The sequence below is a fragment of the Notolepis coatsorum genome, assembly GCF_963971535.1.
Source record: "Notolepis coatsorum genome assembly, chromosome: 19".
NCBI classification, from domain to species: domain Eukaryota; kingdom Metazoa; phylum Chordata; class Actinopteri; order Aulopiformes; family Paralepididae; genus Notolepis; species Notolepis coatsorum.
The window spans coordinates 30,171,664-30,243,752 of NC_140183.1; the positions used below are offsets into that span (position 1 = coordinate 30,171,664).

Consider the following 72,089-nt stretch of genomic DNA (forward strand, 5'->3'; position numbering starts at 1 on the left):
CACCCCCTCTGAAGCCATATTTGACCATTTTCCTTATAAGGATTTTGTGATCTATTGTGTCAAATGCCTTCTTTAAGTCTACAAAGACTCCAACTGTGTACAACTTTTGTATTTTATATTTTTATTATTTTTTTAAACAAACATATAAACAAACATGACAACACACGATAAGATATACAAGCATTAATTAACAGTGCATATCCAATGAAATCACCATTTAGTAAAATGTCTTATACAGGATATACCCCTAATACCTGCTATCTAATACCCTACACACATATGCTCTAGCTCAGGGGTGGCCAACCCGCGGCTCGCGAGCCGCATGCGGCTCTTTGCCCGTCAATGTGCGGCTCTTCCATCCATAAAAAAAAATTAAAAAAAATTAAAAAAATATTTTATTTTTATTTTATTTTTATTTTTTTTTGTTTTTTTTACTTTTTTTTTTTTATGTCACTCATTCCATAAGGACGTAGAATAAACATTTACAATTTTTTTTTAAATGGTCCATTTGCATGTTCTTGGTATCTGAATCTAGGGACATATATGGATCAGTGTCAGAAATAGTGTGTCTGTTACTAGGCTTGAGTAAATTGTAATGAACCAAAGGAGAATATCAATTCTATTTAAAAAAAAATATATCTTTGACTGTAAATAACACCATGCTAAAATTGACCAGACCTGAAAAATCTAAGCAAATGAATAAAGGGAAGATGATTAAACAGAAGGTTTTGTAGATACAGTACTGAATTCTGCCATCTTTTTTATAATGTAAATTTCTCCACCATTTTTCATCATATTGCAACACCGTTTTTTGCAAGACGTTCACAGAAAGGTAGAGAAACTAACTGCGTTCTGTTTTATGGCAATAACGTTCAGGTTTGTGGGAGATAATCCCAAAAAATAAGAGAAATTAAAAAGTAAATCCAGAAGTCAGATGATTGACAGGGGCTGGTGTGAGCTGGGTAGGGTAGTTTTTCGAAATTTGAAAGCCCTGAGTCTCTTCCTTCAAAAGACTACACTCACTTTTGGCTGTGCCACTTTCTCCTGTCAATATGCGCCGGTTTCCGACTCAATGCCCTGAGATTTCTATAATCTTATATTTCACTAATAACAGTTAAAATAATTGGTAAACAAACATAATGCTGAAAATATACACTTTTACTGTATATCTCGGGCTTAAGAGGTTAACCCTGTGAGGCCCAAATTAAAAAGAAATTAGCAACTTCAGAGGCCAGAGGGTGGGACATATAAACACATTTACTATCAAATAGCATTGTGAGGCTGAACAACAGGACCAATTGACTATACATGTGCTTAAAGGGGAACTATCTTATAAATGGCTTTTTTCAGTGTTTACCATTGTTTCTTAGCTATGTGGACTTATATTAATAGGATATATGTCTCTAATTCTCATATTGGCGAATTCTTCCAATTCTCCTCTCACAATATTCACCCTCACTGAACTGAGTCATCTGAAAATGTGCATATCTGTGATGTCAGAGATTTCTCAGCTGCATAATAATGTGGCAGTTGATGTGGCAGTTGGCACCAGGCCACACAGTGGTTGGAGCCCAGCCTCAAAACGGCTTAAGATCTTGAGGTAGAAAAATGCGGTTTTTAGTACTTGATTAGAAATACAAAACAATGCATTTTTTTGGGAAAAAAAACCTAGGTGTTCCATAGACTCACAGGAATTGTGTAAAAGTGCCCAAATAGTGAAAGAAATAGTAAATAGTAGTATAATAGTTAATAGTTCCCCTTACATTTTTTTTAAATAAACATTATTTTTTTAAATGGCTAAAAGTGATTTTGTAATTTTGCAACCGTGGGTCTCACAGGGTACTTTTAACCCTGTGAGGCCCAAATAAAAAAGACATTAGCAACTTCAGAGGCCAGAGGGTGAGACCTATAAACACATGAAGGGTGCCGTGACTGAAAAAAAAGTTGAGAAACGCTGGTATTAGGGCTGGGCGATATGACCAAAAACGTTATCGCGATAAAATTATAAAATTATTTTCATATAATTCGATATCGATAATTATCGTCGATATAATGTATGTCAAGTTTAATTAACTTATTATGCTGCTGCGAATGTCTCGAGTCGAGTTGATGTCGTCATCAGTCCGCGCACGTTAGAAGTTAGCCGTCAAGCGGAATATCTCATGGCAATGTAATAAATATGACACTAAAATACTCTCTTCCGCCACAATATATTGAAACGACGTCCACTGTATACCCACACTACTATGAACGTGGCCTCAGAATTCATGCCGCACACATACTCGGCACGTAAATATATAAAACATCGACGTGCAAGCTAGTTAGCCTAGCCAGCCTGTTGTCTTATTATGCTGCTGCGAATGTCTCGAGTCGAGTTGATGTCGTCATCAGTCCGCGCACGTTAGAAGTTAGCCGTCAAGCGGAATATCTCATGGCAATGTAATAAATATGACACTAAAATACTCTCTTCCGCCACAATATATTGAAACGACGTCCACTGTATACCCACACTACTATGAACGTGGCCTCAGAATTCATGCCGCACACATACTCGGCACGTAAATATATAAAACATCGACGTGCAAGCTAGTTAGCCTAGCCAGCCTGTTGTCTTATTATGCTGCTGCGAATGTCTCGAGTCGAGTTGATGTCGTTATCAGTCCGCGCACGTTAGAAGTTAGCCGTCAAGCGGAATATCTCATGGCAATGTAATAAATATGACACTAAAATACTCTCTTCCGCCACAATATATTGAAACGACGTCCACTGTATACCCACACTACTATGAAGGTGGCCTCAGAATTCATGCCGCACACATACTCGGCACGTAAATATATAAAACATCGACGTGCAAGCTAGTTAGCCTAGCAAGCCTTGTTGTTGAGTGAGTCCTACCTCTCTACCCAGAGGTGCAGCGCTGGGTCTCCTTCCTGGTCTCATTCGCTCTCGGCCATCTCCTTCACCGATTGGTTGTTAGTGCGTGCTCATATCCAAGCTTGGAAAATCGATATATCGAAACTTTGCGACCACGTTTCATGTTTATTTCGAGGAAATAATTTATCGCGATAGTTATCGTTATCGTTTTATCGCCCAGCCCTAGCTGGTATATGGTGTGGCTCTTTGTGGTACCACAGTAATTTTTTTGTGGCTCTTAGTCTCTGACTGGTTGGCCACCCCTGCTCTAGCTCGTACCCCCCCCCCCCCCCCCTCCCGGACCCCCCATTGGATAATCCATCCATTATCACTCGCTCCTAACCAGACACTACCATTATATGCTAGCTTTTATTCTCTCCACCACTTCTAACCACATTGTCATTTTGGATTCATTGAGACCCAAAATTCTTGCTGTAGATATTTCTTGATAAATCACATCGAGATATGTAAGAATCCAGACCTTCCGGCAAATTTTTTCCGGTTGAAACCATCGTTGTTATGGTTTGTAACCGACCCCAATCGCACAACACAAGACAGGTATGATGGTTTGCCAAGAAACAGATATTTATTGAGAGACAGGGAAAAAGGGCACTGTCCCTTTAAGGGAGAACACAAATACAGGACTATAACAAGAGGGGAAAAACTAGGTGCCTTTAAGAGGCGGGCAGGAAAAGGGAACACTAAGGGAAGGTTAATGAACGCTAGGGGAAACATTAAAGGAACGCTAGGGGAAGGTTAAGGAACACTAGGGGAAGGTTAAAGGAACACTAGGGGAAGGTAAAAGGAACAGAGGAACTAGAGACTAGGAGAAGTCGGGAAAAGGAGAGCAAGGGAACAGGAGAACTGGGGACTAGGAGAACTAGGGACAAGGAACTAGGTGGAACTAGAAGGGGAGAACTTGGGACCAGGAACTAGGTGGAACTAGAAAGGGGAGAACTAGGGACAGAGGGGACTGAGGCCCGCGGAGGCGGGCTGGGGAACAGGGAGGAACTGGGGACAGAGAGGAACTGGGGACTGGTGGGAAAACATCTGGGCCGCTCTGCAGAACAGAGGAGAGGGTTAATATTCAAAGGGAACAAACAGAGCAGATGCAGAACAGTCCAAATTAACAAAGTAACAAAGTAATAATATCTTCGTGTGACAAACACACAGGGGGAGATGTAATGTCCAAAAATACTATCTAAGTGAGAACAAAAACAGAGTGGGAGATGAAATGTCCAAACTACTAACTAAGTGAGAACTAAAGGAGGCAATACGCTGGGTGAGTGACATCACAATCAAAACTCACCCAGGCGTATGCGTAATGGTACAGGAACAGCAGCGAGACGGGGCCAAGAGGCATTACGCTGGGTGAGTGACATCACAATCAAAACTCACCCAGGCGTATGCGTAATGGTACAGGAAACAGCAGCGGGAACGGGGGCAAGAGGCATTACGCTGGGTGAGTGACATCACAATCAAAACTCACCCAGGCGTATGCGTAATGGTACAGGAAACAGCAGCGGGAACGGGGGCAAGAGGCATTACGCTGGGTGAGTGACATCACAATCAAAACTCACCCAGGCGTATGCGTAATGGTACAGGGACAGCAGCGGGGCGAGGGCATCGCCACCGGGTGGCTGGCTGTCCGAGCCGAGGAACAGAGTGCTGGAACAGTGGCGGTGGCGAGGGTGTCGTCCACCGGGTAGCCGACTGTCGGAGCCGAGGAACAGAGTGCTGGAACAGTGGCGGTGGCGAGGGTGTCGTCCACCGGGTAGCCGCTGTCGGAGCCGAGGAACAGAGTGCTGGAACAGTGGCGGTGGCGAGGGTGTCGTCCACCGGGTAGCCGCTGTCGGAGCCGAGGAACAGAGTGCTGGAACAGTGGCGGTGGCGAGGGTGTCGTCCACCGGGTAGCCGCTGTCGGAGCCGAGGAACAGAGTGCTGGAACAGCGGCGGTGGCGAGGGTGTCGTCCACCGGGTAGCCGCTGTCGGAGCCGAGGAACAGAGTGCTGGAACAGCGGCGGTGGCGAGGGTGTCGTCCACCGGGTAGCCGCTGTCGGAGCCGAGGAACAGGGTGGCGCGCCACACCTTGGTGTGCGCGTCGGAACCGAGAGACGCATCGGGGTGCGTCTGCGAGGAGGAGTGTGCCAAGCACGAGGATCTTTGGAAAATGCGCGTTGGAGACTGGAGAGCGTGCCAAGCCCTTGAAGATGCGCGTTGCGCGCTGGTGACTGGAGAGCGTGCCAAGCCCTTGCAGATGCGCGTTGCGCGCTGGTGACTGGAGAGCGTGCCAAGCACGAGGATCCTTGGAAGATGCGCGTTGCGCGCTGGAGACTGGAGAGCGTGCCAAGCCCTTGAAGATGCGCGTTGCGCGCTGGTGACTGGAGAGCGTGCCAAGCCCTTGCAGATGCGCGTTGCGCGCTGGTGACTGGAGAGCGTGCCAAGCCCGAGGGTCCGGGAGATGCGCGTTGGTCTAGATGTGCGTCAGGACGAACAGCTGCGCTGGGGTCTGCAGTGGAGCGCTGGGGTGCCTCCCGTGGAAGTACAGGGAGCGCAGAACAGTCTCCTCCACAGGCTACGGCGACAGCAGACGAAGGCTGGAGCAAAACATCTCAAGGCTGGAGAAATCCATATACAGCATTGGTAGACCAGAGGATCTCCCGAAAGAGTCTAGATGTTAGAGAATATGACTCAGCATGAATACAACACGACCCCACGCCGAAACGAGGGGAAGAGCCCTAGTATTTAAAGCCCACAGGGGAACTAATTAGCCTGCCACCACAGGTGCGAGAGGTAATTGATAATAGTCCAGGTGTGGCCACTGAGAGTAAACGAGAGTAAAGAACGAGAGGGTGGGGGCTAGAGAGAGTGAGTGAGAAGGGAATTTCTAACAGTAGGCTTAAAGAAAACAGAGAAAGTTGGTGAGCAGCGGACAAAACCTCACAGTACCCCCCCCTCAACGGGAGCCACCTGGCGACCCAAAACAAATACAGACAGAGTGGCAGGGGGCAAAACAAGACAAAAACAAAAGGTACTGGCCAAGCCAGCAGGGGAAGCCACCACAAGAGTGGGGCTAGCAAAAGAAACAGGGTCACCGAGGGGTAACTAGGGTAGCAGAGGGGCAACAGGAGGAACTGGCCTAGAGGAAACCGGGCCTAGAGGAACCGGGTCAGGAGGAACTGGGTCCAGAGAACTAGCCTAGAGAACTGGCCAAGAGAACTGGCCTAGAGAACCGGTCTAGAGAACTGGTTTAGAGAACTGGCCTAGAGAACTGGTCTAGAGAACTGGTCTAGAGGAACTGGTCTAGAGGAACTGAGGGGCAAGCAGGGTAGCTAAGGGGTAACCATGGTAGCACCGGGAAAGGGCTAGCAGAGGGAAAGGGTAGCTGCCAAGGCACTGATAGCTACAGGGCCTATGCTAGCTGTACTGCTACATCAACATAGAGGCTGCGCTAGCTGCCGAGCTAGGCTAGCAGGGGGAAAGGGTAGCTGCCAAGGCACTGATAGCTACAGGGCCTATGCCAGCTGTACTGCTACATTAACATAGAGGCTGCGCTAGCTGCCGGAGCTAGGCTGGCAGACAGGGCTGGACCAGCATGAGAGAACAAGCTAGCTGGAAGGACAGTCCTAGCTGTGTGAGATAAACTGACCTTGCTAGCTGAAGGGCAGTCCTAGCAGTGTGAGATAAACTGACCTTGCTAGCTGAAAAGGCAGTCCTAGCAGTGGGAGAAAAACTGACCTTGCTAGCTGAAAAGGCAGTCCTAGCAGTGAGAGATAAACTGACCTTGCTAGCTGAAAAGGCAGTCCTAGCAGTGGGAGATAAACTGACCTTGCTAGCTGAAAGGGCAGTCCTAGCAGTGGGATAAACTACACAAAAAAGTGGAGGCCATGCAGAGGGACCGGGTTAGCTGCTTGGGCCTGGCTAGCTACAGGGCCTATGCCAGCTGCAAGGCTGCATTAACATAGAGGCTGTGCTAGCAGCCGGGGCTAAGCTAGCAGACTGGGGCTCTGCTGAGGGACTGGGTTAGCTGCCAGGGCATGGCTAGCTACAGGGCCTATGCCAGCAGTAAGGGCTGCATTAACATAGAGGCTGTGCTAGCCGCCGAGGCAAAGCTAGCAGACAGGGCCATGCTGGTAGTAGAGGCCTAACAAGCTGCAGGGGGGTCAAACAGGGCTAAGAGGGGAGCTAAACAGGGCTAACAGGGAAGCAAATGGGGGAGTCAACAGGCTAACAGGGGAGCTAACCGGGGAGACCAACAAGCTAACAGGGGAGCTAACAGGCTAACAAGGAAGCTAGAGGGGAGCTAGAGGGAACAAGAAAAAAAAAGGCAAACTCAACATACACCGTCTGTGCTGGCTGGGGTCGTCGATTTGGTGGGGTCGTAATGTTATGGTTTGTAACCGACCCCAATCGCACAACACAAGACAGGTATGATGGTTTGCCAAGAAACAGATATTTATTGAGAGACAGGGAAAAAGGGCACTGTCCCTTTAAGGGAGAACACAAATACAGGACTATAACAAGAGGGGAAAAACTAGGTGCCTTTAAGAGGCGGGCAGGAAAAGGGAACACTAAGGGAAGGTTAATGAACGCTAGGGGAAACATTAAAGGAACGCTAGGGGAAGGTTAAGGAACACTAGGGGAAGGTTAAAGGAACACTAGGGGAAGGTAAAAGGAACAGAGGAACTAGAGACTAGGAGAAGTCGGGAAAAGGAGAGCAAGGGAACAGGAGAACTGGGGACTAGGAGAACTAGGGACAAGGAACTAGGTGGAACTAGAAGGGGAGAACTTGGGACCAGGAACTAGGTGGAACTAGAAAGGGGAGAACTAGGGACAGAGGGGACTGAGGCCCGCGGAGGCGGGCTGGGGAACAGGGAGGAACTGGGGACAGAGAGGAACTGGGGACTGGTGGGAAAACATCTGGGCCGCTCTGCAGAACAGAGGAGAGGGTTAATATTCAAAGGGAACAAACAGAGCAGATGCAGAACAGTCCAAATTAACAAAGTAACAAAGTAATAATATCTTCGTGTGACAAACACACAGGGGGAGATGTAATGTCCAAAAATACTATCTAAGTGAGAACAAAAACAGAGTGGGAGATGAAATGTCCAAACTACTAACTAAGTGAGAACTAAAGGAGGCAATACGCTGGGTGAGTGACATCACAATCAAAACTCACCCAGGCGTATGCGTAATGGTACAGGAACAGCAGCGAGACGGGGCCAAGAGGCATTACGCTGGGTGAGTGACATCACAATCAAAACTCACCCAGGCGTATGCGTAATGGTACAGGAAACAGCAGCGGGAACGGGGGCAAGAGGCATTACGCTGGGTGAGTGACATCACAATCAAAACTCACCCAGGCGTATGCGTAATGGTACAGGAAACAGCAGCGGGAACGGGGGCAAGAGGCATTACGCTGGGTGAGTGACATCACAATCAAAACTCACCCAGGCGTATGCGTAATGGTACAGGGACAGCAGCGGGGCGAGGGCATCGCCACCGGGTGGCTGGCTGTCCGAGCCGAGGAACAGAGTGCTGGAACAGTGGCGGTGGCGAGGGTGTCGTCCACCGGGTAGCCGACTGTCGGAGCCGAGGAACAGAGTGCTGGAACAGTGGCGGTGGCGAGGGTGTCGTCCACCGGGTAGCCGCTGTCGGAGCCGAGGAACAGAGTGCTGGAACAGTGGCGGTGGCGAGGGTGTCGTCCACCGGGTAGCCGCTGTCGGAGCCGAGGAACAGAGTGCTGGAACAGTGGCGGTGGCGAGGGTGTCGTCCACCGGGTAGCCGCTGTCGGAGCCGAGGAACAGAGTGCTGGAACAGCGGCGGTGGCGAGGGTGTCGTCCACCGGGTAGCCGCTGTCGGAGCCGAGGAACAGAGTGCTGGAACAGCGGCGGTGGCGAGGGTGTCGTCCACCGGGTAGCCGCTGTCGGAGCCGAGGAACAGGGTGGCGCGCCACACCTTGGTGTGCGCGTCGGAACCGAGAGACGCATCGGGGTGCGTCTGCGAGGAGGAGTGTGCCAAGCACGAGGATCTTTGGAAAATGCGCGTTGGAGACTGGAGAGCGTGCCAAGCCCTTGAAGATGCGCGTTGCGCGCTGGTGACTGGAGAGCGTGCCAAGCCCTTGCAGATGCGCGTTGCGCGCTGGTGACTGGAGAGCGTGCCAAGCACGAGGATCCTTGGAAGATGCGCGTTGCGCGCTGGAGACTGGAGAGCGTGCCAAGCCCTTGAAGATGCGCGTTGCGCGCTGGTGACTGGAGAGCGTGCCAAGCCCTTGCAGATGCGCGTTGCGCGCTGGTGACTGGAGAGCGTGCCAAGCCCGAGGGTCCGGGAGATGCGCGTTGGTCTAGATGTGCGTCAGGACGAACAGCTGCGCTGGGGTCTGCAGTGGAGCGCTGGGGTGCCTCCCGTGGAAGTACAGGGAGCGCAGAACAGTCTCCTCCACAGGCTACGGCGACAGCAGACGAAGGCTGGAGCAAAACATCTCAAGGCTGGAGAAATCCATATACAGCATTGGTAGACCAGAGGATCTCCCGAAAGAGTCTAGATGTTAGAGAATATGACTCAGCATGAATACAACACGACCCCACGCCGAAACGAGGGGAAGAGCCCTAGTATTTAAAGCCCACAGGGGAACTAATTAGCCTGCCACCACAGGTGCGAGAGGTAATTGATAATAGTCCAGGTGTGGCCACTGAGAGTAAACGAGAGTAAAGAACGAGAGGGTGGGGGCTAGAGAGAGTGAGTGAGAAGGGAATTTCTAACAGTAGGCTTAAAGAAAACAGAGAAAGTTGGTGAGCAGCGGACAAAACCTCACAATCGTGATGCTATCAGCTTTTTAGCCACTGTGATACCAGATAAAACCAATCTCTTTAGCTGTGGAGGTACTGCACACTCAAAAACATCATTCAGCAGTAATACAGAGGGGTGTACAGGTATATTCAGAGTTAAGAGATTTGATAATTGCTGGGTCACTTCTTTCCAGAATATCTTAACTGGTGGGCAGTCCCAGTACATGTGCATAAATGTCCCCTCGTCCCCATTTGTACATAAGGAGCATTTGGAGTCTTATTTAAGACCCATTCTGTTCAGTCTTATAGGAGTCAAGTATGTTCTGTGAATATAGTTAAGATTGATTTGTTGATGGTCCGGGTTCCTTGATGTAAGTCGAACATTTGCCCAGGCTTCTTGCCAATCAAAATCTATTTCCAGGTCTGGTATATCCCTCCTCCAGACTGAGTCTAGGTGGAGGGTTTCATACGAGGACGTTAGTAATTGATGATAAAAATCTGAAACAAAACCTCTCGATGTCTCTCTTTCATAGAAGAATTTGTGGTATCTGTGGTGTACAATTGGTATCCTTAATGGAACACCGTGAGCCTTCAAACATAACAATAACTGTGCGTAAAAATAATATGTGGAATCGGTGAGATACATTTTTTTGCGTATTTCATCATAACTACAAAAACCCTGTTTGTTGAAAACATCTCCTAATGCCAGGGGTAGGCAATTAAGTTTGGCCGAGGGACAAATTTCTTCCAAGCCATTGTATGGGGGGCCGGAAACAAAAACAATGGCTAATTTTATATGTTGATAGTGAAAACATTTTAACTCTGTGACAGACCAACTTATAACTAAGACATACATTTGTGGCAGAGGCAGATAATGGACAAAATAAATGAGCTGCATAGGTGGCCTAATAAACTGTAACCGACATACACATTTGCACTGAACATTATACCTTTGTCTGTTTGCCATTTTATTATAAAACCAGAGACAAGCGCCTCTTTCTTATCGGCCTATCTTACATTACGCACAACCAATGTGTCAATCTGACGGCCCTTTCTGTGGAGCGCACTGGACTATTGAGAAACAATAGGAATTTTCTATTGGTTCTCCCAGTCCATGTTACCATTTCTAGCATTTCCATTGGCTATAGTGACAGACATAGATATATGATGAATGGATAGATACAGCGGATTTGATGCAGTCCAGAGAAGATGCAGTCCAGAGAAAACAACCAATCTAGATATTTCAAGATTCTATGCTTTACATCCACGCATTCTCTGAGAGATGCACTACATTTTTAGATGACAATAGATTCCGATACAATAAAGCAAGTCTTTATCACAAACAAATCCAAAGATATTTAATGTTTTACAAAACATGTCTAGTGTTGCGCCCGGCTTTAGAGGGTTAAAAGCCTAATAGTATTTTTTATTTAGTTAATAAATGTCTCGTTGTAATTCTTTATATACCTAATGTAGCGTATCTTCTTGAAGCAGATTCAGCTTTTTTTGCTCTGATTTGACTTCAGTTTAATTGCATTGTTACTGTTCACATGTGTGGTGCCGTCAGTCATATATAAGTAAAGATAAAGTTTGAATGACTTACTGAACTGATGTTTTAATCTCACACCACACATGTGGTGTGGCTTGTTTGTTATTTCAGCACCAGGCGCTGTCCACCGACTTTTTTCATGTTGAGCAAGCACTACATTGCACCTCGCTGCCTACCTGTTATTCACTCTCAACATGGATAAAACAACGTATAAGAAGCATTCTTTAGGTGGTGGTAGTTTCTCTATTTGGACATTATAGCTAACATATAGCCTAGCCTAGTTGGTCTGAATTATACAAAAAAAAATTATTTATATATATTTTTTTTTTATATTCTGAAGGGCCAGATATTATTGCTGGCGGGCCAATTTCGGCCCGCGGGCCGCCTATTGCCGACCCCTGGTGTATGCCTTGCTTTTCCCATCTAGGGAATCTTAACTGTGTACAACTTTGTATCTATGTTTGTTATTATTTCTCCAGTTAATTCAATCAATGCCATTGAGGGCGATCTGTTGGCTCTAAAACCATATTGGTTCTCAGTTAGTAAGTTATAATTTTCTACAAAGTGATCCAACCTGTCCACAAATAATTTCTCCAGTACTTTCGAGAACTGTGAGAGCAAGGAAATTGGTCTGTAGTTTGTGAAGTGTTGTTTATTGCCTGCTTTGTAGACTGGGATGACCTTTGCCTTTTTCATTTTATTTTGGAATACACCACATGGTTTTGTAAATTATTTAAAGCCAGTAGGGCTGTACCGAATGTAATATTTTAACATTTGAAGCTTCTATTGAAGTATTCGAATGAAGCTTCGAATGTCTGTAAAAAATTAAAGCGAGATTTATCAGTGACAACAGTGTCATCGAAAGTCATCACGTTGGGAAGATGAGGAGAAGCAAGCTTATTCTCCATGGATTTTACAGTTTTCCAAAACTTCTTGGCATCAGATCCGCAGGGAGAAAATGTATCCAAGAAATAATTGATTTTGGCTTTCCTGATAGCCTGGGTAGATTTGTTTCTACACTGCCTAAAGGCAAGGCAGTCGGCAGGGGACTGAGAGGAACAGGCTTTCCGCCATAAGGTGTTTTTATGACGGATTAAAACAGCCAAATCATGGGAGAACCAGGGGCTGAAGCGATCCTTTATCCGTAATGTTTTAAGTGGGGCATGTTTATTAATGATCCAGCTAAAGGTATTTTTAAAGTATGACCAGACAGCATCAATAGTGGTGATAGAATTCATTCTGTCCCAGTTCTCAGCAGCAACGTCATGGAGAAAGGCCTACATAACAAACTTCTTCAGGGAACACTTGGTTACGGTCACTGGTGGTCATTTAACTGAGGAGCCTGAACGGATGCAGGCAATGGCACAGTGATCACTCAGATCTTGACTGAAGACACCGGATTTATAGTGAGATGGAGCGTTAGTAAGGATAACATCGATCAATGTAGCAGATGAAGGGACTTTCAAATTGTGTTTGGTGGGCTCAGATATTATTTGAGAGAGGTTTAAAGCGTCAAATTGCTGTGTGACTATGTCTGGAGGGTTAGTCATGTCCCAGTTTAGATCTCCCAGGAGGACAAACTCGGAGGAGATGTAAGGGGCCAGGAGTTCACTGAGTGCAGTTAGAGTGCAGGCTGGGGCAGACAGCAACAGAGAGAGAGAAGTTAGCAGACAGTTTGAGTTTTAACACTAACAGTTCAAATTGCTTAGGAACAGATCTTGAGCCTGAACGGACTTCCTCCTACTACCATCCACCCACCCTGCTCGCTTCACCACCGCTCTTAACGGCGGGAGCAAGCAGGCGGAGAGCTTGTGCCGCAATCGTCTGCCATCAAAGAGACTGTGCCCGTTTTGTCAGGGGTCCGTTTGATGGCGACGCCGGAGCTACCCATCACAAGTGAGGGCCGCTCGACGGGATTTGTTTGGAAGTAAAGTTCAGAGACTCGATACTCCGTCTGCTTGTCTCATTTATTGACTTCCACAGTGGTGACCCTGATTTGTGAAATATGAGCGATAACGAGGCTCCACCGGCTGTTGCTCCCGCAGTGTATGTGGCTACAGTCAAGTTGCCAGAGTTTTGGCAGCATGACCCGGCCTGTGGTTTCAGCACATTTTCACCTCCGCGGAATAACGGCGGATGACACTAAATATTACCATGTTGTCAGCATTGGATTCCTCCACTACTCGCCGAGTGATGGGATTTATGAGAGAACCACCAGCAGTCGGCAAATGCAACGCGCTCAAAGAGCAGCTGTTGCGGTTGTTCCAGCTGTCAGATACAGAGCATGCAGAGCACCTATTGTCCCTCAACGGATTAGGGGACAGTAAACCAACAGAACTGATGGAGAACATGCTAGCACTGCTCGGTTCAGGGGACGCTACTTTTATTTTTGTGCAGCTTTTCCTGTGTCAACTCCCGACTCCGGTGCGCACGGCTCTGGCCAGCTCGCCTCTTGTGCGCACCAAGGATTACCGTGGATTAGCGGAGGAGGCGGACAAAATACTACTGCCTCCCGTCAGTACTGTGTGGCTGCTGTGTCTGATCGGGTGTCTGATCGCAGAGATCAGACACAGAGGGATGATAGAGGGCTTTGTTACTATCATTGCCGTTTTGGCAACAAAGCGAAGAGCTGTGTTCCACCATGCAACTTTGGTAACCAGGGAAATGCAAGAGCCGGCGCTCGTTAGCGGCTATGAGCGCTGGCGTCAATATCAACAAGCTGTTGTTTATCGAGCACACGTTGTCTGGTAGGCATCTGTTGGTGGATTCGGGCGCCCAGAAGAGCATCCTGCCTGCGTCGGCCGCGGACGTCTTGTGACGCTAATTCTGCCAGACCACGCTGTACAACGTTATTGAGATCATATTTAATTTTTTCGCCATGGCATTCATAATTCATATATACACCTCCGGCGCTGAAGCTGGACCCTACGGCTCAATCCAACGACGGCTCAATACCGCCGCCAGGTGGATGGTCGGGCGAGTTACACTGGTAGACAGGATATGGCTGGTGTGCATCGATTCAATTCATCCGGCCGTCAGACATTGTCGCAAGGCTCCCGACAGACACTATGTACATAATGGATCGCTTTATAAACTTAATAATCTATATGATTTCGGCGTTTATTGCGACATACAAACCGGAAATGGACCTAGGCGATCGACGGACTATACCTGGGATCTTTCACCGCCAGTCTCATTGACGCACGGTAAGAGGACGCTGACGCTATTTTCATCCCAATTGTTTATTCATTTCACTGCAGACCGATCGGATCTATCACCCATACTACATAAAGCATTTACTGACGATCACAGAATTATAAACGACCCCCCCCCCGTTCATCCGCGCATGATGAATCATAACGTATACGATCATGTACAGTTGACATCTTTAATATAGCGTGTATCGGCAATAAACGGCAGTTGATAATCTATATATGCGTTTAGGCCTATAACTCACGTTCTATGAATTACTGCAGAAAACGATAAAAACATATTTATATTCTAGAAGGTATTTTTGGAAGAATCTATGAATGAAAAAGTATAACGTTCCCACATCCTGAACGATAGATAATCGATGTTGAATGGGCCATAGTAATGTCAATTTAGCAATACAATTAAAAAAGTTATAGCCCTGCAAAGAAGGTGAACATCTCCATAGGCTTAGACTGGTGGCAGTGATCCTACATTGATGGATAGAAGCGTGGCAGTCAATGTGTTAAATGTCCTTAGATTTTTTTATACATGTGATCTCAAGAAGGTGCTGAACGAGCTCAGTGGCAGTTTTTCATGTCTGGTCATTTTTAGCATGGTATTATTTACTGTCAAAGATGCAAAGAAAAATCATAATGACACTGGGAATACATTCCCTGAGATCCATACTGCCCTGTCAAGGCAGACCGCAGTAACTCAAAAAAAGTCAGAATTGAGTTATGAGTGAAATTGAACTTGTCAATAAATGTTTTATCTTGTGACCAAGTTTCAGATGTTAATGTCGCTCAGTTTTGGAGATATGGGGTTTTAAAAACTGCAGTAACTACAAAATCACACTCAAAAACCAGGCAGACCGCAGTAACTTCCAAACAGTGAAAAATGGCTTTAAAGTGTTTTGACTTGCCATCCAAAATGTGTTATAGGTAGATAGATGATAGTACCCAGATTTAACATGTATTAATGAAGTAATCTTTAGGCATACAAAAATATGACATAATTATTTTAATTAACCCCCAAAAAGCAGATACTGCACTCTGCTGCACAGTTCTATGTGCAGTAACTTCAAATACAATGTTGTTAACTTAACCTAGCCATTTTGAAAATGAAATTTAACACCTGAATATATTGGAATGATGATGATCCAAATAAAATGGCTAGGTTAAGTTATGAAAGCTGGAGGGAAAACAACATGGTATTTGAAGTTACTGCACTTTGCCTGTACATTATCTGTATAATTATTTAAGGGAACTGCAGAGTGCAGTATCTGCTTTTTGGGGGTTAATTAAAATAATTATGTCATATTTTTGTATGCCTAAAAATTACTTCATTAATACATGTTAAATCTGGGTACTATCATCTATCTACCTATAACACATTTTGGATGGCAAGTCAAAAAACTTTAAAGCAATTTTTCTCAGTTTCACTTTTTTGAAGTTACTGCGGTCTGCCTTGACAGGGCAGCATAGATGTCCCTAGATACCAAGAACATGCAAATTTGGGCCTTGTAGAAGTGGATAAATCTTCCATTTACTTAGGTATGTATTTTTAGGCGGATTTTCAGAAAATAGGGCTAGGGCTTGATTGAATTGATTGATTGATAACTTTAATTAACAGATTGCAGAATGGGTACAGTACAGTACAGCTCAATACACACAATTGTTAAGGGGATGCAGACCAGAGAAAGACTTTCGTCTTGTTTACATCAGGGTCCCCCATTTTCACTTCATAATGACATTTATGACATACAGGTTAAGACTAGTAATGCCTACTTACTGGTCACAGGAGGCTTCAATAACGTTTGGATGATAATCCATTTTGTGAATACATTTGTTGAAACAACATCTTTGATGGCCGACGGCTCCTGCTATCTTAACTTTAGCAAGCTAAAGGGCTGCGCTCTGCATAGCTTAATTAACGTGCATAACATACCTTAACGTTAAGTAACTTGTGTTCCGCTGGGAGAGCATCAGCATCACTGCATACACTTGGTTTAATCCAAACGTCCATTCGAAAATGTTGTATTATGAAATAAGACGAGTGAGTGCGAGTCTCACGGAGATAAAACTGGGAATGAGGTTACTCAACTCACTCTTTTTTGCATGATTGATTAATTTCCTGATAATGTATGACGGTGACCCCTCCTCGTCCTGACTAGACTGTGTTGTTGTGACCGGTGTTCGCGCGTGACTATCGAATTATTGTAAACACAACATAGTACTGTGATATTCTGATATATATCACATTCTGATATATATTGTTTGTGTAAAATCAATTTAAAAAAAATTAAAACGAAAATTGGAAAATTCAAATAAATAAAAAAGCGGAAGTTCGAACCCATTAATTAAGATTCGAATGCCAATGTAACAAACGAATGTCCGAACGTTCGAACGTTTGGACTCAGCCCTACCAGGAGGTGGCAAAAGGAATGGGAGGGAGAAAAAAGAGGAAGGTATTATTACAACATACAAAATAATGTTAGGGGAGAGATCCTACCTAGAGGGGAGAGAACAGATGGTGGAGGTAAACGGTACCCTATCCCCCCCCCCCCTCCCAGTGAGCTGTGGTGTTCCACAAGGAAGCATACTAGGACCGCTACTGTTCCTAATTTATTTGAATGACATGTTGTCAGCTTGTGACTGCAACTTGTTCCTGTTCGCGGACGACTCAGCCCTGCTGGTCTCTGACAAGAACAAGTTACAGGTTGAAAAAACCCTCAGCTCTGAACTAGGCAAAATCTGCACCTGGCTCGCTGATAACAAACTATCATTACACCTGGGTAAAAGAGAGTCCATTCTCTTCGGTTCAAATAACAAACTCAGCAAGACCGACAGCTTCTCAGTTACAGTGGGTGACAATATTGTCACAAGGAAAGATGAAATTACATACCTAGGTTCCATGCTAGAGGCAAATCGTTCCAGTGACAAAATGGCAACCAATGTAATCAAAAAAGTCAACCAACGAACAAGATTATTGTACCGGATCTCCTCTCTGGTAAACAAGAATACCCTGAAGACTCTAACAGGAGCACTCATTCAAGGGTACTACGACTATGCTTGCACCTCATGGTACCAAAGCACCTCAAAGGCACTAAAAACAAGATTACAAACATCACAAAACAAACTGCTTGACCTTACTCCTAAAACCCACCTCACCCCTGCCCATTTTGACAATCTAGGATGGCTTAGAGACAGTAGATGACAGAGTACAGCTACTTGCAATGAGCCTGGTCTACAAGATACACTACACCACTAAGGTACCCATGTACATGTCGAAATACTTCCCAAAGGTCAGTGAATACCACGACCACAACACCAGAGGGAGTTCCACAAATCATGATTCAACCCAGATTCGGCTCAAACAAAGGACTAAACACGTTTCGCAATTATGCCACAACAATGTGGAACGCCCGGCCCTACCCACAGCCGTAAAATAATGTGAATCCCTACCCACCTTAACAAACGCTCTAAAAGAGCACCTACGGGCTGCGATTCGAAACTGGCCTCTGTAAATGTCCAACCCCCCCCCCCACCACCCAACCTCCTCCAATGTACAGTTTCTTCCCCCTCAAATGTATATATTCTCTTTTAGAAACTCTGTCTGTAAATAAACAGTACTGTATATTTGTATGTCGTGTATGATGTCATAAATGTTATTGTTGACAGAGTCACTTATGGGGCGACAATAACTTGGTCATGACGACAAGGTCCTCTCACTTCAGCCTTTAATCGGCGTGGTTTATTATCACATTGCACATTAGTACAAGAGACCTTCTCTCGGTGAGAGGTAGGTGGGAAGAGACAGAGAGGGAGGGAACATTCCACACCTAGCCATTTCGAAAAGAGTACGTCCTTCCCTCTCTGCCACCCCGTTCTGGTGCGGGGAGTACGGACATGACGTCTCGTGTCTTATCTTGTTCCTTCTCAACAGTGATTGGAACTCTCTATTTGTGAACTTGGTTCCGTTGTCGGACCTCAAGCATCTTATGTGGCCATAAGGGGCTACGTCTGCCAGGAATTTCTCCGTGGCCTGGAGTGTGTCACTCTTTGCTTTGAGAAAGTAAACAAACACTGACCCTGTACACACATCTGTAAAAGACTGTACATATCTAAAGCCACCTATGGACTCGTTGCTTACTGGACCAGCTAGATCTGTGTTAACTAGCGCAAGTGGTACCTTTACTTTTTCTGTGGGACTTCTGTTTCTCGATTGAGTGAACTTCCCCTTTATGCACACTTCACATTCTTTGTCAGATCTACGCTTTTCACCTTTAATGTGCATGCCTTCTGTCACTGCTTGCAGTTTCAGTAAATCCTCGTAATTACAATGACCCATGATCTCATGCCATGTCTGAATATCGTGACTGACAGTCACATTACATATATCATTATTATTACACTTGTCGTTGTCATTACACTCTGTTTGTAGATAATACATTCTCTTGTACACCTCTATGTTAAATCGTGTACCATCAGGCTCTACAAGAACATCTTTACCTTCATTGAAGAACACTTTGGCACCGTTCGCAGTAGCAGATTTTACAGAGAATAGTTCTTGTGGGAACGAGGGTATGTAGAGAGCGTTCTTTAACGTCACTGTACACCGGCGCCCCTCACTGTCTATGAGGCATACCTGTGCGTCTCCTCTCCCTTGCGCCAACCCGTAAGTGCGCTTCCCGTCTCTCTGTCTCTGTTGTCAAAGTTCTTGAATCGATTCCTGTCGTTGATGACGTGGGACAACGCACCTGTGTCCACGATCAGTCCCTTCCTCTGGGCCTGCTGCTGCGTTGGCTGGGTGACGTACGCTGTCTGCGCCCCGAAGATGAAGTCCTCTCGTCCCACTACTCTCCGGGCGTCGTCTCGACTCGTCTCACGTCCACCGTCGTCGCCATCTTGTCCACAGCCGCCATCTTGTCCATGCGCGTACTGTGCGCTCTGGTCGCGTTTCTTTCTACACACTTTGTCTGTGTGCCCCGTGTATTTGCAGAAGCTACACCAAACACTCTTTGTGCAGTTATCTTTCCGATGCCCTTTTTCTCCGCATCGCCAACACGCCAGCTCCGCCGTGGGCCTGGTCTTCTCTCTCGGTGCTGCCCGGGCCTTCAGCACCCTCTCTCCCGCCTCCGCGGCAACTGGGTGTGGGTCTTCTGAGGCCTCAAAGTTCCGCAACTTGGCCTTGAACTCTCCCAGCGACATGTCCGCTGAACCGTGTGTCACCAGTAGTGTGAACGGTTTGTACAGCTCCGGTAGTCCTCTCATAACCATCGCCATCATTAATCCATCTCGTGAGAGGTAGGTGGGAAGAGACAGAGAGGGAGGGAACATTCCCTTAAATACCTGGCGCCAGAGTCAATAGCTCCGCCTATAGCGCCCCCTTGTGGAAACAGTTAGACAGTTACATGTGTGTTTTTCGGCCTATTTATGAATCGTTTTCAAATAAACGCTAGATTATCGATAGTATATGTGTACGTATGCATGCTATAGACGCGAGCTGAAAAATCGATTATCTTATTTCCTCATCAGCGATCGCGCACACACAGACACATCACACATAGGGCAAACGCTGAGATCTCAGCGAATACAACTCTGATTATCCCAAGACTGGTAAAATAGATTCCTTACCTCAGATCAGATGTTCTCCAAAAAGATTATTCCAATTCCTGATCACCATTCCAAATATCGATCATACTTATTGATTGATTATTGGCTGCTGTGAATATATATTCCAGGCTGATTCCCGTCCCGCGATGACTTCCATGTTGATCAGACTTCTTGCCAGCACAAGGAGCCAGTTGGCTCCGCCTCTACATATCTACAGATCCCAGTCTAAGCGACTGACCTGCAGTTACACAGGGATAGACGATAGGGGGCGCTTTTTTCCATTCTGAGCTCCTGTAGGGGCTGGTGTACCAACGGGAGACTCGGTTGAGGAAATATGATTTCAGATCGCTAATAAAACAATAAAACGAGATATGTCGTCCGTGGCACTGAAAGGGTTAAGGGGAGGCAGACCACAGAAAGACTTTTGTCTTGTTTACATCAGGGTCCCCCATTTTCAATTCATAATGACATTTATGACATACACAACATACAGATATACAGATATATATCATGACATTTATGCCAGAGTCAATAGCTCCGCCTATAGCGCCCCCTTGTGGAAACAGTTAGACAGTTACATGCAATCGTATACATCACATAACTTTAACAGTTACTTATGATTAATTGAAAATGGGGGACCCTGATGTAAACAAGACGAAAGTCTTTCTCTGGTCTGCATCTTTAACAATTGTGTGTATTGAGCTGTACTGTACTGTACCCATTCTGCAATCTGTTAGTTAAAGTTTTCAATCGATCAATCAATCAATACGCCGACGGCCGTCTAGACTTCCGGAAAGCCAAAGAGGAAAAAGAAGAAGACTGTCGTCATAGCGCTGCGACAGGCGACGGAAAAAAGCTAGTAGCATACATTCCTCTCTTTGCTACTAGTAGTGTATAGTAGTGTGTGGAGATAATAACTAGTTAACAGTAACACCGTTCCGACTGAAGCTGTGTGGAGCTCCGCGGGTTAAAGTAAAGTTTTTCTTCGTGTTTTATTCGCTTAATTATCTGTCAGCTTGTTGTTTGAACTACCAGCGTTCTCTTTAGGTAACATTAATAACGACCAGAAGGCGCTCAGCTTCAGGGTAGCTAACAGTTAGCCTAGCTCCATCATGAACAGTTAAATGTGATTCTACTCGGTGTTTCAATTTTCGATCTGTATCTTATGTTCTGTCTGTAACGGCAACTAGCGTTAAAGTTACATCTGAAACATTTCATGACCTCGGAATCCAAACATTCCATCTGACGTTGTTCATAATAATCTCCATAACGTTATATAGTTAATATAACGTTAGCTACAACATGTCTTCACGTGATGTGAAGTAAAGTTACATAATGTAAAATGTTTTAAGTAATACTTATACTCATTGCTAATTTGAATAAAGCTGCATGGATCTACCAAATAATGTAAAACCGCAGAGCCACTCCACAGGTCTTTACCAGTGAATTCCATTCCTAATTTATGCAAATGACATGTCGTCAGCTTGTGACTGCAACTTGTTCCTGTTTGCGGACGACTCAGCCCTGCTGGTCTCTGACAAGAACAAGTTACAGGTTGAAAAAACCCTCAGCTCGGAACTAGGCAGAATCTGCATATGGCTCGCTGATAACAAACTATCATTACACATGGGCAAAACAGAGTCCATTCTCTTCGGTTCAAATAACAAACTCAGCAAGACCGACGGCTTCTCAGTTACAGTGGGTGACAATATTGTCACAAGGAAAGATGAAATTACCTACCTGGGGTCCATCCTAGAGGCTAATCTCTCCTGTGACAAAATGGCATCCAATGTAATAAAAAAAGTCAACCAACGAACTAGATTCTTGTACCGGATCTCCTCTCTGGTAAACAAGAACACCCTGAAGACTCTGGCAGGAGCACTCATTCAGGGGTACTACGACTATGCTTGCACCTCATGGTACCAAAGCACCTCAAAGGCGCTAAAAACAAAATTACAAACATCTCAAAACAAACTGGTCAGACTACTGCTTGACCTTACTCCTAGAACCCACCTCACCCCTGCCCACTTCGACAACCTAGGATGGCTTAGAGTAGACGACAGAGTACAACAACTTGCAATGGGCCTGGTCTACAAGATACACTACACGACCAAGGTACCCATGTACATGTCAAAATACTTCCCAAAGGTCAGTGAATACCACGATCACAACACCAGAGGGAGCTCCACAAATCATGTCAAACCCAGATTCGGCTCAAATAAGGGACTAAACACGTTTCGCAATTATGCCACATCAATGTGGAACGCCCTACCCAAAGCTGTAAAGGAATGTGGATCACTACCCACTTTCAAAACCTCTCTCAAGGGACACCTACGGGAGACTGCAATTCAACACTGGCCCCTGTAAATATCCTAACCCAATCATCCCAACCCCCTCCAATGTACAGTCATTTACCTAGTATGGTTTTGTCAATAGTTCAATGTACAATTGTGTTTGTTTGTACAGTGTCTCCTCCCCCCCCCCCCTCAATGTACAGTGTTACTTGTTTATACAGTATGCCCCCCGCCCCCCCCCCCCCCCCCAACCACCTCCAATGTAAATTACCCAGTATGGTTGTCAATATCCCAATGTACCCAACCCCCCCCACCCAACCTCCAATGTACAGTTTCTACGTCAAATGTATATACTCCCTTTTCTTGACTCCTTCTGTACCACAAACAGTACTGTATTTGCAAATCTGGTATGTCATAAATGTATAGATGTAGCAGTACTGACTATCTGTATGTCATGTATGTCATATATGTCTATATGAATTGAAAATGGGGGACCCTGATGGAAACAAGACAAACGTCTTTCTCAGGTCTGCATCCCCTTAACAATTGTATGTATTGAGCCGTACTGTATTGTACCCATTCTGCAATCTGTTAAATAAAGTTTTCATTCATTCATTCATTCACAATTCGTCTAACCCTATTATCCACAACACTACACAGTAGAGTACTATAAAATAACATACTCTCCCTGTTGATGCATACAATAATGAGGACGACGAAAAGCTACAATATAAAGAAGGTTAGAAAACATACTTCTGTTATGGAGCTCTGATCTCTAATCAGTTCTCTCCTGCTCAGTCAGTGTGTGTCTGTGAATTCAGTCCAGTGTATTGAAAGCTGGTCTTGTACTAAAACACTCACTCTCAACAACTCTGCTACAAGGACTTAACGTTTATAATACCGAAGTGCGTAAAAGGGCAACGTAGGTCAACTTTTTGCTTAGTGTGGGAGCTTACTGGCATTGCACAGCCTGCTCTTATAACCTACCAGTGTTATAGAGTGGAGATTAAATGCAAACGTTATCTCTACCTTAGCTTGATGGATCGAAGCAGTGGCACAGACAAACACACATGGACAGACGCACACAAGTGCAGCAACATTATGATACTAACATTGGGCCTCATGCATGAAGAGATATAAGAACAGATTTCGTTCTTAACTAGCATTTCTTCTTATTTTGTTCTTACCTGGGATTCAGCAATGTTTTCTTATTGTTGCTTTTCTCTCAGGCAAGACCAAATTCTAAGAGTGGTCGAGAGCACTCTTACCCAGATAAGAAACTCTTACCAAAAATAAAATAAAAAAGCATACCATTGGTAACCCTTTCTCTGCCACGCTTATATCCATCCTTATACCGTCCTCTGCCAGTTCTATTTGTCTATGGAGATGTTCCCCTTCTTTGCAGGGCTATAACTTTTTAAATTGTATTGCTAAATTGACATTACTATGGCCCATTCAACATCAAGTATCTATCGTTTAGGATGTAGCAACGTTCTACTTTTTCATTCACACATTCATACTAAAATACTGTCTAAAGTATAAATATGTTTTTATCGTTTTCTGCAGCATTCCATAGAACGTGAGTTATAGCCACAAATACATATATTAGATCATCAAATGTAGTTTGATACCGATTGACGTCAGATTAAAAATTTCAATTGTACAAGGTCCTAAACGTCATGCCTCATCATCTGCTGGTGACCGGAGGGGGGGGGGGGGGGGGGGGGGGGGTTATAAGTCCGTGGCCGACGTTAAATGATTCATGTAGTATGGGTGATATGTTGATCATAGCAGTTTGTTTGTATGTATAATAATCAAACACGCTGAAACTCACTGCGGCTTCCTCGTAGCGTTGGGCGATCAGCGTGGAGCAGAAAGTTCGTTATTATGGGATGTCGATCTAGTTGGTCCAGTTCCAGGTTGTATAATACTATATACATCCAAATCATGTTGTTTATCGAGTTATTGGCAACGGATCGATGTCCAGTGTATCAAGATGGAGTCCCTCTAGCGATAGCGAGTGGCCGGAAGAAATATGGGTGAGCACCACTTCCGGCCGCTCACTTCCGGTTTTGGCGATTCGCCGATCGGCCACCAGATGGCGGTCTTGAACCGTTGGAGAGTTGAGAGGAGATCTACAGGAGATCTCAAGTCTCCGTGGGTGAAATATGATTGCCATGACAGATTTTAGAAATATTGATCTCAAAGACACTGTACGACGTCATTGGCAGATTACGCATGGCGAGGAATGACGTCTAAAGTCGTCCTTGGCGATTAAAGGGTTAATTGCCCCCAAATATGACTTTAAAAATACAGAACTTTTCAATAATTATTATTATAACTTATTGCGTGCATTCTGTCTGAAATGGATTATATATTGCTGTTAGAACAGTTATGCTCTGGCCGCCCAGGCCATTGATTGATTGAAGATTTTATTAACAGATTGCAGAATGGGTACAATACAGTACGGCTCAATACACACAATTGTTAACACTTTCAGAGCCCTTGAATGCCACCATCCACTTCAATGTTAGCGTTAAAAACGCCTAATCTATGTTTTAAATTATGGCTATGTGTCTCATCTGCCTGTCGCTTTATCAATGACTCGTTTGCAGTCAACATTGTCGAAGCAGATTGTTTTTTTATCGGTTCATTTTTGTTTTATAGCATTTTGAAAAGCCCTCGTTTTCAAGGAAAATATAAAGATTCCATGATAAAAGACATTTACTGGAATATTCTAGAATACACAAAAACGTCATTTTTCGGCCTATTTATGAATAGTTTTCAAATAAACGCTAGATTATCGATAGTATATGTGTACGTATGCATGCTATAGACGCGAGCTGAAAAATGTATTATCTTATTTCCTCATCAGCGATCGCGCACACACAGACACATCACACATAGGGCAAACGCTGAGATCTCAGCGAATACAACTCTGATTATCCCAAGACTGGTAAAATAGATTCCTTACCTCAGATCAGATGTTCTCCAAAAAGATTATTCCAATTCCTGATCACCATTCCAAATATCGATCATGCTTATTGATTGATTATTGGCTGCTGTGAATATATATTCCAGGCTGATTCCCGTCCTGCGATGACTTCCATGTTGATCAGACTACATATCTACAGATCCCAGGTCAGTCTAAGCGACTGACCTGCAGACGTTACACAGGGATAGACGATAGGGGGCGCTTTTTTCCATTCTGAGCTCCTGTAGGGGCTGGTGTACCAACGGGAGACTCGGTTGAGGAAATATGATTTCAGATCGCTAATAAAACAATAAAACGAGATATGTCGTCCGTGGCACTGAAAGGGTTAAGGGGAGGCAGACCAGAGAAAGACTTTTGTCTTGTTTACATCAGGGTCCCCCATTTTCAATTCATAATGACATTTATGACATACACAACATACAGATTTACAGATATATATCATGACATTTATGACATACAGATATGCAGTACTGTATACGTATCATAGAACGCATATTTAGAGATCGTCTATATCGGTGGTTCCAAAACTTCTGTTTTATGCATACCACTAGATTGTTATCAAGAACATTTGCAGACCACCTCGTATGCAAACAGTAAAACATAAATAAATAAACAACTAATTTTGACTAGGGATGCACCGAATGGGAAATTCTTGGCCGAAACCGATACCGAAAATAGGAAACAGTTGGCCGAAAGGCCGAAAATGATTCATAGAATAGAATTTTTTTTACCAATGTTGTTCAGCTACCTGATTATGGAAAAATATATGATTATGGCAAAACTTTACTTAAATAATAAATAATCACTATTATGGGTCCATAAAACATTTATTCAGCACTTCTGAATGCATACAGTACATTAATTCCAAGTCAAGTGGCGGACATCTGTGCTCTACTGAGCGCACCTTTCTAGTCCGCAGATGAATGTGCTCTCTTGACTTTGGCACAGTAGACGCGCAACGTGTATTCTCGAGAATGATAATAATAATAATGCTCTTCAGATTATATTATCAACGACAGACAGCGTCAATGTGAGAAACACAATCCCCCCCCTCTTAAGTTAACCGCGACGGTCGCTGCACTCGACTGATGCGCCAACTCGCTAAGTACTACTTTGCATAACAATACGGCCGGTCGTCAGGTGTGTTCAAATACGTTCTCAGATACATTCACATTAATTTTACTTCTCCGGCGAGGCATCTGAAGAGCCTGAAGTGATCACCGAGCCGGAAAACATGTGGAATACATATTTACAGTACCCAACGCTGAATCAATAAACGCGATCGATATTTGGAATGGCGATCAGGAATTGGAATAATCTTTTTGGAGAACATCTGATCTGAGGTAAGCAATTTATTTGACCAGTCTTGGGGTAATCCGATCTATTTTCACAGAGATATCAGCGTGTGCCCCATGTGTGTGTGTGTGTGTGTGTGTGTGTGCGATCAGGAAATGAGAGAATATATTTTTCAGATCGCTTCTCTAGCGTGCATAAGTACACATATACTATCGATAATCTAGCGTTTATTTTAAAACGATTCATAAATAGGCTGAAAAATGACCGTTTTTTGTGTATTCCAGAATATTCCAGTAAATGCCGTTTATCACAGAATCTATATATTTTCCTGAAAAACAAGGGCTTTTCAAAATGCTATAAAACGGAAATGAACAGATTAAAAAAAAACAATCCGTTTCGACAATGTTGACTGCAAACAAGTCATTGATAAGTGACGGGCAGATTAGACACATAGCCATAATTTAAGACAGAGATTATGCGTTCACAACGCTATCATTGAAGTGGGTGCTGGCATTCAACCATGTTTTACCATGTTAACAAGTGGCAACCAAAGTGTTAAGAATGGCTTGATGAATGTGGCGGTGGCTTTTCTTATTGTTCTCTTAACAGACAGGTAAGCAACAATATAAGAAAAATAATAAGAGTATTGTTGAATGAGGCCCATTGTTAGAAGTCCATAAATCATTAATGTTTTTCCCTGTTGGTAATGTTATTTCTAGCTTTCAGAATCCACCAACATAATGGATTATCAGGCTATCTATCCCATTAGCAAAAGCAACCCTTATACCTATCAAATCAATCGCTTTCAGTAGCAGATTCAGATTTTCAAGAGGCTTTGGTTGTGCAAGACATTGCATCCATACACTCTACTCCATCATTACCTGCATCCATACACTCTAATCCACAGTTTGGCAATTGGCGGCCCGCGGGCCGAAATTGGTCCGCCAGCAAAAATATCTGGCCCCTCAGATTATTAAAAAAATAATAATATTTTTAATTTTTTTTATTATTCCGACCAACTAGGCTAGACTATATGTTAGCTATAATGTCCAAATAGAGAAACTACCAGCACCTAAAGAATGCTTATTATACTTTGTTTTATCCATGTTGAGAGTGAATAACAGGTAGGCAGCGAGGTGCAATGTAGCGCTTGCTCAACATGAAGAAAGTGGGTGGTGCTGAAATAACAAACAAGCCACACCACATGTGTGGTGTGAAATTATAACACCAGTTCAGTAAGTCATTCAAACTTTAGGGGTTTAGGGGAGAGGGTTTGGAGCACTAGCATGAGGCTCGATTGATGAAATATGAATTCAAATCGCTAATAAAAAAAACGACAAACAAACGCGGCGGCATTAACTAATGACATAAAGCGTCCGTGGCACTCAAAGTGTTAAATATTGTTTCTCAATAGTCCAGTGCGCTCCAAGCTGTCAGATAGACGCATTGGTTGCGCGTAATGTAAGATAGACCGATAAGAGAGAGGCGCTTGTCTTTGGTTTTATAATGAAATGGCAAAAAGACAGGTATAATGTTCAGTGCAAATGTGTACAGGTATGTCGTTTACAGTTTATTATGCCACCTATGCAGCTTGTTTATTTGGTCCAGTCTCTGCCACAAATGTATGTCTTAGTTATAAGTAGGGGTGGGGCGATACATCGATCCAGATCGATATATCGATCTATTATCAATAATCAAATAGGATCGATGCAACGTAAAAAGATCGATTCATATTGCGATACTCTTATTTTGAAAATCCCATGTGACTTATCCGCTCGGCTCGGATCAACAGCACACAGCAGTAGCGTCTAGAGCGTCACAAGAGAAAGACTAGTGTGCCTATTCTGTGACCCAAAACATGTCCCTGCTGTTTTATTCCGCAACGGGTCCAATGCATCTAACCTGCTTTGCAATCCTCGCCACTCCATTATGCCCACGTCGCGTTAAAGATCGAAGATAACGTTACGTTAACAAGCTAACCCAGAGCCATAGGCAGAGAGAAGTGGGGACTGGGAACGAGGGTGCATTCTCGGGATAGCCCCACTAACAGGATATGGCCGGTACTGCACCTTCGGACTCCCAATATGCCTTTTCCAGCCAAAATACAGCTCTGTGACACTTGACTTAAACCCTTTTGCTCTTTGGGGAGCATAGGTCATTCATGAAATCTCTCCAGCTGGTTCGGTGTTGGGCGATTTTCTCCGCTTCCTTCCATGATGTTCTTTCTTCCTTGACCTCTGTGACAGTGAATAGGATATTAATATCGAGGAAAAAAAAGAAAAACGAACCAAAACAGGAGGTCTATTTGTATTAAAAACAATAGATTGTTTTTCATTTAAATGTCTGGAAGAGCTCAAAAATAAAAATGTCAAATGATATTTCCATAGCCTTTTTTTTTGTTGATTTAAATGTTACTGATTGTGTTAAATGGGCATATAATATCGTCTCATATCGATCGCAGGCACCTGAATCGTATCGTAGCGTGGTAGACTGTGTGATATCGGATAATATCGTATCGTTGTCCAAAGAATCGATATCGTATCGTATCGTGATGAAACTGGTGATTCCCACCCCTAGTTATAATAAGGTGGTCTGTCACAGAGTTAAACATTTTCACTATCAATATATTAAATTAGCCATTGTTTTTGTTTCCGGCCCCCCATACAATGGCTTGGAAAAAATGTGGCCTTCGGCCAAACTTAATTGCCTACCCCTGCCTAGTCTATACTAATCATTGCCTGCATCCATACACTCTACTCATCATTACCTGCAACCATACACTTTACTCATCATTACCTGCAGTGCATCCATACTCTCTACTCATCATTATCTTTACCATTATCATTTACATTACATTTACATTATCATTTATTTACCATTTTACCTACATCCATACACTCTACTCCATCATTACCTGAATCGTAACAGAACTGGGGTCAGTTTAATATTACTGGCAGTGGGAAGGCATGGAGCTGAGGCCATGGTAACAGAACTCGGGTCAGTCTAATATTACTAGTGGGAAGGCATGGAGCTGAGGCCATGGTAACAGAACTGGGGTCAGTCTAATATTACTGGGAAGGCATGGGGCTGAGGCCATGTAGGCTCCTTGTTTGATGGCTACTGTATACATGACTTGATTGATTGATTGATTGATTGATTGTCCAATTGATTGAATTGTACCTGTGTTTCCAGCATGGCACTGAAGTTGGGAGAGGAGCGTCTGAAGGAGATGGAGGCTGAGATGGCTCTGTGAGTACGATGACACTTTCATTACTACCTTTGTCTGAAAGGGTTGAAATGGAAGAGAAATAGTTTATCTTGTTTTTCATTGGTTCAGCTCTTTTTCCCAGAGCCAATGGCGGAAATTCATAAAACCATTGTGACCATTGTCATTCAGTTTTAATATAACTGATGTTATAACATTATGATGTAATAACTAAAGCTGATGTCAGTCAGTTTTAATATAACTGATAAAACATCATAATGTAATAACCACACACACACACACAGAGAGAGCTAACAGGATATGAATTTCTGCTAGCTTCTATATCAACTTAAAGTGGCAAGCTGACTTGTCCACCCAGAAACAGACAGATTGACAGCTGCTTCTGTCTCTCTTTCTCTGCCTGACTCTCTCTGCCTCTCTGTGTCTTTCTGTCACCTTTTCTCTCTCTGTCTCTCTCTCTCTTTCTCTGTGTTTCTTTCTATCTCCATCTGTCTCTCTCTTCTTCTGTCTCTCTTTCTCTATCTGACTGTCTCTTTCTGCCTCTTTCGCTGTCTCTCTCTCTCTGCCTCTGTGTGTGCGTCCCTCTCTCTCTTCTGTCTCTCTTTCTCTATCTGACTGTCTCTTTCTGCCTCTTTCGCTGTCTCTCTCTGCCTCTGTGTGTGTGCGTCTCTCTCGCTCTCTTCTTCTGTCTCTTTCTCTATCTGACTGTCTCTTTCTGCCTCTTTCGCTGTCTCTCTCTCTCTGCATCTGTGTGTGTGCGTCTCTCTCTCGCTCTCTCACTCTCTCTCTCTCTGTGTAGTTTTGAGCAGGAGGTTCTGGGTGGTACGCTGCCAGGTGGAGGTCCAGGTGTGATAGAGGGGGTTCCAGTTGCTTTAGCCATCCCAAAACTCCCAGTGGTCCGAGCCATCATAGGAACCAACACATACAGACAGGTAACACACACAGAACAACACACACACATATACACAGAACAACATACACACACAAAACAACACACACACAGAACAACAAACACACATACACAGAACAACACACACATACCTACAGACGAACACACATATACACAGAACACACACACACACACAGAACAATACACACACACACACACAGAACAACACACACATACACAGAACAACACACACACATATACACAGAACAACATGCACAACACACACACATATACAGAGAACAACACACAGAACAACACACGCATATACATGGAGAACAACATGCACACACAGAGACAGAACAACATACATACATACATACATACATACATACATACATACATACATACATACATACATACATACATACATACATACATACATACATACATACATACATACATACATACATACATACCGGTACATACATACATACATACATACATACATACATACATACATACATACATACATACATACATACATACATACATACATACATACATACATACATACATACTAGGGGTGGGAATCGCCAGAGACCTCACGATACGATACTATCGCGATACTTGGGCCGCGATACGATACTATCGCGATACTCGATATATCGTGAATATTGCGATTTTCTTTTAAGTGTCACTTTTTTTTCTTTTTTTTTACTGCAAAGTAAAACTGTCAACATGTTTTATCTAATAAAATAAAGTTCAGTCTGTTCATCTCACTTCAATCATTTTTATTGCAGAACATGGTATTTTCTCAAGCAGACAGATGTAAACACTGTAATCTGTGTTGCATGTACCTGACAAACTGAACTGTTTGTATTACAGTCATATTCCAACTTAACTGAATGCACATGTGTGTGTGTGTGGACTACTGTACTATTACAGGTATTGAAATGAACAATGCAACTTCCTTATACAAAAAAACAAAAACTATTTTTATTTTTTATTAATAATTAAATGTCGATACTTGGCGTCCCTGTATCGATACAGTATCGCCATGCAAAGTATCGCGATACTACTATGTATTGATTTCCCCCCCCACCCCTAATACATACATACATACACGGACAACATTATATTATTTGTGTTTATATTTCTCTCAGGTCCAACAGACTCTAGATGCCAGAGCTGCTACCTATGTTGGCCCTCCACCACTAGCCTTTGTAGGACCAGGTGACTCCCAACACACACACACACTTCAGTAATGTAAACTTAAAGTGATGAAAGTGGCAAGCCGTCTTGTCAACGTGATGCCCAGGTAAATGTCATGATTTTATAACATGATGCCCAGGTAAATGTCATGACTTTATAACATGATGCTCTGGTAAATGTCATGACTTTATAACATGATGCTCTGGTAAATGTCATGACTTTATAACATGATGCTCTGGTAAATATCATGACTTTATAACATGATGCCCAGGTAAATATCATGACTTTATAACATGATGCCCAGGTAAATGTCATGACTTTATAACATGATGCTCTGGTAAATGTCATGACTTTATAACATGATGCCCAGGTAAATATCATGACTTTATAACATGATGCTCTGGTAAATGTCATGACTTTATAACATGATGCCCAGGTAAATGTCATGACTTTATAACATGATGCCCAGGTAAATGTCATGACTTTATAACATGATGCCCAGGTAAATGTCATGACTTTATAACATGATGCCCAGGTAAATATCATGACTTTATAACATGATGCCCAGGTAAATGTCATGACTTTATAACATGATGCCCAGGTAAATGTCGTGACTTTATAACATGATGCCCAGGTAAATATCATGACTTTATAACATGATGCCCAGGTAAATGTCATGACTTTATAACATGATGCCCAGGTAAATGTCATGACTTTATAACATGATGCTCTGGTAAATGTCATGACTTTATAACATGATGCCCAGGTAAATGTCATGACTTTATAACATGATGCTCTGGTAAATGTCATGACTTTATAACATGATGCTCTGGTAAATATCATGACTTTATAACATGATGCCCAGGTAAATATCATGACTTTATAACATGATGCTCTGGTAAATGTCATGACTTTATAACATGATGCCCAGGTAAATGTCATGACTTTATAACATGATGCCCAGGTAAATGTCATGACTATAACATGATGCCCAGGTAAATGTCATGACTTTATAACATGATGCCCAGGTAAATATCATGACTTTATAACATGATGCCCAGGTAAATGTCATGACTTTATAACATGATGCCCAGGTAAATGTCATGACTTTATAACATGATGCCCAGGTAAATGTCACGACTTTATAACGTGATGCCCAGGTAAATATCATGACTTTATAACATGATGCCCAGGTAAATGTCATGACTTTATAACATGATGCTCTGGTAAATGTCATGACTTTATAACATGATGCCCAGGTAGTCAGTCTAACCTGTCTATCTGTCAGTCCCTCCAGTTCGTCTTCCTCCTCCAATGATGAGACCAGCCTTCGTCCCCCACATCCTCCAGAGACCCGGTGAGGCCCATAAATATTGGGACATTAACACATTTTGACTCTGTACACCACTACAATGGACTTGAAGGGAAACAATCAAGTGCTTTAGGTGCAGACTTTCAGCTTTAATTTGAGGGTATTTACATCCAAATCAGGTGAACAGTGTAGGAATTACAACAGTTTCTACATGTGCCCCCTCTTTTAAAGGGACCAAAAGTAGTTAACAATTAACAAACTAACTTCCATAAATAAAATGGTCACTTTTTAAATGTCTTTGCAAATCCTTTGCAGTCGATGACAGCCAGACCCTGGGTTTGGTCCCTGGTGATGCTCTGCCAGGCCTCTACTGCTTACTGTCTTCAGTTCCTGCTTGTTCTTAGAGCAGTTCTGTCTTCAGCAAGTGGAATGCATGCTCAATTGGATTCAGGTCAGGTGATTGACTTTCCACTTATTTGCCTTCTTTGCCAAACTCTTTGACTGCTTTCTCAGTATGCTTTGGGTCATTGTCCATCTCTAATGAGTTCTGAAGCATTCGGCTGAATATGAGCTAGGGCTGACCTTCAAATCTTTTTTGGAATTCGAAGCTTCAGGGGCGAGATTCGATTTTAATTCGAAGCTTCGAGATTATATATATATATATATTTTTATGTTGTGGGACTTGTACACCACTTTGTTCAACTTTGTCAGGACTGTAAAGTTTAAACCTTTTTAAATCTTAGACAAACAAAACACTTTGCTTTCAAGAAATATTGGAAGCCGTCATTTGAGGCTTTATAAAAGCAGCACAATGAACACAAATCTGTCAGTGCCGAGTCCGACCTCATCTTAAATAACAAACGGCATTGCTTGTTGTAGTTAACGAAGAGAGGCAGAGTTGATTTTGCACCAAAAAAAGAAAATCATATATATATATATATATATATATATATATATATATATATATATATATATATATATATTTTTTTTTTATAATAATAATAATTAATAATGCCCATCGAACGAAGCTTCAAAGTATTTAAGACAGCCCTAATATGAGCAGATAAGACACTTCAGAATTCATCAATAAATACACAGGTCCCAGTTCCATTGGCAGCCACACATGCCCACTCCATAACACTACCACCACCATGCTTCACTGATGAGGTGGTATGCTTTGGATCATGAGCAGTTCCTTTCCTTCTCCATACTCTTCTCTTCCCATCATTCTGGTACAAGTTGATCTTTGTCTCATCTGTCCATGGGATGTTGTTCCAGAACTGTGCAGGCTTTTTAGATGTTTTTTTTTGCAAACTATAATCTGGTCTTCCTGTTTTTGAGGCTCACCAATGGTTTACATCTTGTGGTGAGATTACAGTTGTTTTCTGTGGTCTTCTGGGTATTTTGGTGTTGCTGAGATCACCAGTGTGTTCTTTCTTTTTAAGAATGTGCCAAACTGTTGATTTGGCCACACCTAATGTTTTTGCTATCTCTGATGGGTTTGTTTAGTTTTTTTCAGCCTAATGATGGCTTGCTTCACTGATAGTGACAGCTCTTTGGACCTTGAGAGTTGACGGCAACAGATTCCCAATGCAAATACCACACTTAACTCTAGACCTTTTATCTGCTCCTTGTAAATTATTAAATAATGAGGGAATACACACACATGGTCATGGAACAGCTGAGCAACCAATTGTCCAATTACTTTTGATCCCTTAAAAAGGAGGAGGAACATATAGAAATGGTTGAAATTCCAACACCGTTCACCTGAATACCCTCAACCTAAAGTTAAAGGTTTGCACTTAAAGCACATCTTGATTGTTTCATTTAAAATCCAATGTGGTGGTATTAAGGGAATAACCTAGTCCCTTAACACATCCAGCGCCAAAAACGCTGTCCAGCGTTATTGGCCGCCATGCGTTGTCTGCCAGGATCGCTGTACAGCGTTTTTGAGATCAATATTTCATTTTTTCGCCATGACATTCATAATTCATATACCCACCCCCGGTCCTGCAGCTGGACCTTAGATGTGACTGCAACGACGGCTCAATACCGCCGCCTGGTGGATGGTCGGGCGAGTTACACTCGCAAACAGGATGTGCCATCAGTGCATCGATGAAAATCATCCGGCAGTCACATCTCGTTACGGGACTCCCGACAGACACTATGTACATAATGGATCGCTTTCTAAACTTAACCCATTCTCCGCCGATGACGTGTTAACACGTCATTCTCCGCCATGCGTAATCTGCCAATGACGATGTAAGGCGTCTTTGAGATCAATATTTCATATTTTCATCATGGTATTCATATTTCACCCACGGAGTCTTGGGTGATGCTGTGGGACTCGGCACAACTCTGCAACGCTTCAATACCGCCACCTGGTGGCCGATCGGCGAGTTGCCAAACAGGAAGTTGCCCGAACCGGAAGTGGTCCATCCCCTATTTCCGTCCGGCCACTCGGTGATCGTCCCGGGGCCCAATATAGACACCGTCGATATGAATATTTGCCATAACTCAATAATCAACATGATTTGGACGTGTATTAGTAATATACAAACCGGAAATGGATCGCATCGATCAACATCGCATGATCAATATATCACCCATACTACATGAATCATTTAACGTCGGTCATTGAATTATAAACGACCCCCCCCCCCCCCCCCTCCGTTCACCCGCAGATGACCAGTCATGACGTTTAGGACCATGTACAGTTGAAATTTTGTATATAACGTTGATCGGTATCAAACTGCATTTGATCATCTAATATATGCATTTAGGCCTATATCTCACGTTCTATGAAATACTGCAGAAAACAATAAAAACATATTTATACTCTAGACGGTATTTTAGTATGAATGTGTGAATGAAAAAGTAAAACGTTCCTACATCCTGAACGATAGATAATTGATGTTGAATGGGCCATAGTAATGTCAATTTAGCAATACAATTTAAAAAGTTATAGCCCTGCAAAGAAGGTGAACATCTCCATAGACAAATAGCGCTGGTGGAGGATGGTTTAGGATGGATATAAGCCCGGCAGAGAATGGGTTAATAATCTATATGATTTCGGCGTTTATTGCGCCATACAAACCGGAAATGGACCTAGGCGATCGGCGTCGTATAATTGGGATCTTTCACCGCCAGTCTCATTGGCCCACGGTAAGAGGAATATAACGTTATTTTCAACCCGATTGTGCATTTCCTTGTTTGCAAACCATCTGATCAATATATCCACCCAACCTACATAAAGCAGTTACTGATGATCGGGGAATTATAAACGACCCCCCCCCCCCCCCCCCTTTCCTCCGCGCATGATGAGGCATAATGTATACCGATCATATACATTTGAGTTTTTTGGTGTAGCGTGTATGGGGGGGGGGGGGGGGCAATCTATAATCTATATCAGGGGTTCCCAAACTTTTCAGGCCAGGGCCCAGAAAATAAGGCGTCAGAGAGCCGCGGCCCAATGCACATCGTCGGTCTTTTTTTTTTTTTTTTTTTTGCCAGGCGACCGATTTTTTAAGCCAAATATCACTTCAATCCTATTAAGTTAGTTATTCATTTATATGTGCTATTTATGAGAGGGCTAACTTGTTGCAAAATAATAATGATAATAATAATAGCCTCATTAAAATACTATTGTTGCTTCGGTTGTTTTCAGCGTTTTATGTGCATAATCTGTTATTTAGTTTGAAATGTTCGTTGAAATAAGTAGATTTTACGTTTTTGTTTATTTTTTTTTTTTTTTTTATCCACTTTTTCTCCCATTTTCTATATTTTCTCCCATCCCAATTTCGTATCATCCAATTCAACCCTCCCCTGTCACGAACGCTGTTTCTTGCCTCCCACAAGCCGGCTGCAATGTGGACTAAGTCATACATAGCACAAGTCCCCTCCGGTACTTGAGGTAACAGCAGTCGCATCTTTTCACCTGCGCAGCTCGATCTCTCAGTGGCGAGGAGTAACGCGTGGGAGGCTCACGCTGCCCCCGACACTTCCTGATTCTACTGCGCAGGCGCACCAACCGACCTGTAGGAGTCGCTGTCCACAACGCCCGATCCCCACCCATCAGTTTCCCACCCCCTAATACGGCCAATGTGTATTAGTACGGACAACCAGCTAAACTGAAAGCAAATGTGGAGCGCTGGGCTCGAACAGGCAAGCCCAGCGTCTCCAGATTTCGTGGCGAGCGCCTTGCCCACTACGCCACGTAGCCGCCCACGTTTTTGTTTATTTATTAAGTTAATATAAAACCATATAGTGACATTTTAGAATACAATATAATAGAATTTTAGAATACAACTAGAAACACTGTCCTGGCCTGCTTCTAAGTTCAGTGGCCTGACAAAAAAATAAATAAAAATAAAATAAAAAATAAAATAATTTTTATTTTTTTTTTTTTAATCATCTCGCGGCCCACCCGTGGCTGTTCGCGGCCCACCTTTGGGTCGCGACCCCGACTTTGGGAACCACTGATCTATATAATGCGTTTGGGCCTATAACTAGCGTTTTTGGAATTACAGCAGAAAAGACTAAAAACATACTTATATTCATCTAGAAGGTATTAATACAACAATGTATGAATGAAAAAGTATAACGTTCCCACATCCTGAACGATAGATAATTGATGTTGAATGGGCCATAGTAATGTCAATATAGCAATACAATTTTAAAAGTTATAGCCCTGCAAAGAAGGTAAACATCTCCATAGGCTTACAGTGCTGGCAGACAGGGGCATTAGATGGGCATAACCCCCGGCGGGCAATGTGTTAATACCCTATCCCCTATTAACTCTTAATACCCTAACCCAGTGCTTCTCAAACTTTTTCTGTCAGGCCCCCCTTTGGCGGACCAAAATATTTTGGGCCCCCCCCCCCTCGCCCCAACAAAATAGTCATGAAATGGGCCATGTTTAAATTTATTGAAATAACACTAATATCGTGACCTTTCAAATTGGCCCTATATTTTGTTTTCAGAGCTGTCATGGATGAAAAGCCAGCTTCACACAGATACTGTAGGTGGTGCAATCAACACCTTAACTGCTGCATCATGAGATACTTGGTGGGCCATGAGATGAGATACTTGGTACTCAGCACCACACTCTGAAACTAGCTCTCTAGGTGGTATCAGATGAGATTTCAAAGAGTTCTTCCAAGAGTTTGGATGGAGATGTGTCAGGAAGCTTTGTCTCAATGTTGTCTGTAAAGGTTTTTTTTATCCAGAGTAACTTGGTGATCCTTTTCTGTGTTTTATTAAATAATGATTTTCAGATTTTGAGAAATGTTATTTTCATGGAGAACAGTGCAGCTGCAACAGATAGCACTTTAGTGATAATTTTTATTTTATTTTTTTATAAATCTCAAGGCCCCCCCCTGTCATGCCTCTGCGCCCCCCCTGGGGGCCGCGCCCCCCACTTTGAGAAACACTGCCCTAACCCCTAGCCCCTTAACACTTTAAGGACCAGCCACGAGTATATACGTGTTTCGATTCCATGCGTTGTGGACCAGAGCCACGTATATACTCGTGGCAAGTTGTTATTGTTTTATTCCATATTTATAACGCTATTAACACTTTGCGTGCCACACCCGAGAATATTCGGGTTTACTCCCAGATGGTAAATCACCCTTTTGGAATGGACTCAATGAAAGTGAATGGGAGAACGGATTTCTGACTCCACATTTTACTTCTCACTGATGCAGCCGGGGTTACCAGAGTTCATTCTGGAGCCTCTGAGCCGCGGGGAATCATGTGTTCTACTGTACACACGTTGGATCAATACACTTATCGATTTTTTCGAATGGTGATCAGGAATTGGAATATACCATTTGGATACCATCTGATGTCAGGTAAGGAATCTATGTTATCAGTGTTAGGATAATCAGACTCGTTTTCACGGAGATATAAGCGTTTCCACTATATGTGATATAGCTGTTTTGACTGTAAAAGCCATGAGGAAATAATAGCAGCGATTATTATATATATTTATATACTATCGATCATCTAGCGTTTATTTGAAAACTATTCATAAATAGACCGACAAATGATAACGTTCTGGAATATTCCAGTAAAAGGCGATTATCATAGAATGGGTTGTTTTTCCCCGGAAAACGGGTGATTTTCAAAATGCTATCAAACGGAAATGAAGCGATAAAAATACAATCTGCCTTGCCAATGTTGACTGGAAAATGATTCTTTGATCAGCGATGGGCAGATTAGACACATAATAATAATTTTTTTTTAAAACATTTTAAACCATAATTTAAAACATAGATTAGGCGATATTAACGTTAACATTGGCCGTGGACCGTGGCATCAAGGGGGTAAAAAGGAAAACCCGGCGTGGCACTCAAAGTGTTAACGTCCGCTATCGAGATCCATGACCTACCCACATATTTGATTTTTGAAACATGCACTACCGGCCAGATCCGCTTAGGGGCGCCATCGCTCCACTGCAGTATCATTGAGGGGATTTCTTTTACAGTCCTGTGGGTGGATCATACGCCCACAGGACCTCTACGCCGCTGTCTGTTGGGGTGGTAATACCACGGCCAGGGATACCAGACGGCTGGATAAGCTGGTCAAGAAGGCTGGCTCAGTGGTAGGGAGGAGACTGGACCCACTGGGGACCGTGGTGGAGAGCCGCACTCAGAGCAAGCTGCTGGCCATGGGCAATACCAACCACCCTCTCCACCACACCCTGGTGGGGCAGAGCAGCAGTCGCAGCGGACGGCTCATCTCCCTGCACTCACGGACTGAGCGGCACAGGAGGTCCTTTGTCCCCACAGCCATCAGACTGTACAACAGCGTATTATAGTTACACCTGTTTTTACACCTGTTTTTTACACCTGTTTTTACATCTGTTTTTACACCTGTTTTTATACACCTGCTTTTATCTAATCACGCTCCTATTTTAATTTTAATTTTAATATTGATGGGTATGATTTAATTGAATTTTATCATGTACTTATTTTAATTCATGATGCAGACATAACGTGTAACTACTGTATGGGAATGGTCAATGTCTGTATACTATGTGAGCTGCGAGATACCCTGAATTTCCCCAAGGGGATTAATAAAGTATCTATCTATCTATCTATCTATCTATCTATCTATCTATCTATCTATCTATCTATCATATGAGCCTCGATTCCAAACGAAGACCCTCCATCTTTGATCCAGTTACCGAACGTATTTTTCAGCCCGGAATAATGGGATTTATGATTAGCCAATGGACATATCGATCTACCAGAATCCGATGACTAATGAAGAAATGCTGCCGGCGATCACATGGCCTGACGGTAGGACACTATTCCCCCAAATTACAGCTGGATTGGACATTGTTTTAAAACCTAACGTGATGATCAGTGAACATGGCTGATTGAACGCACACTATATTGCTAATAAATAATACTAATCGGCGTTCCCCGCCGCCCCCATTTCATCCATAGATGCTCTGTAATAGTCCGGATGCTACGCAGTTTGTTTTATTTCATTCGTATATATACAGCAGAAATGGCGTTTGATATAACGGCGCCAACGTTTAGCCTATTATCTAGCTTCCTGGAAAAAAGACTAGACGAAAAGCGCGATAAACCTTATATTCACGACGCTATAAAATGACAACCAACCGATGGATTTTTATTTTCTTTAAGCCATTATGAAGGCACGGTTTATGCACTCAAGTGACAATGAGAATGGACAGATAGCAATACTATAAATGATATATATATCTCTTAGAAAGTACATAGGTTTGTAAACAAACCGCTGTCCTCTGAGGCATAAATTGCCGCAAGACTGCGGACGCCAAAGTGTTAATACCCTAACCCTCTAATACCCTAGTCCCTTAACCTCTCAACAGTCCTGCAAATATAGCATAAAACGCCTGTCGATTGCATACTGAAAGTAAATTGGACACTATTCTGGAACCATTTGTAGCAGATGCACAAGTCTGGCCTTTTTTGAAAGAAAACACTATTTTCTTCCACAACAGGAATAATCACTCTGAGTTAGGGATGGGAATTGATAAGATTTGATCGATACGATTCCATTATCGATTCTGCTTATCGGTTCGATTCCCTTATCGATTCCTGCTCAATTAATAATTTAAATAAATACATTGGAAATGCAACAGAACTAAGCTGGTTAGAATAACAACATGCAACTTGACATTTCTGATTGTCACTTATTGTTGAGCCCCCATGTCAGAAAAATACAAAAACTGTAAAAAATAAAACATTAACTATAGCCTACACTTAAATAAAATAATGTATTTGAGATTCTCTTAAAATTAAAAAAAAAATTATTCTTAAACTAATTTAATCTATTGAATAACGACCTGTTGAATGTAACTACAGTTCAATATCTTAAACTAATTTAATCTATTGAACCGTAGTTGCATTCAACAGGTCGTTATTCCTCTGACTTCTCTGTCTCTGGTCTTTCAGACACACACACACACACACACAGAGCTCCCTCCCCGGGCCCCTGTCCTGTAAGGTATTGGCTTGTGTTGCTACACGGACATGTTTGTATGTTGCACGGTACTTCCTGACTTACATTAGTAAACAAACAGTCAACGTGATCTCTGTCTCTTATTATATGTGAACTAAAGAGTACAAGGTTTACACAACAGCCCCCACCCCCTTTTTTATTTTATTTGTACCTGTACTACCTGCTGTCAGCTGTTATCTCTCTCTGTGAGCTTGATTAGCTAACGTTAGCTAGCGTTAGCTCCGCGGCTCTGAATTAAATCAATGACTAGGTTCTAAAACATTGGAGTAGTTTTCACTGCACATAGAAGCAGCCAAACAGCGGGAGCATTTCGGGAGCATATGACCAAAACCCAGGCAATTTCGAGCCCTTAACACTTTCAGAGCCCAAGCTTAACCTTGATTTACCGGTTGAATGCCCACCATCTACTTCAATGTTAGCATTAATAACGCCTAATCTATGTTTTAAATTATGTGTCTAATCTGCCCGTCGCTTATCAATGACTCGTTTTCCAGTCAACATTGTCGAAGCGGACTGTTTTTTTTATCGGTTCATTTTCGTTTTATAGCATTTTGAAAAGCCCTCGTTTTCAAGGAAAATATAAATATTCCATGATAAAAGACGTTTACTGGAATATTCTAGAATTCAATGACCGACGTTAAATGATTCATGTAGTATGGGTGATATATTGATCATGCGATGTTGATCGATGCGATCCATTTCCGGTTTGTATATTACTAATACACGTCCAAATCATGTTGATTATTGAGTTATGGCAAATATTCATATCGACGGTGTCTATATTGGGCCCCGGGACGATCACCGAGTGGCCGGACGGAAATAGGGGATGGACCACTTCCGGTTCGGGCAACTTCCTGTTTGGCAACTCGCCGATCGGCCACCAGGTGGCGGTATTGAAGCGTTGCAGAGTTGTGCCGAGTCCCACAGCATCACCCAAGACTCCGTCATTTTTCTGCCTATTTATGAATCGTTTTCAAATAAACGCTAGATTATCGATAGTATATGTGTACGTATGCAAAATCGATTCTCTGATTTCCTCATCAGCGATCGCGCACACAGAGACACATCACACATAGGGGACACGCTGATATCTCAGCGAATACAACTCTGATTATCCCAAGACTGGTAAAATAGATTCCTTACCTCAGATCAGATGTTCTCCAAAAAGATCATTCCAATTCCTGATCGCCATTCCAAATATCGATCACTACTGTCTACTATCGATTGGCTACTGTGAATATATATTCCAGGCTGATTCCCGTCCCGCGATGACTTCCATGTTGAGCAGACAGCTTGCCAGCTCAAGGAGCCAGCTGGCTCCGCCTCTACATATCGACTGATCCCAGGTCAGTCTAAGCGACTGACGTGCAGTTACTCAGGGATAGACGATAGGGGGCGCTTTTTTCCATTTTGAGCTGCTGGAGGAGCTGCTGTACCAATGGGAGACTTGGTTGATGAAATATGAAATCAGATCGCTAATAAAAAAAAATAAAACGTTAATACACGTCGTGGGCATTCAGGCATTGGGCTGATAAAACGTCATATGATGTCATGGGCACTGAAAGTGTTAAAGAATAAAATAGTCTGCCATGGCTACATGCGTGGCGCTAACGTTATGCACAACTGTAGGAAAAACCTGGCATCGATAAGAGGAATCGATAGTCACGGAGGCATGCGATTCCAGGAATCGGACAATTAGGAATCGATTCCCATCCCTACTCTGAGTGCTATTGTCTAGGGCCCTATGGAATCCGCAATCGTGGAGGATTTCACGGAATTTAGATATTAACACGGAATTTGGAATTATCGCGGAATGGCGTGGAATTTGCTTAAGTTATACATAAATCGGTTTTCATATAAATCAATCTTCACTACGACTCTAGAACAGTGACTCTGCACGGTCTACGGAGACACAGAAATTACTGCTACCAAATCCATTCCGGGACATAATGAGCGCATAATGAGTCTCTCTCTCTCTCTCTCTCGGAACGCAGTGTGCACTTACTTGCATTGCGTGTAATGAATCTCTTTCTCTCTCTCTCGGAACGCAGTGCGTGCTTACTTGCGTCGCGTGTAATGAGTCTGTCTCTCTCTCAACGCAGTGCACGCTTACTTGCGTCGCGCGTAATGAGAGTCTCTCGGAACGCAGTGCATGCTTACTTGCGTCACGCGTAACGAGAGTCTCTCTCTCTCTCAAGTAGCCAAATGTTACATTTGGATATTTGGATAACTGGATATTTGGACAGTGTGTGTGTGCGTGCGCGTGAAATACCAGATGAGGTCAAAGGAGTTTGATAGTATTTACTGAGGATGGACAGATAATGTTGATATTTAAACTTAAAAAGATAATTATACAGAGAGAAGCTTCAGCAAGTACAAAACGCTGCTGACCGACAAAAGAGAATCCCTCACTGAGGAAAACACAAAGCGCCTAACCATCATGTATCACAATGGTGATGTCAGCCAGAGATGGGGAGAAGCATGAACCTTTAAAGGACATCTCTTTGAAAGAAATTACATTTTAGTTTTGTTCTGATTTATTTTAGACAAATGATTATTTTGTATTATTTAACTATTTAATTGTTATTTAGTTATTGCACTGCACTGGCAGTTGAACTGCATTGAACTGAACTGGCACTGTTGTACGGCAGATGTACTGTTATTAAAGTTAGTTTAAAACATAATTTTGTGGGGCGCCCCAGTGGCGAACCACATAACACGCTGAGTCGCGGCACGGCTGACCCGCGTTCGATTCCCGAACCCGTCGTTATTTGTCGAATGTCTTCCCCCCACTCTGTCTCCCATTTCACCTCTCTCTCTCTCTCTCTCTCTCTCTCTCTCTCTCTCTCTCTCTCTCTCTCTCTCTCTCTCTACTGGACTGCCCAGTAGAATAAAGAGATAAACGCTAAAAAAAAAAATCTTAAAAAAAAAAAAACATAATTTTGTATTGTTTATTTTGGTTCAACTTAAATCCAAAGGAAAAAATATAAAAAACAGAGAAGTGAAAAATGTAAAACAGGAAAATTCTAATCCGAAAACAGGAAAAGATAAAAACAGATTTCATAGGGCCCTACTATTGTCGTAGAGTTACAGAGGAGTGAAATAAAAGTTATTTTCATTTCTGTCTGAATTATTTTCCAAACAAATGCCTGCAGATCTATCTACTTTATAGTTATTAGCTGAATTACAATATCACAAAAAAATTGTGTTTTACACATCTTTATCTAAGCGTGCTTAGGCGTTTTTCCAAAAAGGAGTGAGAGGAGTCACCACTACCTCAGGCCCCTCTCCCCCTCCCCCACTAATCTCTTGTCACATACACCACCCCTACACATACACAAACAAACCCTCAACCCCCAGAGGAGCAACAACAAAGAGAGAGACGTACGTTCATTTCCTTGCGTACAGTATGCTTTTACCACTTCTCGGCCTCAGAAACCCAACTCAAGTAAGATGTTGTTTTTTTCTGAATTTCATTGGCTACACAAACGGTCAATCATTTTCCGCGTCAGAGGTGATTTGTCCAGTCATTGAGAGGCGAAGCCGGAGGTGGTCACTTTTTCTAAACTGACGCTTGTTGGCTCTTTAGTCTTATAGAATAGAATAGAAATACTTTATTTATCCAGAGGGAAATTCAGCACTACAGATCGCTCACAGTAAACAGTAAACATTTAGGTAGTCAAAAACAAAAGTCACGAATAAGAATAAAGAATATAATACGGTCCGGGATATACATTCTGACCCGAGATTGGACGCACGTAATAAATCAAGCGGAGTGTCAATCAAACGGCGGCCATTTTAGCTTTCAACCGATGTGTTGGTTGAGACAATAACACAGCATGATGCCGACAGGTTAATACCCTAACCCCTAGTCCTCTAATACCCTAACCCTCTAATACCCTAACCCCTAGTCCTCTTAATACCCTAACCCCTAATCCTATAATACCCTAAACCCTAGACCTCGAATACCCTAACCCAGGGGTCTCAAACTCGCGGGCCAATTGCGGCCCGCTGGATGATATTTTGCGCCCCCCTACTTGACATCAAAGTTTAGTGTTAGTGCGGCCCGCGCGCAACTTTTTGCCGAGTCGTTGAGTTGGAAGTTTTATTTATTTTATCACTTGTAGGCTACCATAGCGCAGGCTCATGACAGCAACGTTATGTTAGTGACTTGGTTGAAACGTGATTCCGGAGTGATACCAAGTAAAGTGGAAGGAAAATATATCCTGTCACCCAGTGCGTATGGCAGGCATCCTCAAAATGTTACGCTATCTCCTAGGGATGGGCATTTTAATGAGAAATCCAGATCGATTGATCGCATGCTATACTTGATTGATCGTGTATTACTCGAAAAGGGAAAAGAAACTTAAATAAAAAAGATATTTGAATACCTTTTTTTTTTTTTTGTTCATTCACATATATATGTTTAAGGAAACCAACAAACAGTTATAATCTTACACATACATGTGAAAAGATATGTAAAAAAAATTATAATAATAATTCATAAACATTTATAATTTCGATTTTTTTTTTTTTTTTTTTTTTATTGCTTCGATTACTCACGCCCCATCCCTACTATCTCCTCTGCAAGCACTGCATTTTGAAACGCCACTACGAAACAAAACAGTTATTTTGATGCAACCTTTCCTCAAAATTCAGTGCTAAGAACCACACAAATAAATGGAATGAAATCATCATATCAAGCTGCAAGCAGAATTATTGTTAAATCTATGTCACAACGAGAAAAAGCAACCAAGTCCTCACTCAGTGGCATGGGTTTTGGCTAAACACAAGAAGCCATTCTCTGATGCATACATAATAAAATAATGTATGACTGAAGTGATGGAGACCATGTTTGATGGCAAACAAAAGCAAATCCCCCTCAGATAGCACAGCAACCAGAATAACTGAAATACTGGCTGGTGATTTGATTAAACAGCTTTGTGATAGAATAAAAAAATGCACAGTGCATTTCCATAGCTGTGGATGAGTCCACTGATACCACTGAGAAGCCTATGTTCTGAAGAACCGTTCATGTTCTGAAGAACTGTTCATGTTCTGAAATAACACAGCATGATGCCGACAGGTTAATACCCTAACCCCTAGTCCTCTAATACCCTAACCCCTAGTCCTCTAATACCCTAACCCCTAGTCCTCTAATACCCTAACCCCTAGTCCTCTTAATACCCTAACCCCTAGTCCTCTAATACCCTAACCCCTAGTCCTATAATACCCTAACCCCTAGTCCCTTAACTCCTAATATCCCAACCCCTAGTCTCTTAATACCCTAACCCCAGTCCTCTAATACCCTAACCCTTAGTCCTTTAATACCATAATCCCTAGTCCCTCAATACCCCAACCCCTAGTCCCTACACATTGGGCGACGGGCATTGTGCCCATCTTATACCACTCTCTGCCAGCACTGTAAGCCTATGGAGATGTTTACCTTCTTTGCAGGGCTATAACTTTTTAATTGTATTGCTATATTGACATTACTATGGCCCATTCAACATCGATTATCTATCGTTCCGGATGTGGGAACGTTATATTTTTTCATTCATACATTGTTGTGTTAATAGTACCGTCTTGAATATAAGTATGTTTATAAGCTTTTCTGCTGTAATTCCAAAAACGCTAGTTATAGGCCCAAACGCATATGATAGATCAGGGGTGCACAACCTTTTTTGAACCAAGATCAACTTTTTAATTTACCACCTAGCCGAGAGCTACCAGCCAAAATTGTATATTGTAAGCCGTCATTTGAGGCTTTATAAAAGCAGCATAATGAACACAAATCTGTCAGTGCCGAGTCCGACCTCATCTTAAATACCAAACAGCATTGCTTGTTGTAGTTAACAAGGAGAGGCAGAGTTGATTTAGCAAAAAATATAAAAAATAAAATCTTTTTTTAATCTAATTTTATTAATCAAGATCTACTTGAAATCAGCCCGCGATCTACCTGTCGATCGCGATCGACTGGTTGGGCACCACTGTGATAGATTATCGATTGCCGTTTCTTTCCTATACACGCTATATTAAAAAAATCCAAATGTATATGATCGGTATACATTATGCTTCATCATGCGTGGAGGAAAGGGGGGGCGGGGGTTGTCTATAATTCCTTTATCGTCAGTAACGGCTTTATGTAGTATGGGTTGATAATATATTGATCAGACTGTTTGCAAACAAAGAAACGCACAATCGGGCTGAAAATAACGTTACTGTCCTCTTACCGTTCGCCGATGAGACTGGAAGAAAAATATCCCAATTATTTGACGCCGATCGCCTAGATCCATTTCCGGTTTGTATGGCACAATAAACGCCAAAATCATATCGATTATTGCGTTATCGCAGCGATCCATATGCACGCCAGTGTTTGTCTGGACCCACGTAACAAGATGTTACTGCCGGAGGAATTTCCTCGACGCACCGATCACAACTTCCGGTTTTGAGAGTGTAACTCGCCCGACCATCCACCAGGCGGCGGTATTGAGGCGTTGCAATCTCATTCAGGGTCCCGCTGCAGCACCGGAGGTTGGCTGGATGAATTATGAATGCCATGGGCGAAAAAATGAAATATTGATTTCAAAAACGGCTTACGCCGTTGTTGGCGAACAACGCATGGCGGCCAAAAAAGGCGTAACTCGTTTATGGCGACCAATGTGTTAATACCCCAACCCCTAGTCCTCTAATACCCTAACCCCTAGTTCTCTAATACCCTAACCCCTAGTCCTCTAATACCCTAACCCCTAGTCCTCTAATACCCTAACCCCTAGTTCTCTAATACCCTAACCCCTAGTCCTCTAATACCCTAACCCCTAGTTCTCTAATACCCTAACCCCTAGTCCTATAATACCCTAACCCCTAGTTCTCTAATACCCTAACCCCTAGTTCTCTAATACCCTAACCCCTAGTCCTATAATACCCTAACCCAAATCTCTCTGTCTCTCTAGGAGGCCAAAGGATGCCATTGCTGCGAGGCCCTCCCCCTCACGGTATGATGGCCCCACCCCTTCCCCGCCCCCCTCCCCCTCCTCCCATGATGATGGCTCCTCCTCTGCAGATCCATGCCCCGCCCCAAGCCCCACCACAGGTTCCACCACAAACCATTCAGCACCAACACATGGTCACAGCACCACAGGTCAGTAAACCAGTCAGTCAGTAAACCAGTTAGTCAGTCAGTCAGTCAGTCAATATAATCTCTCTCTCTCTCTCTCTCTCTCTCAGATTAGAGATATGGCTCCCATGGTCTCAGCCCCACTCACCAGACCAGTGGTCCTGCCTCCTGTCAAACCAACGCCATCAATCTTCCAGGCAGCACCCACGGTTTACTCCGCCCCTCCTACCCCTACTGCTCCTCCCCCCAAGAGACCTGACCTCCGCGCCCAGAGACAAGCTAGAATGGTATAATCTGTTTATCTGTCTAGGAGGGTACTATCTGTCTCTCTGTGTATCTGTCTGTCTACATACCATAGACTAGATATCATAGGATATAGATATTATTGAATAGATATACAGATATAGATATTATAGAATGGAGATACCAATATGGATTTCATGGAATAGAGAATTCTAAAAACCAAGCTAACTTTGTGTGTGTGCAGGAGGAGCTAGCTATGCGGGTGGCAGAGCAACAGGCAGTCGTCATGGCAGCAGGTCTCCTGGAGAAGAAGGAGCAGTCTGAAGACAACAGCAGCGTTATCGGTCCCAGCATGCCAGACCCTCAACCCTCTCACACTGAGGTAAGACCTTGACCTCTGACCCCCAACCCTCTCACACGCGTGTTTTCGAAAACCTAGCTGCATTTCTGGCAGACGCTCTCTGATTGGCACTGACTGACGCTCTCTGATTGGCCACTGACGCGTTTGCCCAATCGCGTGACGAGCTGTGTCTTTGCCCATTTCCACGTCAAACAGCCTGCAAACTACCTGGCGTTCTATCGCCATGCTCTAAGACAAACTCTAACCTTAACCAACTTCAAAAGAGTGCCTAAGCTTAACCGTCGAAAGAACTTGCCGTCACGCTCTAAGACAAACTCTAACCTTAACCAACTTCGAAAGAGTGCCTAAGCTTAACCAGTGTAGAAACAGGCGTCGGCCAATCAGAGAGCGTCTTGCCAGAAATGCGGCTAGGTTTCGAAATCACGCCTCTCACACTGAGGTAAGACCTTGACCTATGACCCTCACACACTGAGGTAACTAACCCTGATCACCACCAAAAACGGTTGTCCCAAGCTGAGCTGTCCTGTCTGTCTGTGTGTCATGTGGTCCTCCAGCCAGCAGAGGGTGGAACAGAGGACAAGAAGAAAGGAAAAGGCGAGAAGACGAAGAAGTGCATCCGTACAGCTGCTGGTACCGCCTGGGAGGACCAGAGTCTGTTAGAATGGGATTCTGGTAATAAATATACTGTTTACTACTTATAGTTACTATAATAACTATCAAATACATACTGACTAGTTTTGTTTCTTTAATTTTAGTCCAATTTAACCAGCTAGTATGTGTTGAGAAGATCTGTTTGTAGAGTCAGACATTATGATTTACCAGCTAGTATGTGTTGAGAAGATCTGTTTGTAGAGTCAGACATTATGATTTATCAGCTGAGACTCCTAAAACATCCTGCTGCAGTTCTTTTCCTCAATATATTCTCTCTTTCTTGCTCTCTCTCTCTCTCTCTCTCTCTGTCTCTCTCTCTCTCTCTTTCACCAGATGATTTTCGTATCTTCTGTGGTGATCTTGGTAATGAGGTAAATGATGACATCCTGGCCAGAGCGTTCAGCAGGTACCCCTCCTTCCTGAAGGCCAAGGTACTACTGTTATTTACTCATTAGGGATGTTCCGAAGCTTCAGTACTAATTATCATAGAATAATGAAAACATCAGTACTAATTATCATAGAATAATATAAGCTTCATTACTAATTATAGAATAATCTAAACGGCAGTACTAATTATCATATAATAATCTAAGCTTCAGTACTAATTATCATAGAATAATCTAAGCTTCTTGTTTTATTTCTATACGCTATTTCTTATGCTGATGTAGGCACATTTTTGGAGGGTAAAAAACAAAGAAGCATTCCCATAGTGATTTTTACAGGTTTCCATGGCAGTGGTTGAGTAACTTGAGTTGTTATTGTTTTTGTCAGGTGGTGAGGGACAAACGTACTGGGAAGACCAAAGGCTACGGCTTTGTCAGCTTCAAAGACCCCAACGACTATGTCAGAGCTATGAGAGAGATGAACGGTGAGAGAGAGATGACAAATGTGACCCCCAGAATAGGAAGGTTGCTCTGCAGCATAGAGTAACATTAAAGTGCAATAGTAATATACAATGTACAGGTGATTAAACTGGATATTGAATATATAAATGAGCACTACTGGGTAATAGTGCTAATCAGATGTATGTACAGTGATGTACAGGTATAAAGACACTGGTAGTAAGTCATACTGGCCAGCAGCGTAACTAGTAAGAGTAGGTAAGGGATATGTATTGTTGTGTATGGAGAGGGGAAAAGAGGGAGATATGAAAAGAGAGATGGAGAGAGGGATGAAAAGTGAAATGGAGAGAGATGGAGAGAGAGAGGAAAGGTGAGATGGGGGAGAGGGAAAGTGAGATGGAGAGAAATGAAAAGTGAGTGAGAGAGAGAGCACTTATTTATTTATTATGTTATTCCTTTGTGAAAAACATCATGCACTGTAATGTCTAATCACGTTCCATTTGTATATACAATATGGTGAATAAAGTAATCTGAATCTGAAGGTGAGAGGGAGGGAGAGGAAAAGTGATATGGAGAGAGAAATTAAACGTGAGATTGAGATTGAGAGGAAAGGTGAGAGGGAGGGAGAGGAAAAGTGAGATGGAGAAAGATGAAAAGAGAAAGAAGTATTCTAGCATCCACCCTGTCAAACTGTTATAAACAAATGCTTGCTTTATGCAGCCATTTAACACAAAAGGATGATCCTCATGCATTGCAAATTTGCATCAAATTCAAATCAGAGTGATGCACAAAATAACTTAAAAGAAAATAATAATTTAAAACAATGAATAAAGTGTGCATGAAATAATAGGGGAAAGAAAACGTTAGGAACTTGTTACATTCACCCACACAAGGGCTGAGTAATCACACACCCCCTCTCTCTCTCACACACACACACACTCTCCCAGCTCTCTTTCCCCTTCCTCATCTCTCTCACCCCCCTCTCTCTCTCTATATCTCACACACACACACACACACACACACACACACTTCAGAAACAAACATAGTATCAATGAGAGCATCAATAATACATCTGAGTGTATATAAATTTTTTACGTTAACACATTCCCTGCCACGCAATTTGAGCATCTTATACCATTCTCTGCCAGCACTGTAAGCCTATGGAGATGTTCACCTTCTTTGCAGGGCTATAACTTTTTAAATTGTATTGCTAAATTGACATTACTATGGCCCATTCAACATCGATTATCTATCGTTCAGGATGTAGGAACGTTTTACTTTTTCATTCATACGAAAATACCGTCTAGAATATAAATATGTTTTTATCGTGAGATATAGGCATAAACGCATATATAGATTATCAAATGCCGTTTGTTGCCGATCCACGCTATATAAAAAATTTCAACTGTACATGATCCTAAACGTTATGACTGATCATGCGCGGATGAACGGAGGGGGGGGGGGGGGTCGTTTATAATTCTGTGATCGTCGTTAAATGCTTTATGTGGTATGGGTGATATGTTGATCAGAGCAGTTTGCATGGATAATAATAAACAAACCGGCTGAAAGTAACGTCAGCGCCCTCTTACCGTTCGACGATGAGACTGGAGGAAAAAGATCCCACTTATTTGACGGCGATCGCCTAAATCCATTTCCGGTTTGTATAATCATAATACACGGACATCGATTATTGCATTATGGCAGCGATCGCTACACACGGACGTTTGTATACAGTCCCGCAACAATATGCAAGTGGCCGGACGCCTTTCGCATTTTTTTAAATATGATCTCAATAACGTTGTACGCCGTGGATTGGCAGAATTAGCATGAACTTGAAACACGTCATACAACGTTTTTGGCGCAGGATGTGTTAATCGTGAGTTAAAAAAATTGTGGCGTTAATAGAATCGGGCGATAACGCGTTAATACCGCGTTAACTTTGACGGCCTTAATTAAAATACATGAATACCGGTATCAATTTCTACAGGGAAATGTGTTTGTATGAATATGTACAGTATATTAATATGTGTGTGTGTGTGTGTGTGTGTGTGTAGGGAAGTATGTGGGCAGTCGTCCCATCAAGCTGAGGAAGAGCATGTGGAAGGACAGGAACATGGACGTCGTCCGCAAGAAACAGAGAGAGAAGAAGAAACTAGGTCTCCGATAAGACACCTCCTGGCTCTGTGTGTGTGCGTTCGTGTGTGTGTGTGTGTTACTGGCTGGTGGGTGTGGCTACTGATATCATCCATTATTTAGGTTTGTTTTCTTTGTGTAAATGTTTTGTCTGGTAAATAAATGCATGTGTCCCTCAGCAGCCACCATAGCAGCAGAATGAAGAGCTGCTCAAAATCAATTCTACAGTAATTTGTCATCAAATTGTAACTCTACACATCTGATTTATCAGTGAGCGGGAGAACCCCCCCCCCCCTCTCTATTTTTTTTATAATACTGGTCAAATAGTGTTTTTGTGTTAGCTGAACAGTTATCAGTTATCATTATTTACTGTTATTATTTTGAGATGCTGAGAGAATGTGTGTAGCCATTTTACTGATGCAGGACTTTTTCAATAAAAAAAACATAATTTCTAAACCTCCGGGCAGTTATTGATTTGAACTGATCTGGAACCAGGCTACATGACTGAGACCTGGGGGATATCTGATTGGATGACATATGATATGAGTGCAGTTTCACTTTCTGTCCACATGAGGGGGCCCCAACATAACTACTGCACACACAGCAGGACGGTTTCGAAGCCTACCACTAACTTGCTGTGTCTGAAATCTGTCCGGTACCTACACAATCAGACAAGCTACTAACCCTACGACCCTCAGTACCTACACAATCAGACAGAAGCTACTAACCCTACTACCCTCAGTACCTACACAATAAGACAGAAGCTACTACCCTCAGTACCACCTACACAATCAGACAGAAGCTATTACCCTCACTACCTACACAATCAGACAAGCTACTAACCATACTGCCCTCAGTACCTACACAATCAGACAGAAGCTACTACCCTCAGTACCTACACAATCTAACAGATGCTACTAACCCTATTACCCTCAGTACCTACACAATCCGACACGCTACTAACCCTACTACCCTCAGTACCTACACAACCACAAGCTACTAACCCTACTGCCCTCAGTACCTACACAAGCAGATAGAAGCTACCAACCCTACTTTCCACACTATACGTTTAGAACCTGTTCAGTAGGTAAAAAATCTGCTCCAACTATCCAGTGGGGAAGTTAAGTTTTTGTCCTGCCCCTTGTCCTTGTCATGGTGATATGAAATAATCCCATGGTGTGTTATTAGTGTCAACAGTAGCAATATGCAGCATCTAACTTGGTTGGGCATTAGATCATTTGTGATTAACAGAAAGGTAAATGGTTAATCTACTTACACTTAAAAGGTGCATTGTCCACATGGGGGTTTAAAACCACTTGTTTTGGTTGTAGTGTACACCAGTGAAGTCGGGTCCTAATCACCACAAAGTACCAGAAAATACCCTAAAATACCCCAAAATACCTCAAAGTACCCCAAAGTATACCAATACCTCAATGCACCACAAAATACTGGCTCAGAGGTAGAGCAGGTCAACTGATGATCATATGGTCAATGGTTTGGTCAGTGGTTTGAATCCCAGCTCCTTCTGTTCACATGCCGAAGTGTCCTTGGGCAAGACACTGAACCCCAAATTGCTCCCGATGAGCAGGCTAGCACCTTGCATGGCATCTGGCTGCCATTGCTCTGTGAGTGCATGTGTGAATTGGTGAAGGAGAGGCATTTATAAAGCTATTTGTGCAGGTAGGAAAGCGCTATATATGTGCACTCCATTTCCCATTCCCAAAGTACCACATATTTTCAAAACAAATGTTTATTTTAATATATTATTATTATTTTTGTTTTAAGATGACACAGAATGTAATGTAATGACACAGTTAGAATGTCCTGTTATGTTGTCATGTATAGCCTACTGTTGTCTCTTTTCTTCTGTCATTACTGGAATTTGTTCAAAAAGGTTATACTGTTTTGTTATTATTGTTGTTGATGTTGTGTTGTTATTGTCGAAAATTGAAAATATTTTCATTTTTGGAGATTAATAATAATATATTAAAATAAACATTTGTTTTGAAAATATGTGGTACTTTGGGAATGGGAAATGGACTGCACATATGTAGCGCTTTCCTACCTGCACAAAGAGCTTTATAATTGCCTCTCCTTCACCAATTCACACATGCACTCACAGAGCAATGGCAGCCAGACTCATTGGGAGCAATTCGGGGTTCAGTGTCTTTCCCAAGGACACTTCGGCATGTGAACAGAAGGAGCTGGGATTCATACCACTGACCAAATCATTGACCATATGATCATTAGTTGACCTGCTCTACCTCTGAGCCAGTATTTTGTGGTACATTTAGGTATACTTTGGGGAACTTTGAGGTATTTGAGTCTTTTGGGGTATTCTGGGGTATACTTTGGGGTATTTCGTGGTACTTTGGGGTCTTTTCTGGTACTTTGTGGTGACTAGTAGGACCCGTGAACAGGGGCGTTTTTAGGGTTAGAAAACATTGGGGGCTTCAGCCCAGGGGGGTGGAGGGGGGTTTCCCCCCCCCCCCCCCCCCCTTTTTTTTTTTTTTTTTTTTTTTTTTTAAACACAGTAATACGCAATTTTAGAGTAATTAGAGATGAATACTGAAGAACTAGAATCATTAGAGGTTCTCAAAGTGAGGTCCATGTCCATGAGAGGGATCTGGGCAGTCCCCATAGAAAATTCAAAGTTAACAGGACCAAATCATCAGTTTCTTATTTATTTATTTAACCTTTATTTAGCCAGATAAAACATTGATCTGGTCCAAGAGGCCCCAACAGGAGTACAAATATACATATATACACATATATATATATACATATACTGTACATACATACACACATATACACCAATAACAAAATAAAAACAGTTAAGAATCATACACATAAGCAAATAAACAAACAAACAAACATATGCACAGCCTATGTACAAAAGAAATAAACAGTTAATCTCTAGTCTTTACAGTTTTCTTCAATTGCATAAACACTCAAATCAAAAGTATTACACAATTATCAAAACATTACACTCAAGGAGCAAAACATAGGCCCAGATTTGCACCTCTATAAGCACAATGTCAGCCTCACACTTTTTGCAAAACAATACACAGAGCAAAAAAGTATCTTGCCAGATCCAGCTAGGCAAAGAGATAATGTCTAGTATTTTCTGTACTCTATTTAAATTTTTTCAAAATTGTTTTTGTTTTACTGTAATTTTAACCTGTAGGCCTACTGGATACAGTATTTTATGTTTGTCTGATATTTGCTGAGCTTACAGTGTTATGCACATAGTAGCATGAAAACTGGGACATGTTTTGTTGTGATTCTCCATGTTGAAATGTTGACTGATTTGGTTATATGGCGAGAAAATTTATATTTTCATCAGTCTGCATCATTGATTTGGGTATATGGAGAGAAAATGTTTTTTTTCCAGCAGTCTGCATCATTGATTTGGGTATATGTAGATAAATAAATAATATTTTCATCAGTCTACAGCATTGGTCTTGTGTAGTGTTTGGTGAATTTATTGTATATTTGCACATTCTCTGCGTACTTCACTTACAGTACTCTAATCACTGAGAAGTAGAATAGCTAAATGTGTTTTAGGTTAAGCACAGCAGTGTGAGTAACTGGTTCAAACAGAATTAAGTCATATAAAACGTGTGTTTCATATAGTAACAAAATGTAGTTTTTTTAAATTAGTGTATGGTTTTGACAAGTGTTTAATTTAGCAAAGGATCTGAGGTGTTCTGATAATTGTGTGTGTGGTTGTGCTAATTGTGTGTTTTGAAACACCGGGCCCCGTTTTAAAAATCATGCTTAAGCAATCGAAAAAAAAGTCTCATAAAAAAGATATTAGATTTTGGGGTATTTTCCTGCCTTTGGTCCGCTTTGCATTCACATCTCAAATGCAGGGTTCACTTGCAAGAGTGAATGAGCTTTCACACCACCCCAAACCAACCGGACTATCCGAGGAAATGAACCAGGGTTCGATTAAAGCTTATTATAGTTTATCACAGTATCATGAGCATGTCTTTGTCAGTGGACACTGGACATGGGTATGGAGGCTCCAGGTGCTGCTGCGTTAACGTGCACATCTTCAATACCTATCTGTACTATTTAAAAGCACAGTGCAGGACACACTCAAAGGTTATCGCACCTCAGAGATGGCAGTGGACATGTATGACAGGACAAAGGCCATATGTAATGGCATCTTGTGGCACAAGCTCAGACCTCAGCTCAGGAGATCAGCTGAGACAGAGACTGTTCTATCCAGAGCTTGAGAGCAGGTTCTCATGAGTTGGATAACAACTTATGAGAGGCATACAGGCATGTTATCCAGCCTCAGACCAGTTTCTCTCAGTGGAATTGCTGCAACCCCTCGCCACACATTACAATATCCAACTATTGCCAGAGGAGATCACAGTTGCAAAGTGTTTCCTGGTCAGGACAGGCAGAGATGCAGTCCCTACTATCCAAAGTGTCTTTTCCCTCCTGGATGATGATGATAATAATAATAATAATAATAATAATAATAATAATAATAATAATAATAATAATAATAATAATAATAATAATAATAATAATAATAATAATAATAATAATAATAATAATGCATTTGATTTATAAGGCGCCTTTCAGGACACTAAAAAAAAAGTCCACAAATCGGTGAATGAAAAATTATAGGATCAAATGAAAACTACTTACTAAAAATGTTTAAAAGTACTAAAAACCAACAAAAAATACCAAACACTAACAAGCCTTCAGCAAAGACAATGGGGATGCTGACATAAAAAAAAAAAAAAAAAAAAAAAAAAAAAAAAAAAATTTTTTTTTTTTTTTTTTTAGATCCGGGGCTAGGAGAAAAACATCCGGGGCTAAAGCCCCGGAAGCCCAGGGCTAACGACGCCACTGCCCGTGAAGTCTCGCCTTTTATTGTACCGGTACTTTTTGGCAGTATAAATCCACTTCCTGAAAGTAACCATGCTAAAACATACTCAATAAAACCTGGAAGACCGTAGACATCAGGCTATTTTAAGAACACTGAACGAGTACCCAAAAAAATGCTTACTGAACCATCAAAAACCTCTGTACTGAAAAGAAGTCTGAAAGAACAGTGGATTCCAGCTGTAAGCTGGTATTAAAGGGATCTCCAAACTCAACAGTTTTGCACACATTAATTTCATTGGGCTGTTATTGAGAGTTAATGAGTTTGCAGTTCCATGTATGTCTGCCGTGCACCACTTGACCTGTACCAGCGAGGCCAGAGAGAACTGCTTAGGAGTGTAATCTGTCAGCCAGCAGCCACAGCACATTGTCAGCTGACCAAACAAACAGCAATGTTTATTAGTTGACTAACGATGACTGTGGACAGTAATGTTACAAGATACAAGAGTTTTATTTCTCACGGCATACAGGTATAGAGTGAAATGCGGGGGGTCTCGCCCGCAACGATGTGCATAATACAAGTAATAATAATAATAGAGTCCAACCAATAGAGCGACATAGTGCAATAAACAAAGTAGGCATATCGGTATCTGTACATGAGTTATTTACAGAGCATGGTAGGACATGCTAGGTCCTGTGGTAGTGCAGTACACCGTTAGCTACGGATGAGGCACTGGGTCTTTAAGTACACTGCTATACAATGCTATATTATACAATCTCAAGCTATACTATTCTTAAAGTGACCTTTCCTTCTGTAAAGTGTCCAAAGTGTGAGCGTGTGCAGCATGAGTGTGTGTGTGCTCATGTTAAAGTGGCTGTTAGTGTGTGAGCGTGTACAGTGTGTGTGTGCTCATTTGTGCGTGGAGAGTTCAGTGTTCAAGGCTCTGGCCTGGGGGAAGAAGCTGAGCCTAAGTCTCTGTCCTCGTTACTGGTGCTCGCAGGCGTTTGCCTGACCGCAGCAGCATGAACAGGCTGTTGTTGGGGTGGTGAGGGTCTTTCATTATCCTGCAGGCTCTGGATTTATACCTCTTGTTGTATAGGTTGTATAGGAGTTCATAATATGACTTAATGTCTTAATGTCGGCCTGAATGACATTCATCAGTCCTCCGTCTTCCCTGACACGTTTGTGTTCGTGAGCCTTGTGCTGCTGACATTTAGCGGGGGCATCCGGTGTCTGGGTGTTTTCACTGACAGACCGGCGCCCATTCAGTGTGCCCATGAAAGTACAGACAGGTGACATTTCACTGACTTGTTCCACTTCCTGTCCAATTTCTCCATTGACTTCAATAGTAAAATCAGACAGCGGCACGTGGTGTAGTGGTTAACACTGTCGCCTCACAGCTAAAAGGTCTTGGGTTCGTCGCTGCGTTGTGAAACCATCATGCCGCCAACATGTGAATACACCCCGCATGGTTGCCTCCGCCATCAGTGTGTGAATGTGAGGCATAAGTTGTAAAGCGCATTGGATAACTTAAAGAGTTAAAATTGTATATTGTATAGTAGTGTATATAGGAACCAGTTTATCAGGAACTTAGCATGTCTTTTTTTTTTACCATGCATATCTTGTGTCTTACCTATTTTATTTTTTCTATGCCTTTTTTTATTATTGATTTTTGCACAATCAATGCAGGCATGACCACCCGCATTTCACTGTATGCCCTGGTATGTATGTGACAAATAAACCTCTTGATTCTTGATTCTTAAATAAAAGCGCTATATAAATGCAGTCCATTTACCATTATGTTAATTTTATTAATGTTAAGTTACTTTTGGTCCCCTAAAATGGGGGGACTGTGTATAAAAAGGATTCGAATTCCCACATGGTTCACCTGATTGATGTAAACACCCTCAAATTAAAGCTGAACGTCTGACCTTTAACCTCATAGTCATTGTTCTATTTCAAATCCAATGTGCATAGACAAAACAACAACAAATGTTTATCTGGATTTATGGACTGCACTGTATGCATATTATAGTATGTGTGTATGTAGACCTATATTATGGACTGCACTGTATACATATTATAGTATATATGTAGGCCTACAATATGGACTGCACTGTATGCGTATTATAGTATATATGTGTATAGGCCTACAATATGGACTGCACTGTATGCATATTATAGTATGTGCGTATGTAGACCTACATTATGGACTGCACTGTATGCATAATATAGTATATAGACCTACATTATGGACTGCACTGTATGCATATTATAGTATATATGTAGACCTACATTATGGACTGCACTGTATGCATATTATAGTATATAGACCTACATTATGGACTGCACTGTATGCATATTATAGTATATATGTAGACCTACATTATGGACTGCACTGTATGCATATTATAGTATATATTTGTTTATTTATGGATCCCCATTAGTCTACACCTATCGGTGAAAGACTATTCTTCCTGGGGTCCTAACACACAACCTACAACATTACATTACAGTAACACAAAAACAATAAAAACATAAGAAACACCTTACCCACACATTCTCAACATCTTCAAAACCTCACAAAAAAAACACAATGGCTCCAACTACAAATACAATATTAACTAAACTAACTAACTAAACTAACAATACTAACCAAATAAATCAGTAACAACTGTATTTCACCATTCATAACAGCATCCTTCAACTTTTTCTTAAAAGTAAATTTGTTGCTGATCATCATTATCTTCACAGGTATACAATTCCAGTATGCAGCAGCTCTATACATTACGGTTCTCTTAAGTGCATTTGTTCTTGGTAGAGGTAGAGTAAAATGAAGACCCACGGCGTGTCTGGTGACATAGCCATGTCTAGTATTGGTGGGTTGTTGTTCTGACCACAAAGACTTAGGTTTACCAATTTTATAAATCACTGATTCTTGAGAGTCGGGACAAAACACTTTTTAATATTATATTTTGAGAATGCACACTATATTGATTAGAGTTGTATATTCATGTAGAGAAAGGTCTGAGCTATTTAACCATGTAAAGGTGCGGGCTCTACATAGAAAAAAAATTCAACAAATTCACATGTTTCCCTTTGAAACTTGATTTGTGTTAACTCCGTCAGACACACAAAAAAGTAAGAGGCCTGTCTGTTGTATAACAATGATGTTGCTGTTGTCATTGTTGTTATTATTTATTATTGTTTATTTTAATTTTATTATTGTCCTGTCTTTATTTAGTTTTGTTGGCCGCAGGTGGGGGAAGGGACCAGAGAGTGAGATAATTGCTGTACACCTGTTATTCAAATAAAAAGAAGTTGAAAAAGAAAATAATAATACCAAATATATAAAAATACATATGAGAAAAAAAATAAACAGTGTAAACAATATCATTAACTCTGAATAAAAAAATATGAGAAAAGCAAACAAGACGCGGTCTCGGACTGGTGGGGGCCCCTGATTCGAGGTCTTGGTGAGTCGGAGTGTTGCTCTGGTTCGCTGGGGCGCCGGATTTGGGGTCCTCACGGGGTGGGGACCTTGGTTGTCGATACTGGAGATGATGGGTGCTCAGGTAATCTCACTTTATGGTACATATATATGGGTGTGTATGTGTATATATATGTATATACATGCTGGTGCAGGACATTTAAAATGTTTACCCTTTAAATGCCATTGTTTGTGATGGCATCACAAATTATTGTTAAAAAAACACATTTAAATATTTTCAATATATCAAATGCAAAGTGGGGGGAATATTCAAATTTCTGGGGGGGATTATTACAGGCTAATAATAGTTATAATCATCATGTGTCAATGATTAGCAACAACACTGATTTTGATGAGTATTTCATTTTTAATCTGACAATGAAAAAAAAAATTATGATCAGGACTGAAGTTGAATAAAAGATTTATGGAAAAAAAAGTGACATGGGATGATGATGATGCATGGTAACGTTAGCTATGTTAGCTAGTAGCTAGCATGTTTATTTTTATCACTGACTAACCTGGTGGTGCAAGAAAACATTTAGTAAATGTTGCCACATTTAGCGGCATCTCCTGCAAGGGCCTTTCTTTTTATTTCTCTCTCCCTCTCTGCTCCACTCTTCCTCTTTTTTTCACTGTTGAAGTGTTGAAACATTTAATTTCCAGTCATTTCCATCTGACTGTTCTGTGAAATACAAACAGTCAGCAGTATGTATTTTTCTCTCCCTCCCTCTCTGCTCCACCCTTCCTCTTTTTTCCACTGTTGAAACATTTCATTTCCAGTCATTTTCATCTGACTGTTCTGTGAAATACAAGCCGTAAGCAGTATGTATTCTTCTCTCTTTCCCTCTCTGCTCGACCCTTCCTCTTTTTTCACTGTCCATTTTATATAATGGTCATAATGCTTGAAATGTTTTGTCTTTCGCTGTCTCTCCCTGTCATTTTGCACAAGTGCCTTCTGCCATTCCATTCGCCATCTCCACTGTCAATCAGTTGTATGGCCTGGTCCCGCCTCCACCAATCACATGCGGCTCCCTTTGTGTGTGTGTGACAGACAGACAGAGCTCCCGATGGCCAGTCCGGGCCTTCGCCATACATGGATGCCAACATGAATCTGAAGGAAATCCTAACATGCAAGGTGTCTAAATAATGTGTTTCTTAATGGGGAATTTAAATATGAGTACATTTTTGGGATAAGATAACTCTAACCTACATAATTTTGTATTGCAAAATTTCCAAATGTACCCATCCCCTTTCGAAGATTTTAAAAGATATGGGAGTTCAGGAAGAAATCCTGGACAGTCTGTGTTACACCCTGTATGAATGTTGGCTTTTTCTGAGGATGCTCCCTTTCTCTCATTAACTTATAGGTTAACCCAAAGTCTTTAATTTGTTGAAGAAGACGATACTTTTTAAGAATCGTGCCTGATGACACACTCAGTGCTGCTTTTTTGGCGCCGTGGGCCAGGAGTTTGTTTGTTTGTCTTCAGATCTCTTCTGAGGATGTGGTGGAATAGCAGGGCCTTTGGGATTTTCTGATTCCTTACTTTGCTTCCTGATAGCATATTCTTTGTTTCCGTGCCTGGAGAGTCCAGCACATTATTGTTTTTCTCAGGTTGTTTCGTTGCTTTGTTACATTTGTAATCTTCTCTTTTAAAGTTTGTATTTCTCTTGAATGCCTTTTTCGCGTTTTACTTTGTTTCTGTTCCTGTCTGAGAGACTCTCTGCGCTGTCTGAATGAATGAATGAATGAAAACTTTATTTAACAGATTGCAGAATGGGTACAATACAGTACGGCTCAATACATACAATTGTTAAGGGGATGCAGACCTGAGAAAGACGTTTGTCTTGTTTCCATCAGGGTCCCCCATTTTCAATTCATATAGACATTTATGACATACACAACATACATGACATTTATGGCATAGGGACATATAGGTATTTAGTACTGATACATTTGTGACATAGGCGGTATTCAAATATACAGTACTGTTACCCCTAGATCCTGACAGAGTATATACATATGATGGGGAGGGGACTGTACATTAGGAGGGGGTGGGTGGGTGGGAGGGAAATATACATACGGCGGGGAGGGAATATATACATGCGGTGGGGAGGAGACTGTCTATTAGGAGGTGGTGGGGGTTTTGGGCATTTACGGTGGCCAGTTTCGAATTGCAGCCTCCCGTAGGTGCCCTTTAAGGGCGGTTTTGAATGTGGGCAGGGATTCACATTCCTTTACAGCTTTGGGTAGGGCGTTCCACATTGTTGTGGCATAATTGCGAAACGTGTTTAGTCCCTTGTTTGAGCCGAATCTGGGTTTAACATGATTTGTTGAGCTTCCTCTGGTGTAGTGGTTGTGGTATTCACTGACCTTTGGGAAGTATTTTGACATGTACATGGGCACCCCGGTCGTATAGTGTATCTTGTAGACCAGGCCCATTGCAAGTTGCTGTACTCTGTCGTCTACTCTAAGCCATCCTAGGTTGGCAAAGTGGGCAGGGGTGAGGTGGGTTCTGGGGTTCAGGTCAAGTAGTAGTCTGACCAGTTTGTTTTGTGATGTTTGTAATTTTGTTTTAAGCGCCTTTGAGGTGCTTTGGTACCATGAGGTGCACGCATAGTCATAGTACCCTTGAATGAGTGCTCCTGCCAGAGTCTTCAGGGTATTCTTGTTTACCAGAGAGGAGATCCGGTACAAGAATCTAGTTCGTTGGTTGACTTTTTTTATTACATTGGATGCCATTTTGTCACAGGAAAGATTTGCCTCTAGGATGGAACCCAGGTAGGTAATTTCGTCTTTCCTTGTGACAATATTGTCACCCACTGTAACTGAGAATCAGTCGGTCTTGCTGAGTTTGTTATTTGAACCGAAGAGAATGGACTCTGTTTTGCCCATGTGTAATGATAGTTTGTTATCAGCGAGCCATATGCAGATTTTGCCTAGTTCCGAGCTGAGGGTTTTTTCAACCTGCAATTTGTTCTTGTCAGAGACCAGCAGGGCTGAGTCGTCCGCAAACAGGAACAAGTTGCAGTCACAGGCTGACGACATGTCATTTGCATAAATTAGGAAGAGTAGCGGTCCTAGTATGCTTCCTTGTGGAACACCACAGCTCACTGTGAGGGGGGGGGATAGAGTACCATTTACCTCTACCATCTGTTCTCTCCCCTCCAGGTAGGATTGCATCCAGCTCACTGATAGGCTATCAAAACCAATTGCTTTTAGCTTGTCCATTAGAATGGAGTGATTGACAGTGTCGAAGGCCTTTTGTAGGTCCAGCATGACCATGCCGCAGTATTTGCCAGCGTCCACCTCTTGTTTGATGTGGTCGTTCAAATAGAGGAGGCATGTGTCAGTGGAGTGGGACGTTCTGAAGCCAGATTGGAATTCGTAGATTAGGTTTTTTTCCGCCAGGTACTTTTCGACCTGTTCGTAGACTATTTTCTCCATGACTTTCGAGATGGAGGTAAGAATAGAAACAGGGCGGTAGTTGCCTGGGTCTAATTTGCTGCCCTTTTTGTGTAGAGGGGTCACTCTCGCAATTTTGAAGTCCTTGGGGACGTGCCCCTGTCTTATAGAGAGGTTTATTATGTGTGTGATGACTGGGGTGATGGCGGCTGCTGCGTCTCTGAGGAATTTGGAGGGGATGTTGTCATGGCCAGTGGCCTTGTTAGGTTGGAGGGCGCTCAATTTTTTGAGTACCTCATCGGTTGTTACCATTTCAAGTTTGAAGTCGTCTTTGTGGACCCCTAGGTTTTTGTAGTATGCTACTATGTGTTCTACCCCATAATGCCCTGAGTGGGAGGGTAGTTTGTTTACCAGTGTTGTGGCTATGTTTGTGAAGAAGATGTTTAAGTAATTGGCTACATCCAGCTTGTCTGTGATGAGCGTGTTGTCCGTCTTTATGTTTATGTTTGAGAATCTGGTTTTAAGTTTTTTACTGCAGCCTAGTTGATTATTGAGTAATTTCCAAAGTTCGCGGGGTTTGTTTTTGTTTTCCTCAGTTTTGTCGTTGATGAAATTTCTTTTTGCGGTTCTGATCATGGTGTTTACGTCATTTCTTAGTCTGTTTCTTTGGATTTTTTGTTCAACCACGTGGGCTTGGAGTTCACTGTTTGAGCTTTTGGAAAGCTTTGTCTGACTTTTATGAAGTTCAGAGCATTTTTTGTCTCTGGTTTTCATAGCGGCCAGTATTTCAGTGTGCATCCATGCCTCAGCGCGATTTTTAACCCTGGTGGTTCTTATCGGTGCCATGTTGTTGAGTATTGCTGTGAATTTGGTTTTGAATCCAAGCCATGTTTCTTCAACCTGTGTACCACTGAGCTCATCTGACCAGTCCAAGCTCCCCAGTTCTAGGTTAAAGGCCTCTCTAGAGTAAGTTTTGAGGTCTCTAGATGTGACTGTTTTGTGACAGCCGGCCTTCTGTTTTAGCTTTTTGCGGGTACAGAAAATCATATAATGATCACTTAACCCGCATGCTATCACCCCTTTACTGGAGATCATGGACTTGTCAGAGGTCAAAATGAGGTCAATGGTGGTTTGTGTCGAATCGCATACCCTTGTGGGTTGTGTGATTAGCTGGCTGAAACCGTGCAGGTCTGGCATTGTTATCTAGAATATCCTGATCTGGGGGGGTGTCTGCCTCCAGCACCTTCACAGGACCTTTTCTCTCTCCACCTTTTATGGACCTCTCTCCAATATTTTCTCCGATACCTCTGTGCCCTGTCTCCCATCTTGTCTATTTCTATAACTTTTTTGTCTTGAACCCTCTTTTTCCACCCTTGTCTTTCCTGCTCTTGCAAGGCATGTTTGCTCTCTTCGTCACTGTGTAATTCTTCTCTTCTCTTTCAGTGGTACTCTCTATTTCTTCTCCTTCGCTCCTCAACTGACAATTTTTGTAGCCATGCTTTCCTATAATACAAAAGTCATGAAAATGTATTAGAATAAGATTATAAAATCAGGTGTCTATTTACTAAACATGATTGATTGATTGACGTTAAAGCTGCAGTGCGTAGTTTCTACAACTAGATGTTGCAAACATCTTCACACTGGCTTGTGCAGACAAAATCCATGTTCAGTGGGAGAAAATTCAAGAAGACAGTCATTCCAATAATCCTAGGGTATATTACAACTGATAAGATTGTGACAACTGACTAGCAAAGAATTATTCTGTTGATTACTCCATACCATAATGTATTACACTATGGATGGAAAGTCAGAGAAAGGATGATGCAGCAATCTAGACACGCATGAACCAGTCCTATATTAAGAATTATTATAAAGATATTAAGATGAAATATCCACAGTTTACCACCATGCAGTTATAGTTCTGACCACAAAGACTTAGGTTTACCAATTTTATAAATATTAAACAAAAATGTTACAAGGCTGCATGCCAGCCTCTGATCCACTCTAAGCCAAGACAGAGCGGCATGCATCCCCCCCAACACTGCTCCTCACAGAGCAGCGGAGGGCGAGACGTGCTGCTCTGTTCTGAGCGAGCTGAAGTTTCTCCAGATCCCGCTTTGAAGTGCTCAACCAAATTGTTGGGCAGTAGTCCAAGTGGGATAGGACTAAAGCTTGTAACATTAGTTTAACTGTCTTCTCACTCAATAGATGAGCACACCTTCTGATCATTGAAATACTCCTACTCATTTTAGCCACTATGTTATTAATGTGCCTTTACCAAGCAAGCTTTTCATCAATAATCACACCCAACAACTTGGTCAACACAATATTTAGTTCCTGATCCGTTCTTAAAGGGGAACTATTTTACTATTTTACACAATTCCTGTGAGTCTATAGAACACCTCTGTAAGGTTTTAAAAAGAAATTCATTGTTTTGTATTTCTAATCAAGTACTCAAAAACAGCATTTTCTGACCTCAAGATCTTAAGCCGTTTTGAGGCTGGGCTCCAGCCACTGTGTGGCCTGGTGCCAACTGCCACACCAACTGCCACATTATTATGCAGCTGAGAAATCTCTGACATCACAGATATGCACATTTTCAGATGACTCAGTTCAGTGAGGGTGAATATTGTGAGCGGAGAATTGGAAGAATGCGCCAATATGAGAATTAGAGACATAGATGGATCCTATTAATATAAGTCCACATAGCCAGGAAACAATGCTAAACACTGAAAAAGGCCATTTATAAAATAGTTCCCCTTTAATTTATTTCTAGAGGACAGCATGATAGTCTTTGTTTTTGAAAATGTTTACTTTAACTTGTTTTCAGTAACCCAATTAGAAACCAACATGAACTCTTCTTGGAGCAACGTATTACCCAAGTTATCTTTTTCTACAGAGACATACATTATCGTGTCATCCGCATACATTTCCGGGCATTTATTCAATACATAAGGTAAATCATTAACAAAAATTGAATAGAGCAAAGGACCAAGGCAACTTCCTTGGGGGACCTACAGTATATGTAGGCCTACATTATGGACTGCACTGTATGCATATATGAGGTTTATTTGTTCACTTGTCTATTTGTTCATTCGTCCACATTCTAGCACATGCAGATAGCAGTTTGATGGAGGTTAACTGGGTCATTAGATCCACTATAAAATACAACTTAAAACTTTAATTCCGAAATGAAGATTTTACAAAGAAAAAATAGACACCTACTAATTGATTGTTGTCATGAAATGATAGGCCCCTATTGAATATTATTCACATTATTATGTATAGCTCAAAGAACAATTTCACAAGTGCAACTCAATGTGTTTTGCAGATTATAGAAACACTTGAAAATTGTATGGGGTAAAAAAATAAAATAAAAATGATTGTCTATATTTATAAAATAATAGCATTGTGTTTGACAGCCTATATAATCATCAGTACGCCTACTTTGAAAATAGTCAGTGGTGAACATGAGGTAACTGATTAATCCCGGATAAAAATGTAGTATAGAGCTTTTTATTTTATTTTAGGCTGTTATCAAGGCATAGTGTTCTTATTATCAGCTGTATCTCCATCATAATGAAGCCGAGCTGGACAACAGATCCCCCCCCCCCTCTCTGTCTGTCTCTCAAACACCCTTTATACATGGTAACGTGCAACGTACATTGCCAAAGCATACGTATAACAATATATAGGAATACATTTACATTAAAGAAATATTGGAACAACAAACAAACAAATACAAAAACTGGTGAGCACTCATTCAAGCGTACTACGACTATGCTTGCACCTCATGGTACCAAAGCACATCAAAGGCGCTAAAAACAAGATTACAAACATCACAAAACAAACTGGTCAGACTACTACTTGACCTTATTCCTATAGAACCCACCTCACCCCTGCCCACTTTGACAACCTAGGATGGCTTAGAGTAGACAACAGAGTACACTTTCAAAGAACACCTACGGGAGGCTGCAATTCGAAACTGGCTGCTGTAAATGTACAGTAAATGTCCTCCTAACCCAATAATACACGAGACCCTCTTCTTGGGACAAAGTAAGGTTTTGTCGATATCCCAATGTACAGTTTTGCTTGTACAGTTGTACAGTTTCCCCCACCCCGCCTACCCAACCCCCACCCCCACCACCTCCAATGTACAGTTCCCCCCCCACCTACCCAACCTCCTCCAATCTACAGTTTCTTCGTCAAATGTATATACTCTCTTTTTTAGACTCTTTTTGTATCACAAACAGTACTGTATTTGTAAATCTGGTATGTCATAAATGTATAGACATAGCAGTAGCCAGTAGGCTACTGTCTATCTGTATGTCGTGTATGTATATGTTATGATGAATTGAAAATGGGGGACCCTGATGTAAACAAGACGAAAGTCTTTCTCTGGTCTGCATCCCCTTAACAATTGTGTGTATTGAGCTGTACTGTATTGTACCCATTCTGCAATCTGTTAATAAAGTTTTCAATCAATCAATCAATCAATCAGAAAACAAATAAACAAGATTATAGTATAAAAAAAAAAGTATAATAATTTAAAGTGAAAGAAAAAGAAAAGTGGAACAGTTACTCAGTAGTAAATGTATTCAATATTTCATCCAGATGCGGTCGGATGATGGTCCCCCCCCCTCTCTCTCTCTCTCTTGGAACAACAGACCAGTCTTGTCTTCTATCGTGGGTGTCGGTGTGTCGGTTTGGACGGTGAGATCCGGTATGAATGGCTTAACGTTAACCACCAAACCAGCCACGTACCGCAGAGAGAACCGCTGGAGCAGAACACCAGCGACACAACACATTAAAGGAATAAATCGAGGATCTCTTGTGTTGTTTGGAACCAGAGACTGGAACCACGGAGCCCCTCCGACACCAAGCCCACCCCCCGACCCACGACTCCGGAATGGTGGTAAGAAACCTGCCTAATAATATCTCTTTCTGAGACATGATGAACAACCGTATATGTGAGGTGAATGTAACGTGTATCTGTCGTTAACTCAACGTTTATCTAACGTTAATGTAACGTTTCTCTGTCGTTCGTTGAGTCCAGAGGACCGTTGGCTCCCTGGAGGACGGATCTTTTATTGTCTCGTCCATTCGCATCACATCAACATTATTAACTTGAGTTTCTAACTCCGTTATTTAAATGTAATGTGACTTGGCTCGTTGCTCCGTGGAGCTCACTAACTGTTGGACTTTGTAAACCCAGTCGGGTAACGTTAACGTTACAGGTTTTAAATAAGTGAGCTAGTAAAAACACAGCTAACGTGATCGTGTTGTTGTTAGAATGAGCTGCTAACGCTGTTCCACTATATGAACGGTTGGATAATAAAACGACATGATGCCATGTAACGTTAACGTTATACGTGTCATAACTGTTAAGGTACCCCCCCTATTGTAACACGCTTAATTTAATCCACATAACGGTAACGTTAGTTAGAGTAACGTCATGATGAAGTATTAAGTTAGCTAGTAGCAACTAGCCGCTCAGACACACACAGCGCCTTCTGCCTTGGCGCCGTTGTTGCCATTAGTAACGCTCCGCGCCGCTCAACCTAGTTATTATGGCCATTGTCTTGTTTTTAGCCTGAAGCTAAGCGTTAGCTGCTTAGCCACACACATGACGACAGTGGGGTAGTTTATATGATCACAACGATTACAGCCGGACAGAGAGGCAAGTTCATGGTTTCCAGCGAAGCTAGCTGTTTTGATTGCTGGTAGTAGTGTCAGTTTGGTCTGTTGGCTAGCTAGCTAACTAGCTACAGTAGTCGACCAGCCCCTCCCTGATGTCATGGCGCTGCTGTGTCCTGGTTGACAGCATCACTGGGACTGTCTGTGGCCCAGATATCATCTCACTGCCGGTTAAACACACTGGCCCGGTTATTATAACTGGACCTGATGGACGTTCCAGATACATACAGGACAGCACAGATACACAACACACACACACACACATACTAAGGAAACATCTAGAACAGGAAAGCATACACCAGTTCTCAGCATGCAAATGACATGTCGTCAGCTTGTGACTGCAACTTGTTCCTGTTTGCGGAGTCGGGGACGACTCAGCCCTGCTGGTCTCTGACAAGAACAAGTTACAGGTTGAAAAAACCCTCAGCTCAGAACTAGGCAAAATCTGCATATATGGCTCGCTGATAACAAACTATCATTACACATGGGCAAAACAGAGTCCATTCTCTTCGGTTCAAATAACAAACTCAGCAAGACCGACGGCTTCTCAGTTACAGTGGGTGACAATATTGTCACAAGGAAAGAAGATATTACCTACCTGGGTTCCATCCTAGAGGCAAATCTTTCCTGTGACAAAATGGCATCCAATGTAATAAAAAAAAGTCAACCAACGAACTCGATTCTTGTACCGGATCTCCTCACTGGTAAACAAGAATACCCTGAAGACTCTGGCAGGAGCACTCATTCAAGGGTACTACGACTATGCATGCACCTCATGGTACCAAAGCATCTCAAAGGCGCTAAAAACAAAATTACAAACATCTCAAAACAAACTGGTCAGACTACTGCTTGACCTTACTCCTAGAACCCACCTCACCCCTGCCCACTTTGACAACCTAGGATGGCTTAGAGTAGACGACAGAGTACAGCAACTTGCAATGTGCCTGGTCTACAAGATACACTAGATACACAACACCAGAGGGAGCTCCACAAATCATGTTAAACCCAGATTTCTGTTCAAACAAGGGACTAAACACGTTTCGCAATTATGCCACATCAATGTGGAACGCCCTACCCAAAGCTGTAAAGGAATGTGAATCACTACCCACTTTCAAAAACACTCTCAAAAAACACCTACGGGAGACTGCAATTCGAAACTGGCCCCTGTAAATGTCCTAACACAACCCCCTCCAATGTACAGTAAATTACCAAGTATGGTCTTGTCAATATTCCAATGTACAGTTTTGTTTGTACAGTTGTACAGTGTCCCCCACCCACCCTCCTACCCAACCCCCCCCCCCCCCCCCCCCCCCCACCCAACCACCTCCAATGTACAGTCCCCCCCCCCCCCCACCTACCCAATCCAATGTACAGTTTCTACGTCAAATGTATACTCTTTTTTTCTGGACTCTTTTTGTATCACAAACAGTACTGTATTTGCAAATCTGGTATGTCATAAATGTATAGATGTAGCAGTACTGTCTATCTGTATGTCATGTATGTCA

General features: G+C 42.3%; 2 protein-coding genes across 2 annotated transcripts in view; both read left to right on the forward strand.

Annotated features, from left to right (window-relative positions):
- Positions 1 to 20,901: 20,901 nt before the first annotated feature.
- On the forward strand, positions 20,902 to 53,595 carry rbm42 (RNA binding motif protein 42). Its single transcript, XM_084336474.1, has 12 exons — positions 20,902 to 21,029; positions 29,835 to 29,891; positions 30,668 to 30,800; positions 31,921 to 31,990; positions 33,258 to 33,326; positions 48,752 to 48,939; positions 49,026 to 49,202; positions 49,403 to 49,540; positions 50,074 to 50,191; positions 50,504 to 50,601; positions 50,942 to 51,038; positions 53,067 to 53,595. Exons 2-12 carry the CDS (start codon positions 29,836 to 29,838, stop codon positions 53,177 to 53,179), a joined length of 1,257 nt encoding a protein of 418 aa, XP_084192600.1. The 5' UTR covers positions 20,902 to 21,029; position 29,835; the 3' UTR covers positions 53,180 to 53,595.
- A 16,018-nt stretch (positions 53,596 to 69,613) lies between these two features.
- arhgap33 (Rho GTPase activating protein 33) overlaps positions 69,614 to 72,089 on the forward strand; it is a gene marked incomplete at its 3' end in the record, with an annotated part of 143,872 nt that continues 141,396 nt past the window's right edge. The window contains exon 1 of the mRNA XM_084336594.1: positions 69,614 to 69,802. Within this exon, the coding sequence (XP_084192720.1) occupies positions 69,797 to 69,802 (6 nt within the window). The 5' untranslated portion in view covers positions 69,614 to 69,796. The remainder of the gene's footprint in view (positions 69,803 to 72,089) is intronic.

Coding starts and splice junctions, on each gene's coding strand:
- rbm42 (XM_084336474.1), top strand. CDS start 29,836: ATGGCACTGAAGTTGGGAGAGGAGCGTCTGAAGGAGATGGAGGCTGAG. Junction 33,327..48,751: donor CCACATCCTCCAGAGACCCG/GTGAGGCCCATA, acceptor CTGTCTCTCTAG/GAGGCCAAAGGATGCCATTG. Junction 49,541..50,073: donor CTCAACCCTCTCACACTGAG/GTAAGACCTTGA, acceptor GTGGTCCTCCAG/CCAGCAGAGGGTGGAACAGA.